Below are 72089 nucleotides of genomic sequence, written 5' to 3' on the forward strand. Positions count from 1 at the left end.
AACTGAACTTAAGGCATCCCTCGCTTGCTGCAATAACTCGGCGCCAGGTGGTGATCGTGTCATATATGAAATGATTAAGTACGTACATCCTGAAACTCTGAAAACACTCCTGTATCTTTTCAATGCCATGTGGGCGGATGGGTATATCCCGTCTTCGTGGAAGGAAGCTATAGTCATCCCCGTGCTTAAACAAGGCAAAGACCCATCCCTAGCCAGCAGCTATAGGCCAATAGCGCTAACAAGCTGCCTGTGCAAACTATTTGAAAAAATGATAAACAGGCGCTTAATCTGTTTCCTTGAATATAACAAACTACTAGACCCCTTGCAATGTGGTTTCAGGGAAGGTATGTCCACAACAGACCACCTTGTTCGCATTGAGTCTTATATCAGGGATGCTTTTATACATAAGCAGCTCTGCCTCTCAGTGTTTCTCGACCTAGAAAAGCTTACGACACGACATGGCGCTACGGCATTCTCCGAGATCTCTCTGCGATGGGTGTCCGTGGCAACATGTTAAACTCAATCGAAAGTTACCTATCGAATCGCACATTCCGCGTAAGAGTGGGTAACGCTCTTTCTAAGTCATTCACCCAAGAGACCGGTGTGCCACAAGGGGGCGTGCTTAGTTGCACACTATTTATCGTAAAAATGAGTTCCCTGCACACAGTCATCCCACGCACTATGTTTTATTCTGTTTATGTCGACGATGTGCAGATAGCCTTCAAGTCATGCAATATTGCCATCTGCGAACGACAAGTGCAGCTTGTAATAAACAAGTTGTCCAAATGGGCAGATGAAAATGGTTTTAAGGTAAATCCCCAGAAGAGCACTTGCGTACTCTTTACTAACAAGAGAGGCGTAACGCCAGTCCCAAGTATTGCAATCAAAGGAGATGCGCTCTCTGTGAGCAGCGAGCATAAGTTTCTAGGCATTGTTTTAGATTCGAAGCTTACATTTATTCCTCATATTAAGTATCTGAGGGCAAAATGCCTGAAGACAATGAACCTTTTAAAGCTTCTGTCGCGTACGACTTGGGGCAGTGATCGAAAGTGTCTGCTGAACCTCTATAAAAGTCTTGTCCGCTCACGCCTCGATTACGGAGCTATAGTGTATAATTCCGCAACGCCAGCTGCAATAAAAATACTAGACCCCGTTCACCATCTGGGTATCCGCCTTGCGACCGGTGCTTTCAGGACAAGTCCAATCCAGAGCCTCTACGTAGAATCGAATCAGTGGTCGCTTCATCTGCAGCGGTCATACAGCAGTTTTACATATTTTCTGAAAGTACAAGCAAACATTGAACATCCTTCTTATTCAACAATAAACGATGTGACCGCTGCCACACTCTTTCGTAACCGACCTGCAGCGAGAAAGCCGTTCTCTTTGCGTGTGAGGAACCTCAGTGAGGAAATGGGTGTTCCGCTGCTTGAACAATGTCCTATGGCTCCAGCGAAACTATTGCCACCGTGGCACTGGCAACTCATAGAGTGTGACACATCGTTCATAGAGGTCACTAAACACGCGCCAGAGGCACACATTAAAATGCATTTCTTAGAACTGCAATCTAAATACTCGTGTACACAGTTTTACACAGATGCTTCCAAGTCACATGCCAGGGTATCTTATGCAGCCGTCGGCCCATCCTTTTCGGAATCCGGTGTACTCCACCCGGAAACGAGTATCTTTACCGCTGAGGCCTATGCACTATTGTCGGCTGTGAATCATATAAGGGCATCAAAACTTCAAAAAGCAGTTATATTTACAGACTCCCTAAGCGTGGTGAAAGCTCTGATGTCACTCTGCAAAAACAAAAATCCTGTACTTACTGAGCTCTATTCCAGTTTATGCAGAGCATATATATCTAACCAGCATGTGACTGTATGCTGGGTGCCTGGCCATAGAGGCATTGAGGGTAATGTGCTTGCAGACAAGTTGGCCACATCAACTACATCGCAAGCTATTAATCCTGCGGCTACTATTCCTCCCGCAGATTTGAAGCCTTTTCTGCGAAGAAAACTGCGAGACCACTGGCAGCGCTTGTGGGATGCTGAAAGAAATAATAAGCTTCACTTGATAAAACCACAGCTAGGTTTCTGGCCACCCGTAATGAAAACACGACGAACTGATGTCCTGTTCTGTCGTCTAAGAATAGGACATACATATGGCACCCACAATTTTCTGCTTACTGGTGATGAACCACCAACCTGTGGTAGATGTGGTGAGAGGCTGACCGTCCTCCATGTCCTCGTGGAGTGCCGGGAAGCCGAAGCCGAGAGAAGGAAACATTTTCCGGTAGCATACCGCTACAATATCCCTCTACATCCCATGCTATTTATTGGTGAAGAACCGCTTTTTAATGCCAAAGCAGTCCTCGATTTTTTGAATGATGTTGTGCTACATGTTATTAGCCCAATAAGTTCGTAGCACATCCTCTCTCCAGAGGATGTTGCTGTGATAATTTTTATAGCACATGCCTCCAGGCCCTTGTGGTTCAAGGGCTCTGTTTAGGTAGTAGTGCTTCTTGCCAATTACTGTATCTTAAATATTTTAAATATATTATTCTTCTTTCTCAATGCATTCCTCATTTCATAGTACACATCATTAGTCATTGCCATGATTTTAGTACATATATATTTTACGCACTTTACAGCGATTATTTTAGGCCCTTTTACAGCCACGCTTCATCTACTTCTCAGAATTCATCGCTCCACTGCACACTCACAAACACTGGCATGGCGCTCTTTGGCCATAACTGGCCCTTGCGCCACAAAACACCACACATCATCATCATCATCACGTACCCGAGCACACGAGGGTTGGACCCTCCCGCGTGTAGCCGTGCGCGGCTTAGCCGTGTCCGGGGAAAAGAGGATCCTGGGGGTTGAGCCAATGCCGGGTGTTTGGACCTTTATGGCCCCCCGGCGGAGGCAACACACCTCTTTGGCCTCTGCTTCACGTAGACGGCACCCCCGGACTGACCCACCCGGGGGAAATCGGCAGTCGCCTTTTCCTGTTCTTCTCTTCAGTCTTCGTCTTTCTCCCCCACTTTCAATCTTTCCTGTCTCCTTCTCTCTTCCATTTACTTCCAACATTCCTGGCGGCGAGGGTTAACCTTGTGTGGGTAGCCAACCTTGGATATTCCATATCTGGTTATAGTGGCGGCGTACAGCTGGCGTTTGCAGGACCTATGTTTTGCAGGCTCTGCAGCGTCCCCTCGTTGGGCTCCATGGTGGGTGGCTGGCGTCGCTGCCGAAACATTCACCTATACTCATGGAAAGTTCTTTCCCCCAACTCCCTGATCGCCGTCTGAAACGAGGGCGCACCGAAGAAGTTTTCAAGTTTTTTGGACGAAATACTGAGAATTTTCCTCGATTTCATGTGATTCATTCTGAGAAAAAAGAAAAGGCAGCGAAAATGATCTCACCTTTTCTGGTTGCAAAAACACTGACTGAAGTTTTTGGTCCAGGTTATAAAGTTTCCAGGCTGGCAAGCGGTGATCTCCTTCTGGAACTCTGCGAAAAGAAACAACACGAAAAACTGTCACATCTATTGTCATTCGGGGATCTCCCAGTGACAGTCACACCACACCGCACTATGAACACAATTCGTGGAGTCGTTTCCGATGCTGATCTTATGGAACTCTCTGAAGCTGAACTACTAGAGGGCTGGAGTGACCAAAATGTGATCAATGTCAAGAGAATTAGGATGAGGCGCGATGGAAAAGAGATCGAAACAATGCACCTAATTCTAACTTTCGGAACAAGCACGCTGCCCGAGACCATTGAGACTGGGTACCTAAAGATGCGGGTCAGACCGTACATCCCCAATCCTCTCCGATGCTTTAATTGCCAAAGATTTGGCCACAGTTCACAGAACTGTCGAGGCCGCAAGACTTGCGCTAAATGTAGTGCCCAAGAACACCCATCTGAAAATTGTGAGAATACTCCACACTGCGTGAACTGTGATGGGGAGCACCCCGCATACTCGCGATCATGCCCATCCTGGAGAAAAGAAAAAGAAATCGTGACAATCAAAGTAAAGGAAAACATATCGTTCAAAGAGGCACGCAGGCGGGTAGTGTACCTGCCAAAGAACACCTTTGCCGACGTGGCGCGTCAGGGGGCAGCGCCACAACGGCCTCCGGCGACTGTTTGGCCCACACAACGTGAGCCGGCGGTGACGCCATCCGCCCCCTTGGCGGCTGCAGCTAGCGCTGCTCCGCCATCTCAGAACAAGGGGCCATCGACCTCCGGGCTGGTGGCCTCCAGGGCCTCGTCCCTCGAGACGAGGCCTTCACGTCAAACTAACCGCTCGCAAGAGCGCGTGTCCAGCGCCTCGCAAGAGGACATGGACATAACACCAAGCGTGAGGGCGCAGCCAGCGCCTAAGGAGCGGCGCGATTCCATCGACCGCTCCAAAAAGAAAAATCTCGTGTCCCGGCGCCTGGAAAGGGCCCGTGAGCTAACTTTGTATTCTTGAACGCACAGCACAAAAACACATTCAAAATGGACACACAATTTTACAGTGGAATGTGAGACGACTTCTCCATAACCTCGACGATATTAGGGAACTCCTACATAAGTATAATCCAAAGGTGCTGTGTGTTCAAGAAACACACCTGAAACACACGCAAACAAACTTCCTCCGAAAATATGCTATTTATCGTAAAGACCGCGATGACACGGCCGTGTCATCCGGTGGTGTGGCTATCGCAGTGGACAGAGTTGTTGCCTGCCGAGAACTAAAACTCCGTACGCCCCTAGAGGCAGTTGCTGTTCGCGCGGTGTTGTTTAATAAACTAATTACTATTAGCTCTATATACATCCCGCCGAATTATAAACTCCAGAAAACCGAATTTCAAAACTACATTGATGAACTTCCGGAGCCATACGTAGTTGTCGGGGATTTAAACGCGCGTAACACTTTGTGGGGAGACAGCCGTTGTGATGGAAGAGGGCGTTTAATTGAAAATTTTCTTTTTTCCTCGGATGCATGTTTACTCAATAAGAAGGAGCCGACGTATTATAGCGTTGCGCACAAAACCTACTCCTCAATAGACTTGAGCATAGTATCCAGTACACTAATACCTTACCTTGATTGGAACATTATTAAGAACCCTTACGGAAGTGACCACTTCCCAATAGTCATAAATGTAACAAAACAGACTGAATGCTGTCCACTTGTTCCCCGATGGAAAATTGAATCGGCAAACTGGGTTCTCTTCAGAGAAATAACATATTTAGCTAAGGGTGACATTGCAGGTTTTAACATAGACGATGCTGTGGCCTACTTTACAGGCTTCATAATAGAGGCTGCCACAAAATCCATCCAACAAACTAAAGGGGTAGCCAAAAAGCGTCGCATCCCATGGTGGAACGACGATTGTAGAAAGGCGCGGAAACAACAAAACAAGGCTTGGAGATTGCTTCGCGACTCTCCAACTGCCGAAAACCTCATAAATTTCAAAGAGACCAAATCCCAAGGCAGAAGAACACGTCGACGTGCTAAGAGAGATAGTTGGGAGCACTATCTTTGCAGTATAAATTCCTATACAGACGAGAAAAAAGTGTGGAACAGAGTAAACACATTAAAAGGACGTCACACAAAATCACTCCCCTTGGTAAACACAGAAGGTGATAGCCTGAAAGATCAGGCTGACTTCCTGGGTGAACATTTTGAACGCATCTCCAGTGCATCACACTACACAGAAGACTTCTTGAAGTTCAAAGAACGCGCAGAGCGACAGCCCCTCGAACGTAAATGTACGCAAAATGATACATACAATCGACCATTTTCTCTCGCTGAACTTAAGGCATCTCTAAACTGTTGCAATAACTCCGCACCAGGTGGCGATCGTATCATGTACGAAATGCTTAAGCACCTGCACCCTGAAACCCTTAAAACACTATAAAGTCTTTTCAATGCCATGTACGCAGCGGGTTACATTCCATCTTCGTGGAAGGAAAGTGTGATCATCCCTATACATAAACAAGGCATGGACCCATCCTTACCCAGTAGTTATAGACCAATAGCATTGACAAGCTGTATTTGCAAGTTATTTGAAAAAGTGATAAACCGGCGCTTGATCTCTGTGCTTGAAAGTGGCAAAATCCTAGACCCCTTCCAATGTGGTTTCAGGGAAGGTATGTCCACAACAAACCACCTTGTTCGCATTGAGTCTTATATCAGGGATGCATTTATACATAAACAGTTCTGTCTTTCAGTGTTTTTTGACCTAGAGAAAGCTTACGATACAACATGGCGCTACGGCATTCTCCGAGATCTCTCTGCGATGGGTGTCCGTGGCAACATGTTAAACACAATCGAAAGTTACCTATCGAATCGCACATTCCGCGTAAGAGTGGGCAACGCTCTTTCTAAGTCATTCACCCAAGAGACCGGTGTGCCACAAGGGGGCGTGCTTAGTTGCACACTATTTATCGTAAAAATGAGTTCCCTGCACACAGTCATCCCACGCACTATGTTTTATTCTGTTTATGTCGATGATGTGCAGGTAGCCTTCAAGTCATGCAATATTGCCATCTGCGAACGACAAGTGCAGCTTGTAATACACAAATTGTCCAAATGGGCAGATGAAAATGGTTTTAAGGTAAATCCCCAGAAGAGCACTTGCGTACTCTTTACTAACAAGAGAGGCGTAACGCCAGTCCCAAGTATTGCAATCAAAGGAGATGCGCTCTCTGTGAGCAGCGAGCATAAGTTTCTAGGCTTTGTTTTAGATTCGAAGCTTACATTTATTCCTCATATTAAGTATCTGAGGGCAAAATGCCTGAAGACAATGAACCTTTTAAAGCTTCTGTCGCGTACGACTTGGGGTAGTGATCGAAAGTGTTTGCTTAACTTGTATAAAAGTCTTATCCTCTCACGCCTTGATTACGGATCTATAATTTACAATTCAGCAACGCCCAGTGCATTAAAAATACTAGACCCCGTCCACCACCTGGGTATCCGTCTCGCGACCGGTGCTTTCAGGAGAAGTCCAATCCAGAGCCTCTATGTAGAGTCGAATCAGTGGTCACTTCATCTCCAGCGGTCATACAACAGTTTCATGTATTTTCTGAAAGTACAAGCAAACATTAAACATCCTTCTTATTCAACTATAAATGACATGACCGCTGCCACACTCTTCCATAATCGACCTGCAGCAAGAAAGCAGTTCTCTTTGCGTGTGAGGAATCTTAGTGAGGAAATGGGTGTTCCACTGCTTGAACAATGTCCTATGCCTCCAGCGAAACTGTTGCCGCCGTGGCACTGGCAACTCATAGAGTGTGACACATTGTTCCTGGAGGTCACTAAACACGCGCCAGAGGCACACATTAAAATGCATTTCTTAGAACTCCAGTCTAAATACTCGTGTACACAGCTTTACACAGATGCTTCCAAGTCACATGCCGGGGTATCTTATGCAGCCGTCGGCCCATCCTTTTCGGAATCCGGTGTACTCCACCCGGAAACGAGTATCTTTACGGCTGAGGCCTATGCACTATTGTCGGCTGTGAATCATATAAGGGCATCAAAACTTCAAAAAGCAATTATATTTGCAGACTCCCTAAGCGTGGTGAAAGCTCTGATGTCACTCTGCAAAAACAAAAATCCTGTACTTACTGAGCTCTATTCCAGTTTATGCAGAGCGTATATATCTAACCAGCATGTGACTATATGCTGGGTGCCTGGCCATAGAGGCATTGAGGGTAATGTGCTTGCAGACCAGTTGGCCACATCAACTACATCGCAAGCTACTAATCCTGCGGCTACTATTCCTCCCGCAGATCTGAAGCCTTTTCTGCGAAGAAAACTGCGAGACCACTGGCAGCGCTTGTGGGACGCTGAAACAAATAATAAGCTTCACTTAATTAAGCCACAGTTAGGTTTCTGGTCACCCGCAACGAAAACACGACGAACTGATGTCCTGTTCTGTCGTCTAAGAATAGGACACACATATGGTACTCACAATTTTCTGTTGAATGGAAATGATCCTCCAACCTGTGGTAGATGTAGTGAGAGGCTGACCGTCCTCCATGTCCTCGTGGAGTGCCGGGAAGCCGAAACAGAAAGAAAGAAATATTTTCCACAAGCGTACCAATATCATGTCCCGCTTCACCCCATGATGTTTCTTGGCGAAGAACCGATTTTTAATGCCAAAGCAGTCGATTTTTTTAACGATGTGGTCCTGCATGTTATTAGCCCAACTAGTTCGTAGCGCATCCTCTCTCCAGAGGATGCCGCTGTGATAGTTTTTTTTATAGCACATGCCTCCAGGCCCTTGTGGTTCAAGGGCTCTGTTAGGGCAGTAGTGCTTCTTGCCAATTACTGCATCTTAAATATTTTAAATATCGTGTCTTTACCTCTCAATGCATTCTTCATTTCATAGTACACCTCATGTCATTGCCATGATTTTAGTACATGTATATTTTACGCATTTTACAGCGATTATTTTTAGGCCCTTTTACAGCCACGCTTCATCTACTTCTCAGAATTCATCGCCCCACTGCGCATTCACAAATACTGGCATGGCGCTCTTTGGCCACAACTGGCCCTTGCGCCATAAAACACCACACAGCATCATCATCCTCTTGGAACTCCGAGATGTGAAACAATACGAGAGACTGCCTATCTAGTGTCATTTGGAGATGCCCAAGTAACAGTAAATCCCAGGGTTCGCACAGCCCCTTGAAATCCTTGAATGTCCTTGATATTGACAGTATAAGTTCAAGGGCCCTTGAAACTACTTGAATACCCGTGGGCTCCTTGTAATCCTTGAAAATCCCGTGGGATTTGTTCCGCTAGAGGAAATCAACGATGTACCTCCGCAAGTCATGCTGATATTTAAGGCCCTTTCGCTTACGAATGCCCATGAAAACAAGCTGTGTTGACTAAAGGGCAACATCAGGAAGTTTCGGTTTTAAATCTCGCAGCCCCTACGTCGTCTGGCAACTAATATGCATTGGAAATCCAATCCAATGCGAGACATATCGCTCGCTCGGCTTGCGTATAGTGCCTAGAATATACTCTAGTGTGCCGTCCACCGAAAGTGAATGTCCAACGCGAGACGGTGGCGCGGGCAGTGATGCCTGCCGCCGCGGGCCACTAGACGGCGATGCCTGTCGGCACCATGCTAAATCCTGCGGTGTTCGACTCGCGTTCGTTTGCGATGCGTTGATTGCTACGCGTCGATTGCAATGCTTAGTTCATGAGACATATCGCTCGCTCGGCTTGCGTATAGTGCCTAGAATATACTCTAGTGTGCCGTCCACCGAAAGTGAGTGTCCAACGCGGGACGGTGGCGCGGGCAGTGATGCCTGCCGCCGCGGGCCACTAGACGGCGATGCCTGTCGGCACCATGCTAAATCCTGCGGTGTTCGACTCGCGTCGTTTGCGATGCGTTGATTGCTACGCGTCGATTGCAATGCTTAGTTCATTTCTCGCCTTGCTGCCGCTTTCGTTGCAGTCTTTTCTTATTGTGAGTGGGTTTTTGCGTCTATGTGTGCACTCGTCTGTCTAAAGAAACTTTGAACAGGTCGCGAAACCGCGATTTCCCAGAGACGCGGAAAGAAACGGCTCATCTCATTACCCAGCGCGTCCGCAGACCTCGAACGTATTGCGGATTGGGACAAGAACATAAGAGGCAGATCGCCGGGCAAATGGGGAGACTCGCGTCGTGTCTTGCCTGAAGTCCGCCCATGTCTCAGCATGGTCCGGCACAGTCTCGAAGTGCAGCGCACCAAGCGGCCGGCGGCGGCAGGCATCACACTCTGTGCTACCGCGACACCCGCTCTCGGCACACTAGTATGTGTCTTTTAGGTACTATAGTCGGGCCGTTTGTCGGCCTCGTGCGCGCCATTTCAGTGAAGTTCGCGTTTGCGTTGTGTGTTTACTTTGACAAGATGCCAGGCGGGAAGTGCAAGTTTCAGCCTACGTGGCTGCAACATACGGACTATCGTCACTGGGTGAGACCGGAACCAAGCGATCCTTATCGAGCAATGTGCGCATTATGTCAGAAGACGGTCGACATTGCAACGATGGGGGAATCTGCCTTGAAGAGCCACCAGAAAGGCGAAAGGCGACGGAGTTTCCGTCGAACAGCCAAAGAAAAAGAAGCGGAGGTAACAGCTCTTGAAAGAGAAATTAATGCGAAAATAGGGCTCCTTTCCTAAGTCATGTGAGGAAATAAAATTACGCTAACACTCCTTGAATTCTGCCTTTTTGCATCCTTGAAATCCTTGAAATGTCCTTGAATTTCCAGCCAAATATTGTGTACGAACCCTGAAATCCGCACCGTACTATGAATACCACCCGTGGCGTCTCAGATGATGATCTGTTGCAGCTGAGTGAGGCTGAACTCCTGGAGGGTTTCTGTGACCAGAATGTAATCAATGTTAAACGGATTAAGATGAGGCGCGACGGAAAGGAAATCCAAACCAAGCACCTGATACTTGCTTTCAACTCAAGTGTTCTGCCCGAGTCCATCGAGGCCGGGTACATCAAGCTTCGTGTTACGCCATACGTGCCAAATCCTCTTCGATGTTTCCAGCGGTTCGGCCATAGTTCGCAGAACTGCCGAGGCTGCCAAACATGTGCGAGATGCAGTGCTTATGAACACTCATCTGAGTTTTGTGAAAGTTCTCTACGTTGTGTTAACTGTGATGGGGACTCCCGCACGCCGCATACTCGCGGTCGTGCCCATCCAGGAAAAAAGAAAAATAGTGACAGTTAAGGTAAAGAAAAACATAACTTTCAAGGAGGCACGCAGGCGGGTATTGTACCTGCCGAAAACCAGCTTTGCCGAAGTGGCGTGTCAGGGCGCAGCGCAACAACGGCCCCCGGCGGCTGTTTAGCACACGCGTAGTGAGCCAGCGGCGACGCCATCCACCCCCTCAGCGGGTGCAGCCAGTGCTGCTCCACCAGCTAAGGGCCCATCAACCTCCAGGCTGGTGGGCACCAAGGTCTCATCTTTTGAGGCGAGGCTTTCAAAGCAAACACAGCGCCCGCAAGAGCACATGTTCAGCACCTCGCAAGAGGTCATGGACACAACACCGAGCGTGAGGACGCAGCCAGCGCCTAAGGAGCGGCGCGATTCCATCATCCGCTCCAAAAAAGACAAACCCCGCATCACGGCGCCTGGAAAGGGCTCTGTGAGCAAATTTTGCATCCTTGAACACACAGCACAAAAACGCATTTAAAATGGACACACAAATTTTACAATGGAATGTGAGAGGACTTCTCCATAACCTGGACGATATTAGGGAACTCCTTAATAAATATAATCCAAAGGTGCTGTGTGTTCAGGAAACACATCTAAAACTTACACAATCAAACTTCCTCAGACAATATGCTACCTTCCGGAGGGACCGTGACGATGCTGTCACTCCATCCGGTGGAGTAGCAATAATTGTAGATAAGTCTGTTGCTTGTCAGAACCTTTCTCTTCAGATGTCCCTTGAGGCGGTGTCTGTGCGAGCAATTCTCTTAACAAAAATAGTAACAATCTGTTGTATTTGCATACCGCCTCATTACCAACTTAGCAAAACAGATTTCTACAAGCTGACTGACCAGCTCCCGGAGCCCTATATTATAACCGGTGATTTTAACGCTCACAGTACTTTGTGGGGAGACTCCCGGTGTGATGCCAGGGGTCGACTTATTGAAAACTTTTTGTAACATCTGTTGTGTGCCTCTTTAATAAAAAAGAGCCCACCTATTATAATATCCACTAGAATTCATATTCTTCTATAGATTTAGTGATTGGCACTGCGAGCCTCCTTCCTTACATAGACTGAAATGTTGTCAAGAACCCAATTGGGAGCGACCACTTTCCTGTAATGCTTAATTTAATACAGGAACGTGACAGTCCACCCCTCGCCCCCCGTTGGAAAAGTTTTAAAGAGTCAACATACTTATCACAAGATTTTATGAACAATTTAGTATTGAAGACGCAGTAGGGTATTTTGCTGGTTTTATAATCGACACAGTGGAAAAATTATTCCACAAACAAAAGGTCTCTCATGTAAAAGACAGGTCCCCTGGTGGAATGAGGAGTGCAGACTGGCACGAAAGAAACAGAACAAAGCGTGGGGTGTACTGCGTCGCTCCCCAACTGCAGAAAATCTCATAGACAGGGAAGGCGTACGCGGCGACAGGCAAAGAGAGAGCTGGGAGAGGTTTCTGTCTGACATAACATCTTACACACAAGAGTCTAAAGTATGGAATGGCCTTAGAAGGCTAAAGGGGCAGGAAACCCGACCATTACCGCTTGTCAATGAACAAGGGAACAGCTTGGAGGACCAGGCGAATGCTCTCGGTGAACACTTTGAGCATGTGTCTAGCTCGACCCAGTACTCCGAATCATATCTTAAACACAAACAAAGAGCTGAGCGCAAGGCACTCGACCGTAAGTGCACACAGAACAACGCTTATAACCTTCCTTTTAGTATCGCTTAGTTAAAAGCTTCTTTGAACATGTGTAAAAGCTCTGCCCCGGGGGCCGACAGAAGCATGTATGACATGATTAAAAACCTCCACAGACACATTAAGGACGCTCCTAGTACATTTCAATAAAATTTTTACTGCCGGGTACCTTCCAGCTGCATGGAAAGAAGCTGTTATTCCAGTTCTGAAGCAGGGTAAAGATCCCTCCTCTGTAACAAGCTACCGCCCATTCGCGCTTATGAGTTGCCTTTGTAAGCTTTTCGAAAAGATAGTTAATCGCCGTCTTCTACACTTTCTGGAATCGAACAAACTGCTTGATGCGTGCCAGTGTGGCTTTAGGGAAGGCCGGTCGACGACTGACCATTATTCGTGATGCCTTCAGTCATAAACAATTCTTTCTATCGGTATTCCTTGATATGGAAAAAGCATACGACACTATCTGGCGTTACGGAATGTTAAGAGACCTTTCCGAAATGGGAATCCATGGAAACATGTTTAGCTTAATTGAAGGCTACCTTTCTAACCGGACATTCCGTGTTGGAATTGGAAACGTTTTTCTAGGCAGTTTTTGTCTTTTTCTTCTGAGGTGGCATGCAAATTAATCTTGTTGGACAAGGCACTGCTCCTGTGACGTTGCAAACATCAGTGATTGGTAAGTCTGTCACATGTAAGAGGTCGCCAGCGGTATACGAAAAAGAGGACGAAGTTCGCGGAGCGTTCCGAACGGCGTGAGCGCGCGAGGCGCGTGAACCGAGCTGTGATCGTGGAAGAAACAGCACGGTTCGATGATTATCGACGTGTCTCCGGGCCAGGAAGGTTGCATCTCCAGCTACGCTCTGGCGACGGGAGACTTGGGGGTCTGGCCGAGTCCGTGACGTTGGCCGTCCAAGGTGTGGCCGTCGACCTCGGCAAGTTCGAGCGAGGCTCCTGGACTGGCTGCAGCCTCTCACGGCAGGACCGGGCACCCCAGAGAGGATCCCCCTTCTGTGGCAGACCGGCACGTTCGATTCTCCTCGGGACGCCACGTCGGCACTCACGAAGAGGTTCTGACGCTAGGCCTATCCAGGTGGGCCTAAGCAACGCCGAGCGCCATCGCTGACGAGCTCATCATCGACGAGGTACCGAGGAGATCACCACCGACAAAAGAGGCAACGCGAGTCGTTGGCATCTACGGCAGTAACGACGCCCCGAATAAATACGACTTGGACCCGACGAGAGGAACTTCAAGTCGTCGGTCTGTAAGAGCTCACGTTTCTGATTTGCAACGCGGTTAGGCCGGGGCCAGGGTGGCCAGACTGGCGAGCAAAGGATAGGACTGACTCAGAGACATTAAGGCGGAGTTAGGCTCCGAGATAGATTCTTTTCTGGTAGTTTTGGTACTTAGTCGTTTTCTATTAAGTAAGCATTTTTTGTTGAGCTATGTCTTTAGTTTTGAGTGCCTTTAGTTTTGAGTTACGGTTTTAGTGTTGTGTGCTGGTGCTTCTACCGTTCTCGTAAATATTAAATCCTCGTTTGCTGTGCCGCCAGTCGTGTCTCTCCTCCATAGAGAGTAGCGCATGTACGCAACTCTCCGCCTCCCAAGCGAGTAAAGGTGATGAAGTCACTGCAGTAATTTAATCATAAGGCTATACCTTCACTATCATCGTGCCTTTCTTTAAAGTAAAGCTTTGCAGCTGTGAAGTTTTACTAATTTTGACGTTCACTGCATTGATTTGATCAACTTTCTAGGTGCTTCACATCCTTCTCTGTAGCTTATATGTGCCTTGAAAGCTTGTGCCAAGAAATTTAATAAAGCCATGAGAAAATTGCATGTCAAGTGTTGTGTTCAAAGTAAACAATGGATTTAGCCTCGGGATTAGTCAGCATAGTTCATCGGGCTGCTTAACTGATTATAATTTGTTATTGTAACGTGGCTGTTGTCACTCTGTGCACATTTACTAGCAGAGCTGGCTTTTGTCTATTGGTTGCTTACATGACTTAAGTAGTGTTATTATCTCTTTCTATGCCATTATCATAGGTTCCCAGACAAGCACCAGCTACCCAAGTGCTTCGACGAGCAGTGATGTGCAGAGAGAAAGAGCATTGCTCCACCAAAAAATTGCTTCTTTAGAAAGAAAGAATATTAGGCTCGAAATGAAGCTTGATGAAGCCAATTCTAGAATCCTGACTTTAAATGTCATAAAACTCTCGGCTAAGGAGTGTGCCTTTTATACTGGCCTGCCTAATCATGGTGTCTTTCAAAGCCTCTTCGAGTACTTTAAACCCCGAGCCAGTAAAATGTCGTACTGGGGTGCAGAAAGTAAAGCTAATAGCAATGCCCCTGGACGACCAAGGGAACGGCAACTTGAAGCAGTCATCATCCCTATACATAAACAAGGCAAGGACCCATCCTTAGCCATTAGTTATAGACCAATAGCATTGACAAGCTGTATTTGCAAGTTATTTGAAAAAATGATAAACCGGCGCTTGATTTGTGTGCTTGAAAGTGGCAAAATCTTAGACCCCTTCCAATGTGGTTTCAGGGAAGGTATGTCCACAACAGACCACCTTGTTCGTATTGAGTCTTATATTAGAGATGCCTTTATACACAAGCAGTTTTGTCTCTCAGTATTTCTGGACCTAGAAAAGGCTTACGATACGACATGGCGCTACGGAATCCTCCGAGATCTTTCGGCGATGGGTGTCCGTGGCAACATGTTGAACACTATCGAAAGTTATCTCTCTAATCGTACATTCCGTGTAAGAGTGGGTAACGCCCTGTCTAGGGCCTTCACCCAAGAGACCGGTGTACCGCAAGGGGGCGTGCTTAGCTGCACACTATTTATAGTAAAAATGAATTCCCTGCACACAGTCATTCCACGCACAATGTTTTATTCCGTTTATGTCGACGATGTGCAAATAGCCTTCAAGTCATGCAATATTGCCATCTGCGAAAGACAAGTGCAGCTTATAATAAACAAATTGTCCAAATGGGCAGATGAAAATGGTTTTAAAGTAATGCCCAGAAGAGTACTTGCGTACTCTTTACTAACAAGAGAGGCGTAACGCCAGTTCCAAGCATTGCAATCAAAGGAGATGCGCTCTCCGTGAGCAGCGAGCACAAGTTTTTAGGATTGATTTTAGATTTTAAACTTACGTTTATTCCTCACCTTAAGTATCTGAGGGCAAAATGCCTGAAGACAATGAACCTTTTAAAGCTTCTCTCGCGTACGACTTGGGGTAGTGATCGAAAGTGTTTGCTTAACTTGTATAAATGTCTTATCCTCTCACGCCTTGATTACGGGTCTATAATTTATAATTCAGCAACGCCAAGTGCATTAAAAATCCTAGACCCCGTCCACCACCTGGGTATCCGTCTCGCGACCGGTGCTTTCAGGACAAGTCCAATCCAGAGCCTGTACGTAGAGTCGAATCAGTGGTCGCTTCATCTGCAGCGGTCATACAACAGTTTCACGTACTTTCTGAAAGTACAAGCAAACATTGAACATCCTTGTTATTCAACTATAAATGACGTGACCGCTGCCACACTCTTCCATAATCGACCTGCCGCGAGAAAGCCATTCTCTTTGCGTGTGAGGAACCTCAGTGAGGAAATGGGTGTTCCGCTTCTTGAACAATGTCCTGTGGCTCCAGCGAAACTGTTGCCGCCGTGCACTGGCAACTCATAGAGTGTGACACATCGTTCGTAGAGGTCACTAAACACGCACTAGAGGCACACATTAGAATGCATTTCTTAGAACTCCAATCTAAATACTTGTGTACAGAGTTTTATACAGATGCTTCCAAGTCACATGCCGGGGTATCTTATGCAGCCATCGGTCCATCGTTTTCGGAATCCGGTGTACTGCACCCGGAGACAAGTATCTTTACGGCTGAGGCCTATGCAATATTATCGGCTGTAAAGTTTATATTGAAATCTAAACTCAAAAAGACTATCATATTTACAGACTCGCAAAGTGTTGCGAAAGCATTGAAATCACTCTGTAAACACAAAAACCCTGTACTTAATGAGCTCTATTCCATTCTGTGTAAAGCGTATATATCTAACCAGCATGTCATTATATGCTGGGTGCCGGGCCATAGAGGCATTGAGGGTAATGTTCGAGCAGACCAAATGGCCACATTAGTTACATCTCAGGCATTACATCTCCCTAGAGCTGCTGTTCCTGCAACAGATTTGAAACCTTTCCTGCGAAATAAACTGCGCAGCTACTGGCAACACTTGTGGGATGCGGAAAAAAATAATAAGCTTCACTTGATAAAACCACAGTTAGGTTTCTGGCCCCCCGTAACAAAAACACGACGAACTTATGTCCTGTTCTGTCGTCTAAGAATAGGACATACATATGGCACCCACAATTTTTGCTTACTGGTGATGAACCACCAACCTGTGGTAGATGTGGTGAGAGGCTGACCGTCCTCCATGTCCTCGTGGAGTGTCGGGAAGCTGAAACAGAGAGAAGGAAATATTTTCCTCAAGCGTACCGATATCATGTCCCGCTTCACCCCATTATGTTTCTTGGCGAAGAACCGATTTTTAATGTCAAAGCAGTCGTAGATTTTTTGAACCATGTGGTCCTGCATGTTATTAGCCCAACTAGTTCGTAGCGCATCCTCTCTCCAGAGGATGCCGCTGTGATAATTTTTATAGCACATGCCTCCAGGCCCTTGTGGTTCAAGGGCTCTGTCTAGGCAGTAGTGCTTCTTGCCAATTACTGCATCTTAAATATTTTAAATATTTTGTCATTCTTTCTCAGTGCATTCTTCATTGCATAGTACACCTCATTATTCATTGCCATGATTTTAGTACATATATATTTACGCACTTTACAGCGATTATTTTTAGGCCCCTTTACAGCCCCGTCACATCTACTTCTCAGAATTCATCGCTCCACTGCACACTCACAAACACTGGCATGGCGCTCTTTGGCCATAACTGGCCCTTGCGCCACAAAACACCACACATCATCATCATCAACTTGAAGCAGAGTTTTTCATGGTGCTTGTGTGGCTGAAAACTGGCATGCCTGGAGAAGAGGTTGCTCTCAACTTTTTAATGTCCGCAAGCCATCTCAGCTGCATTTTTGCCACCTGGGTTAATTTCTTTGAGCTTGAGCTGGAAGCGAGGGTACAAATACCAACAAGGGAGATGACAGCACCATACCTGCCAGGATCTTTTCGAGCTGCCGAAAACACTAGGTTGGTGCTAGATGCTACAGACGTTTGCATACAGCGGCCTTCTTCACTTTGTGCACAGAGGCAAACATTTCCACTTATAAGCACTACAATACTTACAAGGTGTTTTTGGGGTGTACACCCGATGGGTATTGCTTATGTGTTGCGTCTTTGGCGAGGATCTGTGTCTGACAAGACTATGCTACAGCGCAGTGGGCTTTTGGATCCCATGGATGAGGGAGGCGCAAAAATGGTAGACGATAGGTGTACGTTTCCTTATTTGCCACCGGGAATCAGTTTTCCAGCCACCATTCTGTGAGCAACACGAGCACCAGATGAGACCTGAAGCTGTGGAGCGAACGTGTTGCTGTGATGTAAGAGATGGAAGCAGCACGCAGAAGCACAAACACACATCAGACTTGTATTGGACACACGTAATACATTGAAATGACACACACGCAACAGTTCCCCAAAATACATTCTAGAAAACATGCAGCTATATATAGATCAGTCAAACGTAATCTGCCTACAGTTCGTGCAGAAGCTGGTGTCGCCGTGTCGGAGACGTCGCAGAACTGGTGTCGGACAGCAGGGTCGGACAGCAGGGTCGGACAGCAGGGTCGGACAGCAGTGTCGGACAGCAGGGTCGGACAGCAGGGTCGGACAGCAGGGTCGGACAGCACAGGGGCGAACAGCGCAGGGTCGAACTGCAGGGTTGGGCCGCCTCATGGAGTCGGTACATCGACTGTGGCCCTGCGCCACAGTCGATGTACCGGAGCCTCAGCATTCTCTGTTTCCCGACGGCGGGGTTTGTGCCCGAGAGAATACTGCAGCAGCCCACCAGGTCACGTCCACACTGGCAAGGTAGCCCTGGGGCCACTCACCCGAACGCTCGTTCAGCCAGGCTCAGGACCGTCAGCCCTCATGGACCGGTTGCCCAGCGGAAGAACTGGATGAGGTGGCCTCTCAGCTGGTGGCAACTTTGATTCGGGTGTAGACGTTACGACGCGAGCAGCGATAGCTCCTATGGGCCGGACGCCTAGCGAGGAAACTCTCTGCCGTCGAACACCGAACCTCGCGCACTGCTCACGCCACAGGCCACGCTCTCTCGAGACATGCTTTTCGAGGCGCCATTGTTGACGCTTACAAATTGGTGTCAATGATGATGATGACGACCTTAAGGTACATACCCACTCACGGGTATTGGCCAAGAGTCGGTGTCCTCTTCGCCACCGCACGGCACACTGTCTGCATATATCTATGTTTTTACTTCTGCGTACAACATATTATCACAGTCGAATTGCATGTGCGAGAGTTCATGTTGAATGCACGATAGGACGTGTCAAAACGTTCCAGATATTAAGTAGAGCATTTCCGATCAGCATAATGGATATTGCCGAGCAAGTGTTTAGGGTGTGTTGTTTCCTCGGCAACTTCAAACCACCGCTGATAAAACACGATGAGTGACAGCTTCCAAGTGCCCCCGCAGGGGCGTCTGTGTAAGCAGGCGTTTGGTGTGTGGCGACACCTCGGACCCGAGCACATGGGGGTTGGACCCTCCCGCGTGGACCGTGCGCGGCTTAGCCGTGTCCGGGGAAAAGAGGATCCTGGAGGTTGAGCCGATGCCGGGTGTTTGGACCTTTACGGCCCCTCGGTGGAGGCAACACACCTCTTTGGCCTCCGCTTCGCGTAGACGGCACCCCCGGACTGACCCACCCGGGGGAAATTGGTAGTCGCCTTTTCCTGTCTCTCTCTCCCCAATCTTCGTCTCTCTCATACTTTTTCGCCTTTCCTGTCTTCTACTCTCTTCCATTTACTTCCTTTTTTCGCTGGCGGCAAGGGTTAACCGTGTGTGGCTACCCTACCTTGGGTACACCATATTTGGTTATAGTAGCGGCGTACGACTGGCGTCGTGCAGACTTGTGTACAAGCTCTGCCACGTCCCCTCGTTGGGCTCCATGGTGGGTGGTCGGCGCTGTTGCCGAATATACACACCTTCTTATGGCAGCGCAAACCTCTGTTGTCTATGATCGGCCTCTGAAAAGAGGCCGCACCGAAGCAACGTTCCAGTTCTCCTTTCGGAGCAACACCCCAACATTCCCCAAGTACCATGTAGTCCATAGTGAAAACAACACACCCGTAAGAAAGCTCTCCCCTTTCCTGGTGGCCAAGTGCCTAAAAGACAAAATTGGACCGACATATAAAGCCTCAAAAATGTCTAGCGGGGACCTCCTCCTAGAACTAAATGACAAAGACCAAGTACAAATGCTCTCGGAACTTACCAGTATTGGCGATGCCACAGTTACAATTTCAGCCCACAGAACTCTAAATACAAGCAGGGGTGTGATATCCGAGGAGGACTTCCTTGGCTTGAGCGATGAAGAACTGCTGGAGGGTTTCCAGGAACAAAACGTGACCAAAGTACAAAGAATTGTCATCCGCAGAAATGATCAAGAAATTCCCACAAAACATGTTATACTCACCTTTGGAACAAGCGAAATGCCTACCTCTCTCAATGCAGGATATGTAAAAGTAAATGTCAGGCCATATATCCCGAACCCCAGACGATGTTTCAAGTGTCAAAGGTTTGGACATGCTTCACATGCATGCCGAGGACAAACAACCTGTGCTAAATGCAGCTCAAATGAACATCAATCTGACAATTGCACTTCTTCTCTACACTGTGTAAACTGCAAAGGGGACCATGCAGCTTACTCGCGGTCCTGTCCTTGCTGGAAAAAAGAAAAAGAAGTAATTGCACTAACTGTGAAAGAAAAAATCTCGTTCTACGAAGCTAGAAAGCGATTGTCTTACCTTTCTAGAAGAAGTTATGCCGAAGTGACGCAGGTGGGGGCAGCGTCACAGAGGCCTCGGGAGTCCTGCGGGCCCACACACAGTGGTCCTGCAGTCACCCCTCCCGCCCCCGTGGTGGAAGCAGTCAGCGCTGCTCCACCCTCTTCGAAGGGCCCGCAGACACCAGTCTCGCAGGGCCCTAAAATCAATCGAACCCCAAGGCCCGAGACACGTGTCTCGGCGCCCAACTCTCGGTCCTCCAGCGCCTCAGGGAGAGCGATGGAGGTCGACTCAAAAACCCCGGTGTCGTCGACGCCGAAGGACAAGCGCTCTCTCGAGCGCGCAAAGAGGGACAAAGTCCCAATAACCACACTAATTAAGAAAGTGGTAACCTAAAGGTTATCGCTCCTTTGTATTAGCCTTCTCCACATCTATGTCACCTAACATCTTATTCAATCGTAATGCCATCTTTTACCTTTCAGTCTTAAAATGGCTTTTATTATCCACTGGAACTGCAGAGGACTATTACGCAACTTAGGTGACATCAAAGACATGCTAAATAACTTCTCTCCTGTAGCCTTGTGCTTGCAGGAAACAAACCTAGGCGAAAAACATAAAAATTTTTTAAAAGGCTACACTGTGGTACGGCGCGACCGTACCCAGGCGAGCCGGCTTTCGGGTGGTGTAGCCATTGTTCTGCAGGGAGGTATAGCAGCCAGAGAAATTGCCATTAACAGTCACATAGAAGCCGTTGCTGTCACCATTTTAGCACACAAAACCATCACCATTTGCTCACTATACATTCCACCACACGCACATTTTACTGTAAGAGATCTAGAGTTAATTTTAAACCAGCTACCCGAACCTTTTTTAATAGCGGGTGATTTTAACGCACATAACACTTGAAGATTTTATCTTAACAAATGACATATGCCTTTTAAACACTGGCGCTGCAACTTACTGCTCCCCAAGCACAGGAGCTATGAGCTGTCTTGATCTGGCGCTGTGCTCCCCATCCATCTTTGACGACTTCCAATGGAGTGTAATCGACAATCCCTACGGTAGTGACCATATGCCTTCTATCATTCAAAAAACATCCCTTCTCCCTACCACACCATCAAGATCACCCCGTTGGAAACTCCATCTAGCAGACTGGCCTCTCTTCACGGAAAAGGCCAGTCTGGATGACATACCAGATAGTCTAAATATAGATGAACTAAATGAAAAAATTACTGCCTGTATACTTGCTGCAGCAGAACAGACAATACCTCAATCCTCTGGCTTTTTAGGAAGTAAATTAAAACCCTGGTGGACGAACGGATGTACAGAAACTAAAAAGCTACAAAACAAAGCGTGGGGTATCTTTCGGCGATACCCAACACAAGATAACCTCCTATTTTTCAAAAAAGCAAAAGCGAAAGCCAGGTACACACGCAGGCAAGCCGAAAGACAGTCATGGAAAAATTATGTATCATCCATAAATAGCTCGATAACATCCAAAAGAATGTGGGATCAACTTCGTAAGTTTAGAGGGAACTACACTCCTTACACGATCCCCATACTCTCACCTCCAGGCAAGCAAACAAACTTAGAAGAACAAGCAAATATATTAGGGCAGCATTTCCATAACATATCAAGCTCAGTAAACTACTCTCCTAAATTTCAAACATATAAGCAATCAGCAGAAAAACAAAAGCTTCCGACAACAGGAAGTTCCGAGAGATCGTATAACGCCCCCTTAACACTCCAAGAAATCAACAGAGTACTCACTACTAGCAAAAAGACAGCACCCGGTCCGGACAGAGTGCATTATGCAATGCTCGCACACCTATCCCCTAAAGCAGTGGAGACCTTGCTTCGTTTCTTCAATGTAATCTGGGAAAAGGGAAAAATGCCAAATGAATGGAAGAAAGCTATTATAGTCCCTTTCTTGAAAGCTGGAAAACATCCCACAACAGCAACCAGCTACAGACCTATAGCACTCACAAGCTGTCTTGCAAAGTCATTTGAAACAGTTATAAACATAAGATTGACATACGTCCTTGAAACCGAGAACCTGCTGGACAACCACCAGAGTGGGTACAAGAAAGGTTGCTCTACAACAGACCACCTAGTTCGGTTAGAACACGAGATACGTACTGCTTTTCTACACAAACAGTACTGTCTCACAGTCTTCTTCGACTTAGAAAAAGCGTACGACACAACATGGAGGTTTGGTATTTTGAGGGATTTAGCGGATTTAGGGATCCGCGGTAGAATGCTTAAATGTCTAGCTGATTTCATGTCCGACCGAACCTTTCAAGTGCATTTAGGAACGGTGCTGTCACGCATATTCATTCAGGAAAATGGTGTGCCACAGGGATGTGTATTAAGCACAACACTGTTTGTCGTAAAAATGAACTCCGTAAATAATGTAATCCCACCCTCTGTAATGCACTCGTTATATGTGGATGATCTACAATTTGCGTGTCGTGCATCGAACATGGCAACCTGCGAATGGCAAACTCAAATCACATTAAACAAGCTCACACAGTGGGCATCTGAAAACGGTTTTCGTTTCTCAACGGAAAAAACTATTAGTGTTGTCTTTTCACAAAATAGAGGCCTACAACCAGATCCCATCCTTAAGTTACAGGAAGCCGTCCTACCGGTAAAACAAGAACACAAGTTTCTGGGTATTCTGTTTGATAAAAAGTTGAACTTTCTGGCCCACATAAATTGTCTTAAAATTAAAGGGAATAATGCACTTAACATCCTCAAAGCCTTGTCCCGGAAGCGCTGGGGCTCTGACCGTAAATGCCTGCTACACATATACCGCTCTTTAGTACGCAGCATATTAGACTATGGTAGCATCATATATGGTTCAGCCAGACCATCTTACATCCGACGACTTGACCCAATTCATAACCTTGGACTGCGACTGGCAAGTGGTGCTTACAGAACATCACCTGTCCAGAGTCTATACACTGAATGTAATGAGCCTCCTTTACAGCAGCGCAGGGCGCTACTAACGTTTTCCTATATACTCAGAATCCAGTCATCACCAGAACATATATGCTACAACATCGTCACACAGTGCAACTCACGCTTACACTACACAAATAAACCGAACATGATTAGACCACTTCTGCTGCGATATGAGGAATACTGTCGCGATTATGACATTCCTCTTGAGGTCCTTCAGGTTGCTAAAAGGCCACAACGATTACCCCCGTGGTGCGAACTCATACAGTTATGTGACTGGGCATTAACCCCTCTAAAGAAAAATGACACCCCGCACGAACACATCATACAAGAATTCCGCGCTCTTCAGCAGAAATATAAAAATTACATGGAATTTTACACGGATGGCTCTAAAACAAAAGAACACGTTGGAGTGGGGATCGTGACAAAAAATTACGAAACAAGCATTAGACTACCACAGCACGCCTCAGTTTACACGGCCGAGGTCTACGCAATATGGACCGTAGTTAAAAAGATCATCGCTGACAAACAGGAAAACACAGTCATATACACTGATTCCTTAAGCACACTGAAGGCTCTACATGTGAAATCTGAATGTGAACCCCTATTAGGGGATATTTTAAATCTGGTAACATCAAACAAGTATGGCAGATCAATCAGGTTTTGCTGGGTACCAAGCCATGTTGGAATACCGGGTAATGAAGAAGCTGATAGATGCGCGTCAATGGCAGCACACAAAGACATAACAAACACAACACTCCCATATAGAGATTGTATCCGTGCGATTCGGAAGGCCTTGAGGTCAAAATGGCAACACGAATGGGATCATTATACCAACAACAAGTTACATCTCACTAAACCCGTACTTGGCGAATGGAAGTCATGTAGTCATCAGGAACGGTTCATTGAAGTAGTCTTATGTCGACTACGGATTGGGCACACACACCTCACACACAACTTTTTACTCACAAAAGAAGACCCACCTATATGCGAGAATTGCCATGAACCGCTCACAGTCATGCACATTTTACTGACATGTAAACATTTCGAAACAGAGAGACGAAACCTTTTGCAGAACTTATACAAATTACACATACCGTTACACCCTGCCTTAGTTTTAGGAGATGATGCACTAGTGCCATTACCACACCTTTTTAAATTTCTAGAAGTTACTGGCTATTTAAACAGGCTATAGACAAACACAGCCTTTGCTGCTTTAAAATTTTTATTCATAACACCTTGTGTTTGGCGCAGCATAGCCTTAGTCGCTTTTGCGCCACTAAACCCCAATTAACTAACTAACTAGCTTCCAAGTGCTTGTTGTAGAGGTCGATTAAAGGGACACTTAATTCTTTTTATGTATTGTTCTTATTGTTTAGGTTAGTGACTAAGTGCTCTTTTTTGATCATGTTCCCCGCTTATGGAATAAGCAAGGAACTCATCCAACCGGGTTCCTTGAGGGTAAAATAAATTGTCCTATGCATCTTTCTTAACTGCAAATGGTGTCATCCACTTTAGTGGCTCATTCTCCATCACTATCACAGGTGTAAAACGAATGCCAATTGCATTTTATGCTGGCATAGTACTGCCAGTAGATTGCACTGGCACTCAGAAAGCTTGTCTTATTTCATTCTTAGTACATTACGGGATGTAGGTAGGTTCCTGTCTCGCCTCGCTTTAATAAAATGTGTGGCCTACGAGGAACCTCTTCTGTTGAGCACAGCAGCCCACTGCTCTAGCCACTAGGCAACAATCACTGCTTTTCTTTGTTCTTTCATTGACATCAGCACAAAACACAATAGTATATAGCTATTCAGCTGTATAACATTATCAAAACACGCACTTTCAAATGAACCAAATCATTAAAAACACTGACCCACTCGGTTGACTTTGAAGCATCAAAATATGGCATGGGCATATGGCATGGGCATACAGTGCGACTTTGCTTGTTATCCTTTTAATTGTCATCACCAGGCCATCATGGTGGTCGCACACAAAAAAATCATTCAGCAGCTTTCTGTAAAAAACATATTGCCCCTTTGTGTAAAGCCTGTTCAGCCGCTTTATGTGCATTGTGAGAATCTCTGGCATCAGGGCATACCTCATAAAGTGAAGTAGGCTGGGGAGCATTTCAGTATCCCAGAACACTCTGTTGTAGGGTATGCACTGAAGGTGGATCTTGTTTGGCCCAAACCAGACAACAAAGTCACACCAATTGTGACCTGTGATGGCCATCTGTCCTTGAATTTGAAAATAATATTCATGGTCAGTTTTCAAGGCAGCCTCACCATGTTCTAGCCTACAGCAAAATTTACTGTCTTCGCAGGCTTCACCCATAGTTTGTCCCCGTTTGGAAAACAAGCACTTAACTTCCAGAATGCCCTCCTCTCCATCCGTTGTCACAACTCGGTCTGGTGATGCAGCCAGCTGCAGATGGTCACTGTGTACATGCAAGCCTGTTTCCTGCACTGTGACCTGCCTGTCTAGACTCCTTAGAAGGAGTGCATATGCCTAAACGGCATCCTTTTCGTGTACTCTTCCATACACCATTGCTTGAGCAGACACTCCCGCAGGGGCGTCTGCGTAAGCAGGCGTTTGGTGTGTTGCGACACCACGGACCCGAGCACACGAGGGTTGGACCTTCCCACGTTTAACCGTGCGTGGCTTAGCCGTGTCCGGGGAAAAGGGGATCCTGGGGGTTGAGCCAATGCTGAGTGCTTGGACCTTTATGGCCCCTCAGCGGAGGCAACACACCCCTTTGGCCTCGGCTTCACGTAGACGGCACTCCCGGACTGACCCATCCGGGAGAAATCGGTAGTTGCCTTTTCCTATCCTCCTCTCCATCCTTCGTCTTTCTCTCATACTTTCAATCTTTCCTGTCTTCTCCTCTCTTCCTCTTACTTCCGACTTAGCAGGCAGCAAGGGTTAACCTGGTGTATTCTATCCAACCTAGGATATTTATATTAGGTTATAGTAGCTATGTACAGCTGGCGTCTTCGTGGCTTTCGGGTTTCGTAGCGTCCCCTTGTTGGGCTCCATGGTGGGCGGCTGGCATAGCTACCGAAACTATAGCAACTTATATGGCTTTTTCGTCATTTCCCCGACCCCCCGATCGCTCTCTTTCCAAGAGAGGGCGCACCGATGACTCTCTGAAGCTTTTTGTCCAGACCAAAGAAATATACCCGAAGTACCACGTGCTAAGTTGTCAAAACAGTGATAAAACTGCAAGAACACTATCACCATTTGTCGTTGCGAAATGCCTTACTGAGAAACTAGGTCCCGGCTATAAGGTCACAAAAATGGCCAGCGGTGATCTATTGATAGAACTTAATGACAAGAATCAGTTCGAGAAACTGTCCGGACTTGCTGAAATTGGTAATACCCCTGTCTCGATGAACCCCCACCGATCTCTGAACAGTTCACGCGGAGTTATATCAGAACAAGATTTCCTTGACTTGAGTGAAACCGAGCTCCTTGAGGGCTGGAAGGAACAGCATGTGACAAATGTCCAAAGAATTAAGATCAGGCGGGATGACAAAGAGATCCCCACTAAACACCTAATTTTGACGTTTTGCACAAGTACCTTACCAGAATATATTGAAACAGGCTATCTGAAAATCAAACTTAGGCCCTACATTCCAAACCCTCGCCGCTGCTTTAAGTGCCAGCGATTTGGTCACGGCTCTCAAAGCTGCCGGGGCCGTACCATATGTGCAAAGTGTGCGTCGCACGATCATCCTGCTGACAATTGTACTGAGACACTACACTGCGCAAACTGCGACGGTGATCACCCTGCATACTCCCGCTCATGTCCTTCCTGGAAGAGGGAAAAAGAAATAATTACGTTAAAGTTCAAAGAAAACATTTCCTTTCAGGAAGCGCGAAAGCGCATTTCCTTCCTACATATCGCAGGGTATGCTGATGCGGCGCGTAAGGGGGCAACGCCGCAGCAGACTCCGGCATCAGCCCGGCCCACAAAGAGTGTGGCCGCGGCTGTGCCACCAGCCCCCCAGGCGACAGCAGCCAGTGCTGCTGCGCCATCTCTTAAGGAGGGCCCATCGACCTCTGGGTTGGTGGCCTCCAAGGCCCTGCTTTCTGAGGCAAGGCCTACCCTGAAAACACCCCGCTCGAATGAGCGGAAGTCCAGCGGCTCTCAGGAGTCGATGGACACAACTACAAGTCAACCGGCGCACCCAGCGCCTCCTGAGCGGCGCGAATCTCGCGACCGCTCCAAGAAAGACAAAACACGGATTACGGGGCCTGGAAAGGCTCCGTAAGCCAATTGGACTCCTCTTGACACACAGCACAAGAAAACAAACAATATGGATACACAAATATTACACTGGAACGTGAGAGGTCTTATGCACAACCTCGATGACGTTAAAGAACTTCTACACAAATACAATCCAAAGGTGTTGTGTGTTCAGGAGACACACCTCAAACCAACACAAGGTAACTTCCTCAGGAAATACGCCATTTTCCGAAAAGATCGAGATGACGCACTCGCCTCTTCGGGCGGCGTCGCAATCATAGTGAGCAAAGATGTTGCTTGTCAGCAGTTTCTTCTCCGAACTCCTCTTGAGGCAGTCGCAGTCCGAGCGGTGCTCTTTCAGAAGTTGGTCACTATAACTTCCCTATACATCCCTCCGAATTACGAACTCTCTAGATCAGAGTTTCTAAGCTTTATCGCTGAACTTCCCCAACCATATATCGTTGTTGGAGATCTAAATGCCCATAGCAGCCTGTGGGGCGATTCTCGTTGTGACGTGCGAGGGCGCTTAATTGAAAACTTTCTTTTCTCATCTGATGCGTCCTTGTTAAATAAAAAAGAGCCCACATTCTACAGCGTTGCACACAAAACATACTCATCTATAGATTTAAGCATCGCATCAAGTACACTCATGCCATATCTGCAGTGGAATGTTATCAAAAACCCTTATGGGAGTGACCACTTCCCGATCATATTAACATTGACAAAAAGTGAAGAAAACTCTCCTCATGTTCCCCAGTGGAAGATTGATTCTGCCGACTGGAAGCAATACAGAGAGCTCACCCACCTAACATGGGATGACATCCGTAATCTTAACATAGACGACGCAGTAGCATATTTCACAGCATTTATTGTGAATATAGCTTCCATATGCATCCCAGAAACACAAGGAAAGCATTCGAAACGACGTGTTCCTTGGTGGAACAATGACTGTAGGGAAGCACGAAGAAAGCAAAATAAGGCTTGGGGACGCCTTCGTGACTCTCCAACAACAGAAAATCTCATAAACTTTAAAAAAGTAAAGAGTGAGGGTCGAAGAACGCGCCGCCGTGCTAAAAGGGAAAGCTGGCAAAAATACATATCAGGCATAAATTCTTACACAGACGGAAAGAAAGCCTGGAACCGAGTTAACAAATTAAACGGCCGGCAAACTCATCATCTGCCATTAGTAAACAACCAGGGAAACACTCTTGAAGACCAGGCTGATTTTCTAGGTGCCCACTTTGAGTACATTTCTAGTTCGGCCCATTACACAGATACATTTCTGCGGTACCAGCGGCAAGCAGAGCGATTGCCCCTGGATCAGAAAATAACAAAGAATGAACCTTACAACCGTCCATTCACCATGGCGGAATTTCAGGCCTCACTGAGTTGCTCTAATAAGACAGCGCCAGGAAGAGACAGAATAGCTTATGACATGATCAAACACTTACACCCTGAAGCACACAAAACACTTTTGTCGATATTTAACTCCATATTCTGTGGTGGGTACATCCCGGCTGCCTGGAAAGAGGCAATAATAATTCCCATTCTCAAAGAGGGCAAGGACCCCTCTTCGGCCAGCAGTTATAGGCCTATAGCCCTAACAAGTTGCCTGTGCAAACTCTTTGAGAAAATGACTAACCGGCGCCTGATCCATTTTCTTGAAAGTAACAAAATACTAGATCCCTTACAGTGTGGCTTCAGGGAAGGTAGATCCACAACAGACCACCTTGTCCGCATCGAGACAAATATCCGGGATGCCTTTGTGCATAAACAGTTTTTCTTGTCGGTGTTCTTAGACATGGAGAAAGCCTATGACACCACATGGCGTTTTGGAATCCTTCGTGATCTGGCAGGAATGGGCATCCGAGGGAATTTGCTGAACGTGATTCAAAGTTATCTCTCGAACCGCACATTCCGTGTTCGCGTTGGTAACGTCTTATCTCGTCTATTCACCCAAGAAACTGGTGTACCACAAGGAGGTGTGCTGAGTTGCACCCTATTTGTTGTAAAAATGAATTCTCTCCACAGTGTGATACCACGCACAATGTTTTATTCGGTGTACGTGGATGATGTGCAAATCGGCTACAAATCTTGTAATCTTGCTATCTGCGAGCGACAGGTGCAGCTTGGCCTCAACAAGATTTCCAAGTGGGCGGACGAGAATGGATTTAGACTAAACCCACAAAAAAGCACGTGCGTCCTCTTCTCGAACAAAAGAGGTCTGCAACCAGACCCCTCTGTTGACCTTAATGGAGAACGGCTATCTGTGAGTCATGAATATAAATTTCTAGGCCTCATCTTAGACTCTAAGTTAACTTTTGTCCCGCACCTTAAGTACCTGAAAACAAAGTGCCTGAAGGCTATGAATCTGCTGAAGCTCTTGTCACGCACATCATGGGGAAGCGACAGGAGATGCCTCCTTAGCTTATACAAAAGCCTTGTACGGTCACGCCTTGACTACGGAGCCATAGTTTATAACTCTGCAACACCTAGCGCTCTAAAGATGTTAGACCCCGTTCACCATCTGGGTATTCGGCTTGCTACAGGCGCCTTCAGGACTAGCCCTGTAGAAAGCCTGTATGTTGAGTCGGATGAATGGTCCCTGCATCTCCAAAGAGCATACTTAGCTCTATCTTACTCCCTGAAGGTAAAGGCAGATGTAGAACACCCATGCCATTCCACTATAAGCGACATATCGGCTGCCAGGCTGTATCAAAACCGGCCGTCTGTGAGGACTCCTTTGTCCATGCGTCTAGAAGCGTCGGCTGAAGAAACAGGCATCCTACTGCAGGAGAATGTCTTAACTGCTCCCAGTTGGCTTCCACCACCTTGGGAGTGGCAGACTATTGAGTGCGATGTCTCCTTCATAGAGATCTCCAAGCACGCACCTGAGACTCATATACGCTCACACTTTCTCGAGCTTCAGGCGAATTACTCATGTGCAGAATTTTACACAGACGCTTCCAAATCTCCTGCTGGTGTTGCGTACGCAGCTCTGGGACCGTCTTTTTCGACATCTGGTACACTAAATCCACATACAAGTATTTTTACAGCTGAAGCATACGCAATCCTCTCAGCAGTTAAACACATAAAGCGAATGAATGTTACCAAAGCAGTTGTGTTCACAGACTCATTGAGCGTCGTTAGAGCTCTAATGAGTCTACGAAAATACAAGAATTCAGTTTTTAACGAACTCTACAGCTGCTTATGCTCAGCCTACATGGGCAACCAAACGGTCATAGTATGCTGGGTACCTGGCCATAGAGGCATAAAAGGCAATGTAGCTGCAGACGAAAGTGCCACGTCAGTTGTTTTTAAGTATACAGACACAAACATACCTATCTCTCCCACAGACCTAAAGCCTTTCTTGCGCCATCAGTTGCGGAGATGTTGGCAAAGGCAGTGGGACAACGAAGTGTCAAACAAGCTACATATGATCAAACCAAGAATAGGGAAATGGATGTCCGAGAAAATGGCAAGACACAAGGAAGTGCTTCTTTGCAGGTTAAGAATAGGTCATACTTTTGGCACACACTCGTACCTCCTTTCTGGAAGTGATCCTCCAAAATGTGATAGGTGTGGCGACATTCTTACAGTCCTCCATGTTCTTGTCGAGTGCCCTGAAATAGAAGGCCAGCGTAAAAAGTACTTTTATCCCGCATATCGTGAGCACATCCCTCTTCACCCAGCATTCTTTCTTAGCCATGAGCCGCTTTTTGATTTTAATACAGTCTTAAAGTTTTTAGCAGATGTAAACATTTTACAAATCATCTGGCCAGGGTATCTGTAGCGCAGCCTCGTCTTGCAGGCTGCAGCTGCAGTGCAAATGTTTGTACAGCAGGTGCCTCTCAGCCCTTGATTTCAAGGAACCACTTGAGGCACTAGTGCAAATGTATACGTTTTAATACATCATTATTTGTAACAGAATTTTTATAGTCATAGCACTAATCATTAGTCATTGTCATAATTTTAATGCCAATATATTTTACGCAATTTACAGCGACTTGCTTTTAGGCCTTTTTACAGCCATGTTACATCAACTATTTATCATTCATAGACCACTCTATGGTACATTGGAAAACTATCATCATTTGTCATGGCGCTCTTTGGCTATATCTGGCCCTTGCGCCAATAAAAAACCACATATTATTATTGCAGGTCGCCGTCCTCCGAGCCATCGAGTGCGTTGCTAATGCCGCACTCCTTGAAGGATCGTGCCACTGTCTCGTCGGGTACAGCGGCCCACGCCTCGGCAACAAAATCAAGCACTTGTTGCCGCGACGGCTTCAAGTTTCCCTTCGGGGTTGGCTCTTCCTCACGCATATACTGCTCCCACAAACGCCGCAGGGTGGATTTAAATGGCTTATTCCAATAAACATCAGCAGGCTGCAGGATGCTCGTGCACCCTGCAGGCACGTAGAGCACGTCGGTATCGTACTCCTCGAAGGCATTTTTCGCAGCTTGCGTTTTGTGAATGGGCACTTGGTCCAGTACCAATAACCGTCGCACGTCGTCGACGTTTGGGCCCCAGACTCTCGACAGCCATTCTTGCATCTTCTCCTATGTCATCCACCCGTTCTTTCTGGCGGTGAGACAAACATTTACTGCGAGCTGGAAGAAAAGTCAGCATTGTGATAGAACAAACTCGGCGAAATTGTGACTAATCGCCCCCATCAATAAAATAAAATTATTCTCACCTGGTATGCCCCCGCAGGGGCGTCTGCGCAAGCAGGCGTTTGGTGGGTTGCGACACAACAGACCCTAGCACACGGGGGTTGGACCCTCCCACACGTAGCCGTGCGTGGCTTAGCCGTGTCTGGGAAAGGGGGATCCTGGAGGCTGAGCTAATGCTGGGTGTTTGGACCTTTAAGGCCCCCCGGCGGAGGCAACACACCTCTTCGGCCTCTGCTTCACATAGACAGCACCTCCCGACTGACCCACCTGGAGGAAATCGGCAGTCGCCTTTTCCTGTCCCCCTCTTCAATCTTTCATCTTTCTCTCTCACTTTTCCATCTTTCCTGTCTTCTAGTCACTTCTTCTCACTTCCGAATTTCTGGGCGGCAAGGGTTAACCTGGTGTACTTATCCAACCTTGGGTATTTTATATTAGGTTATAGCGGCGATGCATGGCTGGCGTCTGCAAGTATTCCATCCTTGTAGCGTCCCCTTGTTGGGCTCGGTGGTGGGTGACTACCATCGCCGCCGAATTTATCATTTTTTATATGGCAAATGCTTTTCCCCCGTTACTTGATCGCTCCCTGAAGAGGGGGCGCACCGATGAAAGTTTCAACTTTTTTATGAAACCGAAAGAAATCTTCCCCAAGTACCACGTGATACATAGTCAAAATGAAGCCAAGAAAGTCCGTACGATATCACCATTCGTTGTTGCAAAAAGTCTGACAGAGGCAATCGGCACTGGTTACAAAGTGACTAAAATGGGAAACGGCGACCTTCTTCTGGAAGTACGTGACAAGCTTCAATACAACAAACTGTCAAAACTTGTTGCGTTTGGTGACATCCCTGTCTCTGTGGGCCCCCACAGATCAACGAACACTGTCCGCGGTGTCATTTCTGATGACGACCTCCTTGAACTCAGTGAAAGCGAGCTATTGGATGGATGGCAAGACCAGAACGTGGTAAAAGTGCAACGAATTAAGTTAAGGCGTGATGACAAGGAAATTCCAACCAAGCATGTAATAATTACCTTTGGAACAAGTGACCTCGCTGATTCAATAGAGACCGGATATTGTAAACTACGCATACGGCCGTACATTCCCAATCCGCGTCGATGCTTCAAGTGTCAGCGTTTCGGGCATGGGTCTCAAAGCTGCCGAGGGCACACTACCTGCGCAAAATGTGCATCTAAAGAACATGCCTCAGACAACTGCACCTCCACAACCCATTGTGCCAACTGTGACGGAGACCACCCCGCTTATTCGCGATCGTGCCCGTCATGGAAGAAAGAAAAACAAATAATAGAACTCAAAGTCAAACTAAACATTTCCTTTCCAGAGGCACGCAAGCGTTTTTCTGCCCACAACCAGTCTAGTCCTTCCTACACCGATGTGGCGCGCCGGGGGGCAGCGTCACATCCTGCGGCGGCCGCCCGAGTCACACAGAGTATGACGGCGGTTACGCCATCAGCCCCCCTGGCAGGAGCAGCCAGTGCTGTTCCGCCACCTACCACGCAGGGCCAGCAGACCTCAAGGCCTGCCGGTCCCAGGGCCACTGCTCGTGCAGACCGGCCCCAAAAACCCCAGAGTATGCCCGCTCCACGGGCATACTCTCGGGCATACTCCCCGCGGGCATACTCTCGGCATCCATCGCCTCTGACGAGGCGATGGATGCCGAGACGCCGAAGGAACGGCGTAGCTCCATAAAGCGCGCCGGGAGAAAAGAAAAATCCCGTATCACGGGGCCTGAAAAGGTCTCGTGAGATAATTTATCTCCCTTGACACACAGCACAAAACACTTCCAATATGGCTACGCAGATAATACACTGGAATGTGAGAGGTTTATTACATAATCTTGATGACATTAAGGAACTCTTACATAAGCTAAATCCAAAGGTGCTGTGTGTTCAGGAGACGCACCTCAATCCTTCACACACTAACCTTCTCCGACAATATGCCATTTATCGCAGAGACCGCAATGATGCCCTCACCTAATCTGGTGGTGTGGCTATAATAGTGGATAAGGGTGTCGCCTGCCAGCATTTACAGCTGCAAACGCCCCTTGAGGCGGTTGCAATCAGAGCCGTGCTGTTTAATAAGTTAGTCACAATTAGTTCTCTATATATCCCTCCCAGCTATCAACTTTCCAAAACAGAATTCCAAAGCTTTATCACAGAACTTCCCGAACCTTACATCATAGTAGGCGATTTCAATGCACATAACACCCTCTGGGGAGATTCTCGTTGTGATGCAAGAGGGCGCTTAATTGAAAATTTTCTTTTCTCCACGGATGCATGCTTACTCAATAAAAAAGAGCCAACATACTACAGTGTGGCACATAAAACATACTCATCTATAGATTTAAGTATCGCATCAAGTACACTTGTGCCATACCTAGAGTGGAACGTCATCAAAAATTCATACAGGAGTGACCATTTCCCAATCATCCTAAAATTAACAAAAGCCGATGAGTGTTCTCCACATCTGCCCCGTTGGAAAGTCGACGGTGCGGAGTGCAAACGATATAGAGAGCTGACATATGTGGCCTGGGATGACATCTGTACATTTCTTATCGATGATGCAGTGTCATATTTGACGGCAATTATAACTGACGCTGCGTCACTCTGTATCCCTCAAACGAACGGATCGCCATTTAAACGACGTATTCCCTGGTGGAATGAGGAGTGTAAGGAAGCTCGCAAAAATCAAAATAAGGCTTGGAGTCACCTTCGCGACTCTCCAACTTCCGAGAACTTAATCAGCTTCAAGAAAATAAAGTCGGAAGGTAGAAGAACGCGGCGCCGTGCTAAAAGGGAAAGCTGGCAGAGATTCATCTCCAGCATTAATTCATATACAGATGAAAGAAAAGCCTGGAACAGGGTAAATAAAATAAAAGGCCGCGAAACAAATCCTCTACCATTAGTAAATACACAAGGAGACACACTCATTGACCACGCTGATTTTCTAGGCGCACATTTTGAAAAGATTTCAAGTTCATCCCACTACTCAGATACATTTCTGAGATATCAGAAACAAGCGGAGCGACTGCCTCTGGATCGTAAAGGTAATAGAAATGAACCCTACAGCCGTCCATTTAATATGGCGGAATTTCAGGCTGCACTAAATGGTTGCAACAAGTCCGCTCCAGGAAGTGATAGAGTCTTGTACGAGATGATCAAACTCCTTAACCCCGAAACCCACAAAACACTACTATCACTCTTTAATTCCGCGTTCTCTGCCGGTTACATTCCGCCCGCATGGAAAGAAGCAATCATCATTTATATTCTCAAAGAAGGCAAGGACCCTTCCTCAGCCAGTAGCTATAGGCCTATAGCCCTGACAAGTTGTATATGCAAAATCTTTGAGAAAATGATTAACCGGCGTCTCATCCATTTTCTTGAAAGCAACAAAATACTCGATCCCCTACAGTGCGGTTTCAGGGAAGGTAGATCCACAACAGATCACCTTGTCCGCATCGAGACAAATATCCGTGATGCCTTTGTACACGAACAGTTTTTCTTATCAGTATTTTTAGACTTGGAAAAAGCATACGACACAACTTGGCGTTTTGGAATTCTCCGTGACCTGGCTGGAATGGGAATCCGAGGCAACTTATAAAATGTGATTCAGAGCTACCTCTCTGATCGCACGTTCCGTGTCAGAGTTGGTAACGTACTGTCTCGACAATTCACACAGGAAGCTGGTGTACCACAAGGTGGTGTGCTGAGCTGTACATTATTTATTGTCAAAATGAACTCGCTCCAAACCGTCATACCACGTACAATGTTTTATTCTGTATATGTGGATGACGTACAAATAGGTTTCAAATGATGTAGCATTTCTATCTGCCAGCGACATGTACAGCTTGGGCTAAACAAATTATCTAAGTGGGCTGACGAGAATGGATTTAAACTAAACCCACTAAAAAGCACGTGTGTTCTCTTTTCGAACAAGCGAGGTATATTACCTGACCCCACTATTTATCTTAATCGACAACAGCTACCTGTGAGCCATGAACATAAATTTTTAGGCCTCATTTTAGACTCTAAATTAACATTTATCCCCCACTTGAAGTATCTGAAAGCGAAGTGTCTGAAGACAATGAATCTACTGAAGATCTTGTCCCGGACATCTTGGGGAAGTGACAGGAGGTGCCTCTTAAACTTGTACAAAAGTCTCGTACGGTCGCGCCTTGACTACGCAGCTATAGTGTATAACTCTGCTACACCTAGTGCTTTGAAGATGCTAGATTCCGTTCACCACTTGGGTATCCGTATTGATACAGGTGCCTTCAGGACTAGTACTGTTGAAAGCCTGTACGTTGAGTCCAATGAGTGGTCTCTGGATCTACAAAGGACATATTTAAGTCTCTCCTACGCCCTGAAAGTTAGATCAGACATCCAACATCCATGTCATTCTACCATTCGCGACATGTCTACTGTCAGGCTGTTCCGTAACCGCCCAGCCAACCGGCCTCCTCTGTCTCTCCGGTTAGAAGCACTGTCAGAAAAAACAGAGGTCCCTCTTCTAGGGGATGTACTAATGGCCCCTACTTTGCTTCCACCGCCTTGGGAATGGCACACTATTCAGTGTGACATCTCTTTCATAGAAATATCCAAACACGCACCGGAGGCACATATACATTCCCATTTTCTTTAACTCCAGGACAAGTACTCCTGCACAGAATACTACACAGATGCTTCGAAGTCCACTGCTGGCGTTTCTTACGCTCTCGCAGACTCATTTTCTACATCTGGGGCACTAAATCCACACACATCTATCTTTACAGCGGAAGCATATGCTATACTCTCGGCTATTCAACACATAAGGCTCACAAACGTCGCTAGGGCTATTGTCTTCACAGACTCATTAAGTGTGGTCAAAGCCCTAAGCAATCTACGGAAACACAAGAACTCCGTTTTTAATGAACTCTACAGTTTATTGCGTTCCGCATATATGTGCAACCAAACGATTGTCGTATGCTGGGTACCTGGCCACAAAGGTATAAAAGGCAATGAAGCTGCTGACACAAATGCTACGTCAGTAACCTTTAGCGATACAGACCCAAATATCCCCATCCCTGTCACAGGCCTAAAGTATTTTCTACGCCGTACGCTGAGGAAGCATTGGCAAGGAGAGTGGAATAACCAGGTACTAAATAAGTTACACATGATAAAACCAAAACTAGGAAACTGGATAACTGGGAAAACGGCACGATATAAAGAAGTGCTTGTTTGTCGATTAAGAATAGGACACACTTACAGTACTCACTCTTACCTCTTGACTGGGAATGATCCTTCGATTTGTAGTAAGTGCGGCAATATTCTGACAGTTGTCCATGTTCTTATTCAGTGCCCTGCTATAGAAGCAGAGAGGAAAAGGTATTTCCCTTCTGCATATCGTGAAAACATACCTCTTCACCCATCATATTTTCTTAGCCATGAACCGCTTTTTAACCTGAAAGCAGTTTTAGAATTCTTATATGTAGTAAACACCCTGGAAATCATTTGGCCAGGTAATTTTAGCAAGTGATTAAAGGCCCTTGTATTCAAGGGCTGATTTCAAGCCCTAGTATCACTGTTATATGTCTTACATCATACGTTTTTAACGAAACCCATTTGCCATAGCCCACATCACTAACTAGGTAGTGTCATTATTTTACCACTTACATGTTTTACGCCATTTACAGCGACAGTTTTATAGGCCCTTCTACAGCCATGTCAGATCTACTTTGAGGAATTTATTGTCCACGCCATCCACAATTCATCGATAACATTACCATTTGTCATGGCGCTCTTTGGCCATACCTGGCCCTTGCGCCATAAAACACCACACATCATCATCTCACCTGGTATGCGAAGGCTCGCAAAGGCCCTGGCTGGAATTTTCCCGCTTTGCTCCTTGAATATAATGAAGGCTGGGAGCTTGTGACCGGTGGCGCAAGCAGCTAGGCAAACCGTGAAGCCTCGCCGGGCACATCCTGTGTTAGCGATCCGTATGGTGCTTTCGTCGATCACGTTGTTGGTCCTGTTGGCCGGGTTGTCTATTCGGACCATCGTCTGATCCATATTGGCCATGTTGTACAAAGTGTGGCCGTAGCGCCGTCGCAGGGAGTTCGCGGAAGACCGAAAGGCACTTGCTGCCTCCGAAAATTCCTCCGGCGTCTTCTGGCTCTCGTTTGTAGCGCGGCGCATTGCAACGCCGAACCGCTGCTTCCACCGATTTATATAATGGCTGGAAGCTACGAAGTTTCCCAACTGCATGCTGCTGGCGATCTTGACGGCCTCTTCAGAAAGAAACCGGTTGCTAACGGCACGTCCTGCACTTCTTTCACGCTCGAAGAACTCAAAGAGCGCATTGTCCACGTATTCACTAAACACTGGTGCGCCGTTACTCAGCTTCCGTCGAAGTTTTGCCTTCCCGTAGTTTTGCTGCAGCAAATTGTCGAAATTCTTTTCCCATTTCCGTATCCGCTTCCGGTCGAGCTTGAAATGTCGAGACGTCTGGTGCACGTTTTTTCCGTTTTCACGATGCCATTGAATGACCTCGACTTTCTTGGCCACCGTGTAGGAATGCATGGGCATAGCTGACCAGGCGCAGCAAACACAAAACAACAAATGGCGCGTAGCATGCGCGTAGCAATCGGGCTGCATGATTGAATTGGATTGGATGCTTGGATGATGACGGTGGTCCTGCCCTCTCGTGTCTTGCCCTTCATATCAGGTCGCCGTAGTTTGCTCTGTTCAAACCAGCACGACCGAATATATATATATATATATATATATATATATATATATATTGTTTAGAAAAACCCACGGAAACTTTATTCGTGAACTGGATGTGGCAGACCACTGTTGCCGCACGTCGGCGCGGAGCGGTGACAGGTGGGGGGGGGGGGGCGCTTTCCCGGAATGGCGCGTATATTTGAAATTAGCAGTGAAGTAGGGCGGGGGGGCGCTTGCTCGGAATTTTACGGTATATGTATAATTCATTACAGAATGTGCATAACTTACGAATACCTGCGGGCCTTATTAATGCAGTTGCTCTAATTGCATAAGCACGTAACATGCAGCATATTTGGTGTACAGCTCATTTCAGCTTGACACGTGTTTGGCTTGCAGGAACTTATGTTTTGGAATCTAGGTTGCCTTGCTTTCAATCTGTGATATCTTTCCGATTGCCTCATCGTGAAAGTACTAAAGCTTAATTTATTTCATGTCATCTGTAAATTGAGATTTAGTGGCATACTTGGGGAATGATAGTCACCACCATCTCGGAAAAGAACATATCAGTGATGGTAATTCAATGTTGAAAGAGTTTGCTGTAATTTAATGTTATCCACACAGTTTCTTTCTCCATGTAGCAGCTTTAGGACACCTTGATGTATCAAATAATTTGCTTCTACAAAAAATGATCACATTTTCATGACAGCCTGCCATGCCAATGGTCATGTTGTAATTTTTCTATTCCACAAATTCTCTATTCAAGTTTTTGCCCTCTAAAAGTGCAGTGAATATTATCTGGGCACATTTCTTTATCTCCGTTTTAAATGCAGGTAATGAAAAAGGCTGCTAAGTGATCCCAATTGAAGAAGAAAGAAGCAGAAGCAGTTTTTCAAAAAGAACAGATGGATGCTTTGTTTCCCAGAAATGGCCCTTGTGATCCAGACTGGGAAGCCGAGGCCAAGCGGGTGGAAAAGGACAATAAATAACATGCTTAAAGCTGCAAATGAGCAGCTGAAAACTGAAAATGTTAAACTCAACAAATGGTGGAAATGCTTGAAAAACATTGTGCAGCAGGATCTTTAAGACAGGTTTGAATTCTGTAGCAATTTTTATTTCATTTGCAGCAGTAAATTTTTATCTCTAAATACTAAGATGTACACCTGTGATCAAAAGTATACGGACCAGGGGTGGCGCGATAAAGCCGATTTTTTCCTCTGCCTGTGAACGCAACTTGAAATTGAGAACTGCACTCCAAACTTGGCATTGCGAACTTCTCAGTATACTCGTCAATTAAGGTTTATGCTTGTTAATTACGAATCAATTCAGCTTTTTCGTCGACCCTGCGGTCCGTATACTTTTGCTCACGGGTGTACATATTTGGTTGTTTTGTCATATCTGTTTCACTTATACTGAACATATGTGGTAGGTGAATGTCGAAAGTTGTGAGCAAAGACAATGATTTTCCACTGAGTACCGCCATGTGTCTACTTCTGCAGAAAACCGCATGCTGTCCCAGGAGCCTCAAGCAGGCTGCTACACGATGGCTGAGAAACACACCCAACAGAAGAAACCTTCACCACAGGTGCAGGTTTCTCCTGTAGGGTGTAGATCTCTTCCTCCACAGGTGCAGGTTTCTCCTAGGAGAGCAGAGCACGTCACCTGCTGCACCCACACCTGAGCCATCATCGCCCACCAGGCCACAGTCCGCTGCAGAGGCCGAACTTCTAGTAATCTGGGAGGATTCCGACAAGAATGAGAGGCTGGAATCTTCTAAGATATTTTCAGTCGTTGGGAATGAGGTTTGTACTAACTTCACTTGAATTTCAATAATTTCATTGCACAGGTGATGATTGGCCAGTTGGCCTGCTCTGACTCCCATTTGGTGGTTTAGTACTCAAATATTAATATGATTTGGTACTCCGACATGCGAGATCTTCCTTGTCGTCCGTATAACTTGTACTTGATTGTGCTGCCCTTGGTTTTGGTGAGTATTATCATGTCGTGTTCTGTGTTGCTCCTTACAATGGAACATGAGCACGGTGGAATGAAGTAGAAAAAAAGGAGGGCATAGGATAGAGCACTACTAGCCTAGCAAAGCACCTTGCTGCAATGAAATATTGTTTTGACATAGAATGAAAGATTGAGGATGATGACCAAACTGTTGTTTCTTAGCAAAACATTTTCTTGGGCAAGTTAGTTCATAACTGAGCGCCAGTCCTGTGTACTCGTCTTGTCCTTGTGTGTTTTTGTGCTGTTTTTCCTTCTTTGTTGCTTCGTTTGCCTACACCCACTGTCCAATGTTCTTTTCCACGATAACTCTGAGGAAACGTTGCATGCCAATGTTTACAAGCAGCTGCCTTTTTTTGTTTGACTGGTAATTAATTGCATTACAGCCTAATCTACTGATTGCAATGACATAAACCATTAATAAAAATGGTATTGCATGGCTTGGTTTTCTGTTGCAGTATATAACAGTAAAAGTTGGTTTGTGACAGTATTGCTCTGGTTGTTTTATCGTTTCAGGTGTTCCTGGATAGTGGCCTGTGGTGGCAGAAATCCGTGTACGAACATTTGATGCAGCACCCGAAAGATGGCTTTTTTGTTCGTGAGGCCAGCGTACGGATATTTTCGACTGCAGGCCTCTTTAACAGAAGTGTCAGAAGTTCTATTTGGGCACTGCACCAAATAGAACTAAAGCGGAGGCCAAGCCACTCTTGGATACTACGAAATATGAAGTTCTAAAAGGTATGCTCTAACCCACTTAAAATGCTATAATGGGTGTGTAATGTTTCATGCAATCTTTTGGTATATACTTCAGCTGTTGCGACATTGTGCACATGTGCAGTGAATTAAAGGTCTAGGTAATTTATCATTGTGCGCCCAACTTTCTATACTAATACTTGGCAATCAAAACTAAACTTTGATGAATTAAAAAAAGTGTTTGTTCCTGATTTTATTGTCCTGTTTATTTTCAGCATTTTTCAGGCACTACCTGGAGCGCCGATGCAGCAGCCCCGCGGAAATTGCCACAAGGCATAGTTGCCTTGGCAAAATAGTCGCCTGCAAAATCGCAGACATCATGAAGCGGCAGAGGAAGCATATGTAGTTTTGTTTTGAGAATATATTTGTGTACATGTGCCTCAATCGTCCTCTATGCTTATCATTCTAGGGGTGTTGCCACATTGTGGGCCCTCTGCGTGAAGATAAACACCCACGGCACACTTATACAAGACTAATTACAATACGCAGATACATGACCAACAGGTCTCAATGATCCAATAGGCAAATACCAAACCAATACATTACTAATAGGCAAATACAGAACCAATAGGCAAATATAGTTCAAATAGGCAAATACAGAACCAATAGGTCAATATAGTAGCAATAGGCAAATACAAAACCAATAGACCAATAGGTGTCAATAACCCAATAAGCTACCAGATTTCTATTCGGAATTTTTGCCAGGGATAATAAAAAATGACGCCACCTCACATGACAGGACAATTATAAAGCACACAAAATCAACATAAGATGTGTGTTCTATCGAAACTGTAGACAGATATAAGGAACTCTAGACAGAAATCTTGCACAGCGTTGTCGGAAACAGGCAATTAATGCTATTGTTGCAACGCACACAGCAATCGGCCCGACGGCACTGTATTTACGTCCACCGTCAGGATAAAAAAAAAGAAAACACTTCATACTGTACTACAGAAGCATAAATAAGAAGTATATTTACCTCGAAAGGGTAAATCAGCGCCGGGGAAAACGCTGCACATCGATGCACGCTGATAGATCCACAAATCCGTGAAGGACAGGGGTAAAACAGTTGCCCTGCGTTGTTTTAAAGTCATAACAGCAGCCATAGATAAAGCTATCCAAATATACTACTGCACGAATGAGATTGCACAGGCGCTAACACTACGGGCTCCTTAAAAACACATTGTTCATTCACTAACACGCACCCCTCGCGTGACGCCTCGCCTTGACATGTGTGTGATGGAAAACAAGCTCACTGTTTCCGTTGGGTCCAGGATCCTTTAATAATGACACGGCAGACGGGAGCTTGTTAAAGGAAACACAGACTTTATACAGATACGCTAACACGATACAGACGCTTTGCATACACACGGACTAGAGTTCGCGAAGTTGTTTGTCCTATATAAGGATGTGCCAAGCACTCATGCATCACGACTCGCCGGTGTGTGTCGTCGCTGCGGTGACCATGGCGGTTGTTGCGTAGTGCGTCGCTGCGTCGTCTGACACTTGAAAACAGCTGGTGTGTTGCTTGCGACGGCCACGTCTTACAATCATCATCACGCCGCACCTTATCGAGACGGGGAAGCAGGGGAACAGCAGGCCGGCAGAACACCAGGCCATTCCTGTAGCTGGTCCGTAAGGCCTGGCCTGTAACGCCTCGGCCGCTAGAACGTCGGGCTTGGTCGGCAGACAGGTAGCTCAGGCGCCCGGTGCCCAGCATCAAGCACTACACCAGACCGCTATTACAGCCGGCCGCTGGTGCACAGGAGAGCTCATCCACGAGCGGGATCTCCGACCAGGTCTGCATGGTAGCAGGACACCCGGTCGCCCGTCATCGGGCTCGCTCAGCAGGCAGGTAGCTAAGGCGTCCCGGTCGCCAGCATGAAGCACTGCACCAGGCTTCTATAACAGCAGGCCGCTGGCCCGCAGGAGATCCCAGCCACGAGCTGGATCTCCGACCAGGTCCGCACGGTAGCAGGACACCCAGTCGCCGGTACCCGAGCCTTGAACCGCCGTTATGCGAGCTAACGTTCGAGGCTGCCGCTGGCTCTCATGCTCTGCGCGCTTTCGTGCTCTCACGCCGCTTCCTTGATGATGATGATAATGATATCCTCAGGACATGGCTCGTACCCACTCCGGGGGATTGGCCAAGAATTGGGCACCTGAACTACTGTTAAAGTGCAATTTAGTAATCAAAACAAACAGATTAATTTTCATAAACTGCACTATTTATAAGATAAATGTCATGCTATATCTGTAATTGTAAAAGTATGGATTTAAAATTTTATTCGTTTTGTTGATTGAATGAAACCACAAACGCCATCAAACATGTCCCTGTGGCTAAAGCCGAATACCGAGGCACCGAAAGAGAGTACTATTTCTGATGTTAAATTTACCCCTAATTTAGCGAGCGGAATTTCAAGAAGTCTTTTTCTTTGTAATTTATAACAACGGCATAATTAAAAATAGTTTTCTACGGTTTCTATTTCTATAGTCGGGTACAACCTAAGAAGACAGGAGAGGGCCGATTTCCTCTGCGACTAAAGAAATAGTCCCGCTAACGCGACTCGTCCCGGCTTGAAGCGTGGGCTGCCATGTTCTCCGTCGGCGAGGACATCGGCCGTCCGGCTCATGACGCAAGTCTTTATGGTGGAGGCTCGTATGCATCCGCCCTTGAGGGGGCAAATGCCGCTGCCTTCTGAAGTTGTACCCGGCTATAGACAGAATGGACACAGCGGCGATATCGCCAGACCAGCCCTGTCTAAATATAGGTTTAATGGTGGGACACGGCAGCGTAATTTTGTGATTGTTACTTCCGATTGTCTTGATGGACACCAATGTATTTTCCACGGTAATTTTAGGTGCTGAAATTCAGTCCACGATGTTATTGTTTCAATTATATCTCTACGAATTGAAAAATTCCGATATCTGATCGCGGTTATTTGTGCCACTACTGGAAGGACCGAGTAAAATCTGGCAGTCTCAAGGAGAATGACCAGCCAAGCGAAAGCGAGAAAATGCCTACGCCCGCCTTTTCGTCGTTCACAGAAGCGTCAGTGGCTATTATGTTAATTGTGTGTACGTGTGCAAGGTAATCTTGCAATATATTATTTAATAACCTGACTGAATGAAACTTAGGGTTGTGTGGGAAAATTTCATCGAATTCAATCTTTAAATTCTGATTTGAGTCATATGATGGAATAACGTCTCGAATTTTTACATTTAAACTGTCTAATTGTTTTTGTGCAAAAATAATCTGTGGGGTGTGAAAACGTAGCCAATGCACAGCTAGAAAGAAGGAGTTTGGATCGTTTATAAACACATACTCGGATCGTCTAATTGGAAAACTGTAAAATTTTAGAAATGTTTGTATCGTTAAGATGCGGAATCTGCAGGGCAATGTTGGTAGGCGCGCTTCCTGATAAAGAATATTGTTTGCTACAAACCTAGGGAGTCCCAGGCAGAGGCGCAGGGCTTCACGCTCCAAAAGAACCAGAGGCTTAGTTTTATAAGCAGGGCTTCCTGAGAATAATACACAGCCGAATTCCAATATTGGACGCATGTACATTTGGTATATCATTATGAGAGCGTCCCTGCGTAGCCCATACTTTCGGTTGCTCAGTCTGCGTAGTAAACCTCAAGCATGCTGTGCCTTAGATGCTACATTTTCTATATTTATTTATTTATTTATTTATTTCGTGATACTGTCAATCCCATCAGGGATTTTTACAGGAGTGGGTTACAAGGGTTTGTATACGTTGTGGAACAGGCATTCACATAAGTATACAATAGGGTAACTACACAGAATATGGTAAAGGTAATGAACCTATGATAACAGCAGTGAGTAGGGTAGAATGACAACACATAAGCAACTTATTTCAGTTACATACTATGTACTGCAAAAAAAAAGGAAAAGCACATGAGATATAAAAATTGATATCCACAATATCACATCCCAGATTTCCAATTTACCTGGTAAGTAAAACAATGATAAATACAATAATGATAGAATCACTTACTCGTTGCTGACAGCACAGTTTGGCCAGCAAGTTCAACAAATTTGTCAACGGTGGGCTGTGCGACCACCGTCGGTGCTAAAGCATTCCAGTCACGAATAGCTCGTGGGAAGAACGAATAACTAAATGTATTTTTAGCGCAGACATATTCTTGGAGTGTAAGGTGATGCTTATGACGGGTTTCTCTAGACGTATTGTATGAAAGGTAGGTGCCAGGATCCACTTTAACCTTATTATGCAGGATGAGATACAAAAATTTGAGTCGGTACAGCATCGCACGACTGGTTAGTGTATGAAGGCCGATCTCTGACAGCATTTGCGTAGGCGAGTCGGTGCATCTGTATCTATTACAGATAAAACGCGCCGCTTTTCGCTGGACAGCCTCAAGCGTAGCTATTTGATTTTGCGCGAACGGAAACCACGCCACGCTCGCATATTCTAAGATAGGACGTATGAACGTCACATAGGCCAAGAGCTTGGCTTCCTTTGTAGAGTATCGCAAAGCCCGCTTTAGAAACATTAGCTTTCGCATCGCTTTGCTTGCCACGTGCTCTACATTAGCCGACCATCCTAGATCTGATGATATGACGACGCCCAAGTATTTATACTGAGTGACAGTGTTAAGGATGATACTATCATAGCCGTACGGAAAACTAAGTTTGGATTTCTTTTTTGTTACCGACATTGAAACGGTTTTATCAAAGTTGATGACCATTTGCCAGTTCTCACACCATTGGGCTATCAGAGAAAAATCCTTGTTAAGACTAATTTGATCTTGTCGGCTTAATACTTCTCTATACAACACGCAGTCATCTGCAAAAAACCTAATCTTGGATTCCACCTGACTAGTTATGTCGTTTATGAACAGAAGGAACAGGATAGGGGCCAGAACGGAACCCTGGGGTACAGCAGAAACGACTAGCATAACTTCAGAAGTGTGGGCGCCTAACTAAACAAACTGGCGACGATCAGATAAGTAACAGTTAATCCAAGGAAAAATTGTCCCATCTCCTAGTATAAGTTTAAGCTTTAAAAGCAGTTTAGCATGGCGAACACGGTCAAAGGCCTTAGAGAAGTCAAGGTAAATTAGATCTGTTTGTATTTGGTCGTTAATTGCTTTGGCGAAATCGTGTAGGATCTCAACAAGTTGGGTAACTGTAGACCGACCAGTCCTGAAGCCATGCTGGTAGGGATGGAGAATATTATTTGCCTCAATGAACTCTGTAATGGATTTTAAGATAATATGTTACAGGATTTTACAGCAAGTACATGTGAGAGAAATAGGCCTATAATTTGATTGACAAGAGGTATCACCCGATTTATGGACTGGCACTATTTTTGCAATCTTCCATTCAGCCGGAAGGCATTGTTCAGAGATTGATTTATTGTACACAAGGCACAAGTATTTGCTTACAGGCTCGGCATAGCGTTTCAGTAAGCAGTTCGGGATTCCGTCTGGACCTTTACACTTTTTATCGTCTAAATTTAGTAATAGTGAGAGAAAACCTGCCTCAGTTACGACTGGTGCGCTCAGCGCCTCGTTTTGCTTCACATTATCTGGCCTGTAAGCATACGTAATACCATTGTCTGGGGCAAATACAGAATGGAAGAATGCGTTAAACGCGTCTGCTTGTTGCTTTTCTTAGGTCGGCGATAACGGTTTTGGAGGGTTATCTTTGTGCCTGACGTAACGCCAGAATTTCTGGGGTGATGCCTTGATAAAATTGCTGAGCGTTGTACTGCAGAAGCGCTGTTTTCCTGCTTTTGTTTTTTCTTTTAGCAGTCTGTTTAACGAGTTTATTTTTTGGCAGAAGTCTGAGACTGGGCCTAATTTGTTAGATTTCCTCAACCTTTTTATTCTGCGTTTTAAATAAGTTATTTTGCGTGTTATCCATGGGTTCTGCTTATTAGTGTTCTTTTGTATTTGTGGGACAAATTGCCTCAAGCAGTGCTTAACATGTGCCTTGAACAGTAACCAAATTTCATCAATGTGGACTCCAGTTGAGTGGACTCCAGTTGAGTTTTCCATCATAAATGATACCTAAATATTTAAGAGACTCAATCTGGCGAATTGGTTCTCGATTGTAAACTATAGAGACTGAAACGGGATCCGTTAGTGGGAACACCAATATTGCGCTTTTACTTACATTTAATGTCGCTTCCTTGTCCGTGGCACGTCGTCTTTCTTCGCAATGACCATCAATAATTGTTGTTGCCACAACGCAATCATCATTCCAAGCTGGTCTTGTCACCGCCACACGCCACTATTCACATCATCGCAGCAAGATGGTGGCGCGCGGCTTCAGCTCAGGGGCGCCCCTCCGCTCCAGCAAGTATTATTTAAACCTCCTTGGAAGGCACATTTTACTTTCGTGCTTGACCGATTCCTATAAAAGAGATATCAACCATTTGTGTGTGTGTGTGTGTGTGTGTGTGTGTGCAGCAGGGGAAAGAGCTGTGCGTGCGCAGCTGTGGATCGACTGTTTGAAATAACAATGCACGTGTCTCAAGGAGCGCAAGAACCTTGCTGAGGAGCGGTTGTGCACCTCTGGCGAAAAATCCACTTGCTCTTTATAAAAGAACATGCTCTCATCTTGTGCAATGCATGTGTGAAACATTTCAATAAAGTTTTCGCGAATCGGTAGATACTCAGCAGGTACTTCGTGAGCACGTTGTGGGTGAATTGAAATGATTTATTCTTGCGTTATAGAGAGCTCACGCGCATTGATTGTATTTGCGTTTGAGCACACCGCTGTTATGTTATATCGGTTTGGTGGCTAGACATTTATTACATTGCTACCTGTTTGCTCTCATCCCCTCCGTTTAGGCAGACAACGAGCAGCCTCCTGCCAACGGAGACCACAAGTTAGTGCCTGCTGCGTCCGCCATGGTGACGCAAGTGGAGGCTGTTGCGCAGTATGACCTAAATGCTGCGGTTGCTGTGAAGTCCACGTGGTGCTCTCCCACGGGCGTTTGCAAGGCGACGCAGGTAGAGGCCTTTCAACACATGGTCTCCAAGTCTACGCAGTGTGAAGATCCGGTGGACTGCCGCAGTACTCACTCAATGGTGGAAGTGCTGCCGCCAAAGAAAGGTGCACCAATATGCAATTACTTATGGAATTCAGTTTAGTGTCAGTTTCAACGAATTGCACACTGATCGACGAACATGTACTTCCACTATTTATAACCCCCATGGTGCTGGTTATAACCCCGTGTTACTGGTTATCTCGTTGCGCTTCTAAGCACGAGATCGCGGGTTTAATTTCCGGCTGCGGCAGTCTCATTTAGACTGGGGCGAAATGCAATAACGCACGTGCACTTCGATTTAAGTAAGAACTCCAAACGAAATTCAGAGTCCCAAACTACGGCGGGCCTCATAATCAATTCATAGTTTTGGCACGTGAAACCACATAATTTAACTTCCGCTATATACCAAGTGTCTTTTTCTTAGGCGACACCTTTTTTTTTTTAGGATAAAAAACTAGCATATATAGTCCCCTGCTATTTTTGCAGGCATATAATAACAGCAACAAAAATTTATAGTTGTGCTAATTAGCTAGAATGCGCTGAGGAAAATGTTTAATTGCGAACTTGGGGGTAAAGGTTGCTTTTGAGAAATTGAAGCAGAGCAGTAGCAAAGTAATGTCTGCTTAAAAGAAACCCTTAGTGAAGTATCAGTTTCCAGATATGGGCTGTAAAATGTGCCATTTTCGTGTGAAGCTCGAACGTTTAACAAAACACAGAAACAAAACACGACGCGAGGGCTGTTTTTGTGTCTTTGTTAAACGTTCGCACTTGACACTAAAATGATGCATCACCAACTAGCCGAATCAGTTACGCTACTTAAAATGTGCTACGAAATGCATTGGGGTTCTATTTTGGTTTCAGGAAACTGTGCCTTTAACAGTGAGCAAAGAAACAGCCAATTGCTGCATTTAATTGGTTAAATTGTTCAATTTTTTTACTGCTAATGTTCGCCTTGCCGTGCAGCCGACCTGGAAATAATAGCAGACGCCTTGATGTGACAGTTTAAAAAATGAGTGTTCTGCATAAGAAGAAACACCTGGTGTATTTTACTCTGAAATAATTAAGAGTAGAGACTAGAATAATTGGGGTGACAGCTTTTTTGTGTTCATAAGAGGTCTGTTAGAGAAGTATCTTACCTTAATTTTTTTTGCGAACACCTGATGGATATGAAACAAGTGCGCTTGCATCAGCCGACCTTGTGCCTTCGTGCGCATGCGCGATTTTATTTCCGCCTGCCGATAACGTCAGTCGCTGGGGTGCAGCGTTTCAGTGAGGTAGTGCTCAGTGCTCTCGTCGGTTTTTTTATTGCAAGGAAAATGACGGAGCGACTGGAGCAGCGCTACTGCATCAAATTTTGCCAAAAACTGGGCGACAGCCAAGTGGAAACCATTCGGAAGATTCAGGCGGCTTTCGGTGACGACACTATGAGTAGCACATAGATTAAGGAGTGGTACAACCGGTTTAAAGACGGCCACACATCGGTGGAGAACGAGCCACGCTCTGGTCGGCCATTAACATGCCGAAATGACCAGGTCATTGCCGAAGTCAACGCTGTGGTGATGCGGTACCGTCGTGAGACTATCCGAGAAATTGCGGAAGAGGTGGGCATCAGCAGTTTTTCTGCACGTTCCATTATGACCAAAGATTTGGCCATGGAGAGAGTTGCAGCGAAATTGATGCCGAAGCTGCTCACGGTGGATCAAAAGCAACTTCGTACTGAGGTCTCACAGGACATGCTGGATTCCACAAACAATGGCCCCGACTTCATGAACACCATAAATACTGGTGAAGAGTCTTAGGTGCACGGGTACGACCCGAAAACCAAATCCCAGTCATCACAGTGGAAGCATTCCACGTCACCAAGACCAAAGGAGGCCCGCCAAGTGCGCAGCAATGTCAAAATGATTCTGACTGCTTTCTTTGACTCCCGCGGTGTGGTACATTAGTACGCGCAATAGGTCAAGCAATCACCAAAGAGTACTACAGGGATGCCCTCCGTCGCCAACGTGATGCTGTGCGGCGCAAGAGACCGGAGTTGTGGTCAACAGGAAATTGGCGCATCCATCACGACAATGCTCCTGCACATTCCTTGCACTTGATTTAGACTTTTTTGGCGAGAACCCAGACTCCTGTAGTTCAACAGGCTCCTTACTTTCCTGATATGTTCCCCTGCGACTTCTGGCTGTTTCCCAAAATCAAGAGGCTATTGAAAGGAGCGCGATTTCAGACAAGAGAGGACATTATGGCTGCAACGACAGCTGAGCTAAACTTCATTCCGAAAGAGGCCTTCTCGGGAATGCTTCCAACAATGGCAGCATCGCTGGGAGAAGTGTGCGGAGTCCCAAGGCGATTACTTTGAGGGTGATTGGGTTTCCAACGCTCCAGTTATGCCAGTTTTTTTTGTTTTCTAACAGACCTACTTTTCTAATACCTTTGTAACAGACATACTTTTCTAACAGACCTCGTACTAAGCATGGAGCTTAAGGAGCGCATAAAAATGTATTCATGAGTTCGCAACCAGAAACATTTCACACTGTTCCACCTCAATAACACCCTTCTGCTAGCATAGCGTTAGTATTATAGTATAGTATTACTATACTATAGTATTGTATTGTACATAGTATTACTGGGTGTGAGTAGTGTTTTTTTTTCTGTTTAAAGAATCAACAAGAGTAAACACGCGAAGCAAGTATAAGAAAGCAGAATGTGCGGTTTATTTTGACAAGCACAAAAAAAAGGGGGGGGGGGGGAGCTGTCAGGATTATGAGTACTATTTCACGGAGACAGGTGCGTTGGGCACAGTCAAGACAAGGTAGTGCTGGTAATAAATTACTATTATGCTCTAGCTCTCCAAGATATGTGGATATAAAAACATATGAGTAATACTTGTGGTTGAGAGTGGTCTTTAACCACTCTCAATGAAATAACGTTTCCATGCTGGTCAAATTGCAAATGAGAGTGCTCTTAAGATATCAAAGCAGTTGCGAGGCCGGGAAGAGTGCTCCTGCAGCAATCATCTTGGATGCATTAGCCTTACGCATGCCCCATGTTTTAAAAACGCCTCAAGTTACCGCAATACAGGAATGCGCTCTTCAGAAAGCGACTGATATGAGCCGTTGGTTGATTTGCTACGCGGAAATGTATAGCCACATTGCTAAACGCCCATTTGGATAGGATATTGAAAGGATGGAAGAGCACCGATGACAATTGTTGTTCGGTTTTAATAAACCTGGCAATCTTAATATGATAAATTAGTCGTTGGTATTGTTGCGAGTCTTGTCGCCGGAGCGTCTGCCGCGTCGCCGCTTCGCCGAGCGAGACGCTGTTTCTATGGATGCGCACCGCGCCTTTTGATCTCGTCAAGCCGAAGAAATTTTGGCTTTTTTTCCGGCTCTCCCATTTCACCTTGTGTATCCAGTGGTGAAAATAAAAAACATGATGATGATAATGACATGAACAGCCTATAGAAGCTTTGTTATGGGGGCGGCGTCTTTACCCGCAGCGAAGCACCAATAAGCGTGCCTCCGGAGGATACTGCACTAAGAGCACTGACCACTTCGAACCTGAACTGCGGCTTCTGCTTTCTGTCGGCACAGTACCATTGTACTTTACTCTTGCGTTTCAGTGAAAGTAAAAACCAGCCCAACCTTCCCGATGTTGGGATTCGTAAAATCAAACTAGCAATCCCGCAGCATCAACCCAAAACTCCCTGCTGGAGAGGGAGCTCATGCTGAACCAGAAATGGAGAAAAAAATGTAGTGACATGGTTTACAGCATGAGAGAATGTGAAGTAGGGCGGCAGCAGTAGATCATCTGTAGAAGGTAGCAAAATGGATAGGAGAGGTTAGTATAGGCAGCAGAGGATTGGGAAAACCAGTCGTCTCTGATTATGGCAGGCGATCATGTGAATGTGGAGTGCTCGACAGGCATGTGGGAACATGTCCGTGGCATTGCATCACACGTCGCCGGATGCCGTTGCATCCGGCATATGGGCGGTATTAACAGAATCGCTGTGCTGGGTATCATCGTCGGTCGCTAAAATGCCGCGCTGCAAGGTTCTGTCTGAGTGATAAGCTTCAACTGCAATGGAAGCGAAGAGTCTCATAGTCAAGTGAATTCCGCAAGAGAGTGATGAGCATCCGAATTAAAGCAAAATCTATAAAGAGAAGCAAGAAGATGGCAGAGTGCTTTCAGAAACTGAAACAGCAATGTAGAATAGAAATGCGGCGGTGTTTAACTACGCGTTTTGGGCATTGAGAATATGAGAACACAAAAAAAGCGCAAAAATAAATTACTTCAAAAACAGGCATTAGGAAGAAGTGGATGGGAATAGAAGCCGTGGATCAGGCAGATGATAAAATCAGAAGGTCAGTAGTTCACGAGTGACCATGGACGAAGCAGAGAAGTCATGGTATACCGGACAGTCTTAGAATGCTGAAGGGCCACAATGCTATCCTATCACACTCACGTATCAGCACCTGTGAATATTCTTTTACTTAGTCCGACGTCTTAGTCCCACTGGGCTAAGGTGCTCGCCCACCAAATCCGAGCTCTTACTCTACAAGAAGAGGCCCAGAGGCGGTTCTCACCGGTCCTGGAAGCCAGCAACGGAGAGCCACATTACGTTATTCACTGGTAACGGCTCCCCAGTTCCGCGGGTGGACACTATCAGGATCCTAGGAATGTTTATCGAGTCTAACGGGGCCAATGGAGCCGCCGTCAAACGCATTTGTTCCAAGACCGAAAGCGCACTCGGACTGATCCGAAGAATCGCCAACAGGTACCGCGGAATCAGGGAGGACAATCTGATCCGGATTATCCACGCATTTGTGCTATGCCACCTCGCTTATTCGGCGGCTATGCACAACTGGCTGGTGTCGGAGCACAACAAGATCAATGCCCTAATCAGAAGAGTATTCAAGCTTGCCCTTGGCCTTCCCGTCCGAACGCACACAGAAGACCTCCTCAAGTTGGGCATCCACAACACGTTCGAAGAAATTGTTGAAGCCCAAGAGTTTTCTCAGTTTGTCAGACTGTCCGGCACCCCAGCGGGCCGAACCATACTTGGCATGCTGGGACGTAACCCCACGGTCGTTGGTCCCGACGCTGTGAAGCTGCCCAACGACATAAGATCCAAGATTTCCATACACCGGATGCCACGCAATATGCATCCGACCTACAACGAAGGACGAAGACGAGCCAGGGGTAAAGCTCTGCTCGCCAGTGCCCGCTTGGACAAGGATCGAACATGCTTCGTAGACGCTGCTTCGTACGCTCAAGAACAAGCCTTCTCCTCAGTGGTCATCAACTGTGATTCGAAAATCATCAGCTGTGCTACCATCCGCACTTCTAGTTCCAGCGTTGCAGAACAGTTTGCCATCGCTCTTGCATTGACGGACGATATACATGACACAATTTATTCAGACTCCAAGACCGCTATCAGGGCCTTTCAGATGGGAATGGTGGCTCCCCAGGCCCTACGCATCATCCAAAACGCCAAAGACCTCAAAGATCACTCATTGGCCTGGTTCCCTGCGCACCTTGGAAACATTGAAGGTGCCTCGCTCAACCCCAACGAGGAGGCACACTCGGCTGCACGAGGTTTGACTGACCGTGCGCCGGGTAATGCGTCCTCTCTAGGGCGACCCGAGCCTCTCTGCTCGTACAACGAGATATGCAAACACAATTACCTATCAAGAAGACTTCTGCCTCTGCCGCACTCCTCACTGTGCAGGGCCCAGGCAGTGACTCTCAGACTTCTACAAACCAGCACTTACCCAGGCCCTGCAGCACTGCACACAATGTACCCCGAACGGTTCCCAAGCCTGGACTGCCCCCTGTGCAGTGGCGTACCGACGGGGGGGGGGGAGGGATTCGGGGGTTGTAACACCCCCCCCCCCCTGAGGCCGACTTAACCCCCCCTTTTGTTTAACCCCTTTTCTTTCCTTACGCATTTTAGTGCTGCAACTAAGATGCAAGACGCGCAATCGTCTGCACACTCGCAAGAAGCGCATTTTCTTGACAATTTCCCGTGAAGAAATCGAAATTAGTGCTGTTTAGATGGTATTGGCAAACTGTCAACCCCCCCTGGCAGAGATTCTGGGTGCGCTACTGCCCCTGTGTGGTGGTTATGCGGACTTCGAGCATGTCCTGTGGGGCTGCGCATCTGCCGGTCCCCCTTTCACCCAAGAGGAAATGATGATGCTTATTAAGGCCCAGGATCAGACCTCTCAAATCCTGGCAGTCCAGAGGGCCCGCAAGAGGGCCATCAGGTTTGACCTGATGGTCCCTGAGTGGGCCTAGCCAGGTGACGTCGAGTTTACTCGCGTCCATTGTGGACCCAATAAAGTTCACTCACTCACTCACTCACTCACTCACTCACTCACTCACTCACTTAGTCCGACGTGTTTCTCTGAATACCTAAGTCGGACGCGTAGGTGTAAGTAAGGGCTTACACCATGCCTCCAGTTCACGTATGCACATTGTTGCACTTCTGTCACTCTGAATTGAGAAAACACTTAACTGCACAGCCACTAATTGCAGTAGGGTGTAAAACTGGGAGAGTTTGTGTTCGTTATAACGGCAACGTAAATGAGACGGCGACACAGAGAAAAGTACACAGAAGAAACGCTGAACAACTGAGAAGTGAGCGAAAAGATGCCAGTTGTTGGTTGAACATTTTCATCATAAATGTTGCTGATTTTCAGAAGCTCAATTCCTTTCGAGGTGTATGTATGCGCGTATTTCAAGTGAAGCAATCCCTAGTTCTAGTATTTGCCAAATTGATTCAAGATGATTCTTTCGTGACTTAGCAGAGCAATGTTCTTTTCTTTTTCTTTCAGCGATGTCTCTAGTCCCAGGAAGTTCAGCGAGAGCCAGCCATGAAATACATCAAGATGCTGAATTTGACAGCTCTGCTGGAGGCAGCTGCAAAATCAGAACTGTGACTCGCGTGCCTCGAGATGAAGAGGAAAGTTGTTCTATTTCCACGCCAGGATCGCCGATTATATTCTACGCCTGCGGATGTTGCTCGCTCGCGTTCCAGGAGCTAAAAGGTCTGACCTCTCATGTACTGACGTGCCCATGGCGGGAGCCATATCAGTGCCATCTGTGCTTGTACCTTTGCATGGACTGGCGCGAGATGCAAGCTCATATCACCGATCATATAAGTGAAACACCGGCAGAATGCCCATTTTGCGAGTACACGCTTCGCGGAAGGAACTGGTTGACCATAACCCACGTGCTCCGGCATGTGGGTGTGAAGCAGTTCATGTGCAATGTCTGCAGATCCACATTTATATCAGGACAGGACCTTTTCGCGCATGTTCGCCGGTGCCACACGATCGAAAATCGTACAAGCATAACTGATGTACAAGCTCGTTAGTTTAAAAGCGACCTACAAGGTTTACGTCGCAGGCAACTGGTCAGTTGCCGTAGAAGAGTGACGCCTGCTCGGCTGCGTTTTTTACCAAGGGAATGATCGTAAGCCACATGTACTGTCCCATGAACAGGGCATCACACTGCATCACGTCCTTAATTAAGATTTTCGAAGCTGGCTATTTGTCTGATATGCAATGTATGAAATGAACTGTGAATTTCTCTCTCAGTGCATGGAGTTAATCGTAATTCAGATGGAGTTGGTCATTAGCCTTTGGGCGAATGAACAGCTTGAGGTATTGTGCGTTTTTTCTGGATAGTACACTGGCTGCTTTTTCAAAGAAAATAGTTCAGTTCAAAAGTTCAGCTGTTCTGGGCACATCCATAATATCATTGCAGAGTCTATCAAAAGTCAATTCAGATATCGTAAGCTAAGACTGAAATGGAGTCCTTGTTTAGACATTTTCACAACGGAGAAAATATTTTTTGTGCAAATTTTTAGTTTTATGCGCTTCTCAAGTTGTATTTTCTGTAAGCTGCAAGTTACCCAAGAAGTTGTGAAAGGGTTGAATGGAGGCTTTTGTCTGTGCAATGCAGCATTCTTTTGTCCAATAAACAGTTATTTGTGCTGTGTCAATACATGGAGAAAAATTACGTAGATGTTCATTACTGTTTATTCTTACACAGCCAGCCTATGCCTGATCAGTCCTATCTTGAAAATGTCTGCACGGATCACGCTTTCTGTTTCGGTGATGAATCTAGTCCGAGTCGCCCTTCATTTATGGAGATGGCGTTCCCTGGTTGTCCACAAGTTGCAGGGGCAGCCTTCTGAATGTTGTGGACTTGGCGAGGCAGGAGCTCCCCGAAAATCGAGGGCAGGCCCTGTAACAGCGCAGAATAGTGGACAACAGGGGGAGATACGGATTAGGAACGTGGGCATGCGTGGTAATTTGGCGTGTAATGATGGCTTGATGGCAATCTCAGTATCTGTGTAGCGCATAGGATATTGCCCGGACTTGACAGATGAAGTGGCCTGAGGTACTTAATGTGAAAGACCAGCACACCACAAGGACGAATGAGGGTCTGGGGATAGCGCGTGAGAAATAACCTTAATATATCCACCTCTGCTGTGCTTTAGCATTGCCATTGACGAGCTGAAGGGAGCACAGATGTGTGAAGCTACACTATCTTGGAGTTGCATATTGGAAAGCCACTACTACTTTATGGTACTAAGCATCAATTGCGATAGCAACTTAGTAGAGAGCTTTACGGAGTAAGGATTGTAGTTTTATCAACTGTATATAAACTTGGACACCCCGCAGGGGCGTTTGGTGCTCTGAAATACTTTTAGAACCAGCTAAATAAACTAGCTTATACTCGCGGACAACTTTCTGTGGCAATCAAGGGAAAGCTACGGGCGCGTGGCTGCTGCATATGTGTTACCGCGCCAAGTAGTCCGGCAGCGTTTGACAGTGCTTTTGGTTGCTCGGAACAGACGCTGAATCGGCGCAGCTTCCACGTGAGACGGTTGTGCGTTTGCTCAGACGCGGAAGGGAAAAGCCGCAAGATAAGCGAACTTTTACACTCAGTGGTGTGCTCTGTCTTATTTAACTGTTGCTAATAAGTTGTTTATGCTTTCTCTTCTCCAGCCTAAACTAACGTCAATTTAAACGCGGGATTCTTTTTAGAAGCGATCTCACTTGTTAGCGCTTTGCCTCCGTAGCTTTGCCTTCATTGCCACAGAAAGTCCGCAAGTATAGTGGTTAATCAGGACTGTCGGGAATACCACGACTTTATGTTGTAGTACATTTTTCCGGGCAATATGAAGCACCACTGGCCAGGAGGCGCTACGGAAGCTTGATTGTGCAACTAAAATGTTTGAAATGTGGTTATAGCGCAGCAAAACTGAGTGTAAAGAAGGGACAGAAAGAGCGCCAAGCCGTAACTAAATTTGTTACACAGAAACGCCCATATTTTATACAAACAGGATTGACATGCGCACAACCATCAAGTGCAGTACACGTGAAAAAAAAAGGTTATCTCAACCGACAACATATGCCATCAAGACAAAAAAAATGGCGCAGTTTCACCCGAAGGGTGAAGCATCAATTGCGATAGCAACTTAGTAGAGAGCTTTACGGAGTAAGGATTGTAGTTTTATCAACTGTATATAAACTTAGACACCCCGCAGGGGCGTCTGCGTAAGCAGGCGTTTGGTGTGTTGCGACACCACGTACCAGAGCACATGAGGGTTGGACCCTCCCGCGTGTAGCCGTGCGCGGCTTAGCCGTGTCCGGGGCAAAGGGGATCCTGGGGGTTGAGCCAATGCTAAGTGCTTGGACCTTAATGGCCCCTCGGTGGAGGCAACACACCTCTTTGGCCTCCGCTTCACGTAGACGGCACCCCCGGACTGACTCACCCGGGGGAAATCGGCAGTCGCCTTTTACTGTCTCTCTCCTCAAATCTGCGTCTCTCTCTCACACTTTTTGGCCTTTCCTGTCTTCTTCTCTCTTCTATTTACTTCCTTTTCTCTCTGGCGACAAGGGTTAACCCTGTGTGGCTATCCTACCTTGGGTAAACCATATTTGGTTATAGTAGCGGCGTACGACTGGCGTCGTGCAGACTTGTGTGTAAGCTCTGCCGCGTCCCCTCGTTGGGCTCCGTGGTGGGCGGTTGGCGCTGCTGCCGAACACGAACATTTTCTTATGGCAGCGCAAACTTCTGTTGTCTATGATCGGCCTCTGAAAAGAGGCCGCACCGAAGCATCATTCCAGTTCTCCTTTCGGAGCAACGTCCCAACATTCCTCAAGTACCATGTAGTCCATACTGAAAACAACACACCCGTGAGAAAACTCTCTCCTTTCCTAGTGGCCAAGTGCCTGAAAGACAAAATTGGACCGACATATAAAGCCTCAAAAATGTCTAGCGGGGACCTCCTCCTAGAACTAAACTATAAAGATCAAGTACAAAAGCTCTCGGAACTTACCAGTATTGGTGATGCCACAGTTAGTTTCAGCCCACATAACTCTAAATACAAGCAGGGGTGTGATATCCGAGGAGGACTTCCTTGGCTTGAGTGATGAAGAACTGCTGGAGGGTTTCCAGGAACAAAACGTGACCAAAGTACAAAGAATTGTCATCCGCAGAAACGATCAAGAAATTCCCACAAAACATGTTATACTAACCTTTGGAACAAGCGGAATGCCTACATCTCTCAATGCAGGGTATGTAAAAGTAAATGTCAGACCATATATCCCGAATCCCAGACGATGTTTCAAGTGTAAATAGTTTGGACATGCTTTACACGCATGCCGAGGACAAACAACGTGTGCTAAATGCAGTTCCAATGATCATCATTATGACAATTGCACTTCTTCTCTACATTGTGTTAACTGCAAAGGGGTCCATCCAGCTTACTCGCGGTCTTGCCCTTGCTGGAAAAAAGAAAAGGAAGTAATTGCCCTAACTGTGAAAGAAAAAATCTCGTTCTTTGAAGCACGAAAGCGATTGTCTTACCTTTCGAGAAGAAGTTAAGCCTATGTGACGCAGGTGGGGGCAGCGTCACAGAGGCCTCAGGAGTCCGAGCCCACGCACCGTGGTCCCGCAGTGACCCCTCCCGCCCCCTTGGTGGCAGCAGCCAGTGCTGCTGCTCCATCCTCTTCGAAGGGCCTGCAGACACCAGCCTCGCAGGGCCCTAAACTCAATCGAACCCCAAGGCCCGAGACACGTGCCCCGGCGCCCCACTCTCGGTCCTCCAGCGCCTCAGAGAGAGCGAGGGACAAAGTCCCATTAACCACACTAATTAAGAAAGTGATAACCTAAAGGGTATTGCTCATTTGTATTAGCCTTCTTTAGCTCTATGTCAACAAACATCTTTCTTAGTTCTTATTCATTCGTAACCCCATTTTTTACCTTTCAGCTTCAAAATGGCTTTTATTATCCACTGGAATTGTAGAGGACTCTTACGCAACTTAGGTGACATCAAAGACATGCTAAATAACTTCTCTCCGGTGGCCTTGTGCTTGCAGGAAACAAACCTAGGCGAAAAACTAATTTTTTTAAAAGGCTTCACTGTGGTACGACGCGACCGTACCCAGGTGAGCCGGCTTTCAGGTGGCGTAGCCATTGTTCTGCAGGGAGGTATTGCAGCCAGAGAAATTGCCATTAACAGTCACATAGAAGCCATTGCTGTCACCATTTTAGCACACAAAACCATCACCATTTTCTCGCTGTACATTCCACCACACTCACATTTTACTGTAGGAGACCTAGAGTTAATTTTAAACCAGCTACTCGAACCTTTTTAATAGCGGGTGATTTTAACACACATAACACGTTATGGGGTAGTAAAACAAACGACACAAGGGGACTAACACTTGAAGATTTTATCTTAGCAAATGACATATGCCTTTTAAACACCGGTGCTGCAACTTACTGTTCCCCAAGCACATGAGCTATGAGCTGTCTTGATCTGGCGCTGTGCTCCCCATCTATCTTTAACGATTTCCAATGGAGTGTTATCGACAATCCCTACGGTAGTGACCGTATGCCTTCTATCATTCAAAAAACATCTCCTCTCCCTACCACACCATCAAGATCAACCCGTTGGAAACTCCATCTAGCAGACTGGCCTCTCTTCACGGAAAAGGCCAGTTTGGATGACATACCAGATGGTTTAAATATAGATGAAATAAATAAAAAAATTACTGCTTGTATACTTGCTGCAGCAGAACAGACAATACCTCAATCCTCTGGCTTTTTAGGAAAAAAATTAAAACCCTGGTGGACGAACGGATGTACAGAAACTAAAAAGCTACAAAACAAAGCGTGGGGTATCTTTCGGCGATTACCAACACAAGATAACCTCCTATTTTTCAAAAAAGCAAAAGCGAAATCCAGGTACATACGCAGGCAAGCCGAAAGACAGTCATGGAAAAATTATGTATCATCCATACATAGCTCGATAACATCCAAAAGAATGTGGGATCAACTTCGTAAGTTTAGAGGGAACTACACTCCTTACACGAACCCCATACTCTCACCTCCAGGCAAGCAAACAAACTTAGAAGAACAAGCAAATATATTAGGGCAGCATTTCCATGACATATAAAGCTCAGTAAACTACTCTCCTAAATTTCAAAGATATAAGCAATCAGCAGAAAAACAAAAGCTTCCGACAACAGGAAATTCCGAGAGATCGTATAACGTCCCCTTAACACTCCAAGAAATCAACAGAGTACTCACTACTGGCAAAAAGACAGCACCCGGTCCGGACAGAGTGCATTATTCAATGCTCGCACACCTATTCCCTAAAGCAGTGGAGACCTTGCTTCGTTTCTTCAATGAAATGTGGGAAACGCAAAAAAGGCCAAATGAGTGGAAGGAAGCTATTATAATCCCTTTCTTGAAAGCTGGAAAGCATCCTACAAAAGCAACCAGCTACAAACCTATAGCACTCACAAGCTGTCTTGCAAAGTCATGTGAAACAATTATAAACATAAGATTGACATACGTCCTTGAAACCGAGAACCTGCTGGACAACCATCAGAGTGGGTACAAGAAAGGTTGCTCTACAACAGACCATCTAGTCCGGTTAGAACACGAGATACGTACTGCTTTTCTGCAAAAACAATACTGTCTCACAGTCTTCTTCGACTTAGAAAAGGCGTACGACACAACATGGAGGTTTGGTATTTTGAGGGACTTAGCGGATTTAGGGATCCGCGGTAGAATGCTTAAATGTCTAGCCGATTTCATGTCCGACCGAACCTTTCAAGTGCGTTTAGGAACGGTGCTGTCACGCATATTCATTCAGGAAAATGGTGTGCCACAGGGATGTGTATTAAGCACAACACTGTTTGTCGTAAAAATGAACTCCGTAAATAATGTAATCCCACCCTCTGTAATGCACTCGTTATATGTGGATGATCTACAAATTGCGTGTCGTGCATCGAACATGACAACCTGCGAACGGCAAACTCAAATCACATTAAACAAACGCACACAGTGGGCATCTGAAAACGGTTTTCGTTTCTCAACTGAAAAAACTATTAGTGTTGTCTTTTCACAGAAAAGAGGCCTACAACCAGATCCCACCCTAATGTTACAGGAAGCCGTCCTACCGGTAAAAGAAGAACACAAGTTTCTGGGTATTCTGTTTGATAAAAAGTTGAACTTTCTGGCGCACATAAATAGTCTTAAAATTAAAGGGAATAATGCGCTTAACATCCTCAAAGTCTTGTTCCGGAAGCACTGGGGCTCGGACCGTAAATGCCTGCTACACATATACCGCTCTTTAGTATGTAGCATATTAGACTATGGTAGCATCATATATGGTTCAGCCAGACCATCTTACATCCGACGACTTGATCCAATTCATAACCTTGGACTACGACTGGCAAGTGGTGTTTACAGAACATCACCTGTCCAGAGTTTATACACTGAATATAATGAGCCTCCTTTACAGCAGCCCAGGGCGCTACTAACGTTTTCCTATATACTCAGAATCCAGTCATCACCAGAACATATATGCTATAACATCGTCACACAGTGCAACTCACGCTTACACTACACAAATAAACCGAACATGATTAGACCGCTTCTGCTGCGATATGATGAGGAATACTGTCACGATTATGACATTCCTCATGAGGTCCTTCAGGTTGCCCCGCAGGGGCGTCTGCGTGAGCAGGCGTTTGGTGTGTTGCGACACCACGGACCCGAGCACATGGGGGTTGGACCCTCCCGAGCTTAACCGTGCATGGCTTAGCCGTGTCCGGGGAAAAGGGGATCCTGGGGGTTGAGCCGATGCCGAGTGTTTGGACCTTTACGGCCCCTCGGTGGAGGCAACACACCTCTTTGGCCTCGGCTTCACGTAGACGGCACCCCCGGACTGACCCACCCGGGGGAAATCGGTAGTTGCCTTTTCCTGTCTCTCTCTCCAATCTTCGTCTTTCTCTCTCGCCTTTTCATCTTTCCTGTCTTCTACTCTCTTCTATATTACTTCCGATTTTCCGGGCAGCGAGGGTTAACCTTGTGTAGTTATCCAACCTTGGGTATACTATATAAGGTGGTAGCGGCGATGCATGGCTGGCGTCTGCAGGTATCTCTTCAACCTAGTAGCGTCCCCTTGTTGGGCTCAGTGGTGGGTGGCCACCATCGCCGCCGAACTACCCAAAGCTTACATGGCAAACACTTTCCCCCCCTCAAAGATCGCCCCCTAAAAAGGGGGCGCACCGATGCACCTTTCCAGTTCTTTTTGAAAGAAAACCAAGACACCTATCCAAAGTACCATGTCCTTCACAGTGAAGGAAACACAACTGTTAGAAAACTGTCACCATTCCTAGTATCCAAATGCCTTGTGAACACGATTGGACATAACTACAGAGCATCAAAGATGGCTAGCGGAGACCTCCTCCTCGAACTGACCAAGAAAGAACAAGTCGAAAAACTCACTCAAACTCAAACTTCAAACTTCAAACTTCTCGTAACTGCGCCGAAAAAGGGACCGGTAACCTGAACGGTTACCGCCCTTAAGAGTAATCAATTTTTCTAATACTTGTCACCTACAAATTCTAAGCTCACACGCATGAGTAAATATTCTCAGTGCGTATAAAATGGCTTTCATCATTCATTGGAATTGCAGAGGCCTGGTGCACAATGTAGGTGACATCAAAGACATAATAAATAAGTTATCGCCAGTAGCATTCTGCCTTCAAGAAACAAGCCTAGGCCCCAAAAATACACATTTTTAAAGGTTTCACTGTCGTGCCTAAGGACCGCGAACACTCCAGCCGTCTATCTGGGGGAGTCGCTATTGTTGTGCAAGGCGGCATCCCTACACGGAACGTTTTACTAAATACCCAGTACGAGGCTGTAGCCGTCACCGTTTTATCATATAGAACTGTCACCATCTGTTCCGTGTACATCCCACCACATACCCATTTCACAACCTGAGACCTGGAAAATTTACCAGACCAGCTGCCGGAGCCCTTTGTTTTAGTAGGAGATTTTAATGCGCACTGCACCCTTTGGGGCAGTGATAAAACTGACCATAGAGGGCAACTTATCGAAGACTTCATTTTAACAAATAACATTTGTCTTTTAAACTCAAGTGCACCAACATATTTTTCACCAAACTCCCGTAACTTTAGTTGCCTTGATTTAGCCTTTTGCTCACCGTCTCTTTTTACTGATTTTAAATGGGAAGTACTAGACACCTCATATGGAAGTGATCATTTACCTTCCATAATCAAACTCTCACCAACGCTGCCCATTATACTTCCCTAACCGCGCCGTTGGAAATTAGAACTGGCAGACTGGTCTGTTTTCACAGAAAGTGCTAGGCTGGAGGAGCTTACTACGACAGACTTAAGCATTGATAAAATTAATGAAAAATTTACTGAATGTATTATTGCCGCAGCTGAAAAGGCTATTCCTCAATCTTCTGGCATTGTTAGAAAAAAGCTGAATCCTTGGTGGACATATGAATGCACAGAAGCAAAAAAGAAGCAAAATAAGGCCTGGGGAATGTTGCGTAGATACCCAACGCATAGCAACTTCCTCAATTTCAAACAAGCCAAAGCGAAAGCTCGATATATTCGGAGACAAGCTGAAAAATTGTCTTGGCAGAAATACATATCTACAATTAATAGCACCATCACATCCAAAAGGATGTGGCAGTGGCGCACCGACGGGGGGGGATTCGGGGGTTGGAACCCCCCCCTGAGGCCGACTTAACCCCCCCTTTTGTTTAACTCCTTTTCTTTCCTTACGCATTTGAGTACTGCAACTAAGATGTAAGACGCGAAATCGTCTGCACACTCGCAAAAAGCGCATTTTATTGACAATTTCCCGTGAAGAAATCGAAATTAGTGCTGTTTAGATGGTATTGGCAAACTGTCAACCCCCCCCTGGCAGAGATCCTGGGTGCGCTACTGGGATGTGGGAACAGGTCAGGAAGTTTAGAGGGGACTACTCATCATACACGATACCCTTACTTACACCTTCAGGCACTCAGACAACACTACAAGAACAAGCAAATATACTTGGGGAGCACTTCTATAATGTCTCTAGCTCGGCGAATTATTCCAACAGGTTCTTAAAATACAAAGTGTCAGCAGAAAAGGAGAAATTGCCAACTGCTTGTGCGTCTAAGGAAGAATATAATGCTCCATTCACTTTACAAGAACTTAACAGGGTACTGTGTGCTGGTAAAAAAACCGCAGTAGGTCCTGACCGCATCCATTATTGCATGCTTGCACACCTGTCCAAAGCTCCGGTAGATGCACTCCTAAAATTTTTTAATAAGGTATTTGCATGTGGAAATATGCCAAAAGATTGGAAAAAGGCAGTAGTTGTGCCTTTTTTAAAAGCAGGTAAACCCCCCACATCCCCAAGCAGCTTTCGACCCATTGCCTTGACAAGCTGTTTAGGTAAATCGTATGAAAGTGTCGTAAACGCGAGATTGACATTCATTCTTCAAACGCAGAACCTAATTGATTTTCATCAATGTGGGCATAAAAAAGGCTGTTCAACAACTGACCACCTCGTCCGACTTGAACATGAAATTCGTGAAGCATTCTTACACAAACAATACTGCCTGACAGTTTTCTTCGACCTAGAAAAAGCGTATGACACTACTTGGAGATTTGAAATCATACGTGACCTCGCTGGTTTAGGAATCCGTGGCAAAATGCTGAACTGTATCGCTGATTTCATGTCCAACAGAACATTCCGAATCCGTCTAGGCACTGTGCTCTCGCGCTCATTTGTCCAGGAAAACGGCGTGCCACAAGGCTGCATACTTAGCACAACATTCTTTATAGTAAAAATGAACTCCATTAACAAAGTCATCCCCCCCTCTGTTATGCACTCCATATACGTCGACGATCTGCAAATAGCATGCCGCGCCTCAAATCTGCCAACATGTGAAAGGCAGCTACAGATAACAATAAATAAACTAATACAATGGGCTGACACAAACGGATTCCGCTTCTCTACTCAAAAAACTGTTACAGTGCTATTCTCGCAAAAACGAGGATTGCACTTAGACCCGGTTCTAAAATTGAATGACGTAACGCTGCCGGTAAAACAAGAATATAAATTCTTGGGAGTAATCTTTGATAAAAAACTAAACTTATTGGGCCATATAAAAACAACAAAAGTTAAGGCAAATAAAGCGTTAAACATTCTAAAGGTGTTGTCCCATAAACACTGGGGTTCCGACCGAACATGCCTTTTACGTATTTACCGGTCTATTGTACGTAGCCTTCTGGATTACGGCTGCATAGTTTATGGCTCAGCTAGGCAGTCTTACATTCGACGACTGGATCCGGTACATAACCTTGGACTGCGACTGGCAAGTGGTGCATATAGAACATCACCTGTCCAAAGTTTATATGTTGACTGTAATGAGCCCCCATTACAGCAGCGCAGAGCGTTACTTACATTTTCCTACATACTCAGAATACAGTCATCACCACAACACATATGCTACAACATTGTCACACAGTGCAATTCACGGTTACAATATACAAATAAACCGAACATGATTAGGCCGCTTATCCTGCGATATGAAGAATATTGTCAGGATTATGACATTCCTCATGATGTCCTCCAGATTACTAAAAAGCCACAACGATTGCCCCCATGGCACGACTTCACGCAGTTGTGTGACTGGACACTAACACACCTAAAGAAAAGAGACACCCCACACGAACACATTCTACAAGAATTCTGTGCTCTTCAGCATAAGTATCAAGATTACATGGAATTTTACACTGATGGCTCCAAAACAAAAGAACACATGGGTGTGGGGGCCGTAACAGAAAATTGGGAAGCAAGTATTCGATTACCAATGCATGCCTCTGTTTTCACTGCTGAAGTTTATGCTATATGGGTTGTAGTAAAAAAGATTATCACCGACAAACACAAAAATACAGTCATCTACACTGATTCCTTAAGTGCACTAAAGGCTCTTCATCTAAAATCTGAGTGTGAACCCCTGCTAGGGGATATTTTAAACATGGTGGCTTTTAACAAATACGGGAGATCAATTCGTTTTTGCTGGGTCCCAAGCCACGTTGGGATACCGGGAAATGAAGCAGCTGATAGATGTGCATCAACAGCAGCATGCAAAGACATAACATACACAACACTCCCATATAAAGATAGTATCAGTGCGATTGGGAAGGCCTTGACATCAAAATGGCAACACGAATGGAACCACTGTGCAACCAACAAACTACATCTTACTCAACCAGTACTTGGTGAGTGGAAGTCATGTACCCACCAGGAACGGTTCATTGAAGTAGTTTTATGCCGACTACGAATTGGACACACACACCTGACACACAATTTTTTACTTAGAAAAGAAGACCCACCAACATGCGAGAAGTGCCAGGAACCGCTAACAGTCATACACATTTTACTGACATGTACACACATTGAAACACATAGACGAAAACTTTTGCAGAACTTATACAAGTCACACATACCATTACATCCTGCTTTAGTTTTAGGAGACAATCCCCTAGTACCATTACCTGACGTGCTTAAATTTTTAGACGACACCGGCTTTTTACACAAACTGTAGATCAACACAGCTTTTGCTGTTTTTAAATTTTAGTTTATAACACCCTGTGTTTGGCGCAGCATAGCCTGAGTCGCTTTTGCGCCACTAAACCCCATTTAACTAACCTTCAGGTTGCTAAAAGGCCACAACGATTACCCCCGTGATGCGAATTCATAGAGTTATGTGACTGGTCATTAACTCCTCTAAAGAAAAATGACACTCCACACGACCACATCATCCAAGAATTCCGCGCTCTTCAGGAGAAATATAAAAATTATATGGAATATTACACTGATGGCTCTAAAACAAAAGAACACGTTGGCGTGGGGGTCGTGACAAAAAATTGGGAAACAAGTATTAGACTACCACAGCACGCCTCTGTTTACACGGCCGAAGTCTACGGCCGAAGTCTACCAGAAACACTTTCATACACTTGCTCCTTACAGATTCCACCCAGATGCCCTCAAATTCTCGTTTTTTCCCCTGGCGATCAGAGAATGGAATAACCTGACCCCCTCCATTACCAGTAGCACATCCTTAGCCCATTTTTCTAAACTAATGGAAAGCGATTTGCTAGCGTCACAATTTTAAAACAGTTTTATAGTTTTGCCTTTGTTCTCGTTTACCTCAAGTGCCAGTGTCTTTTTCTCATTTTGTCTGTACAATTTACCTTTGTAGAACTTGCGGTATAACTTGCACCTGTAGACTGGACGACGTCTAGTTGCACCATGTTTGCTTGTTGTTGTTTTTTTTTTCTTTTTGCCTTGTACTAAATCCCTGTCTCCTTTTGCCCTCCTGTTATAATCCCTATTGGGATTGACAGTATGTATAAATAAATAAATAAATAAATAAATAAATAAATAAATAAATAAATATGGACTGTAGTTAGAAAGATCATTGCTGACAAACACGAAAACAGTCATATACACTGATTCCTTAAGCACACTGAAGGCTGTACATGTGAAATCTGAATGTGAACCCCTGTTAGGGGATATTTTAAACCTGGTAAGATCAAACAAATATGGCAGATCAATCAGGTGTTGCTGGGTACCAAGCCATGTTGGAATACCGGGTAATGAAGAAGCTTATAGATGCGTGTCAATGGCAGCACACAAAGACATAACAAACACAACACTCCCATATAAAGATTGTATCTGCGCGATTCGGAAGGCCTTGAGGTCAAAATGGCAACACGAATGGGACCATTGTACAAACAACAAGTTACATCTCACTAAACCCGTACTTGGTGAATGGAAGTCATGTAGTCATCAGGAACGCTTCATTGAAGTAGTCATATGTCGACTACGGATTGGGCACACACACTTCACACACAACTTTTTATTCACAAAAGACCCACCAATATGCGAGAATTGCCAAGAACCGCTCACAGTGATGCACATTTTACTGACGTGTAAACATATCGAAACACAGAGACGAAACCTTTTGCAGAACTTATACAAGTTACACATACCGTTACACCCTGCCTTAGTTTTAGGAGATGATGCACTAGTGCCATTACCAGACCTTTTTAAATTTCTAGACGATACCGGCTATTTAAACAGGCTATAGACGAACACAGCCTTTGCTGTTCTTAAATTTTTATTCATAACACCTTGTGTTTGGCGCAGCATAGCCTTAGTCGCTTTTGCGCCACTAAACCCCAATTAACTAACTATAATCTTGGACACGCACCAATAACGCGCAAAGCTGTTGTCGACGCCGTCGGCGTTTTGCCCGCGTTCGCACCGAACGCGAACGCGCGCGGCGTTGGTGACTGTTGCCGGTGCCTCTGGGGGCGGCTCGGAGATTTTCGACGAGATCAGAAAGGGACACTCGTCGAGCAGCGTCGGAAGTCTTTACAACCTTCTCGCCTCGGAACGTTTTATTGCGATAGCAATTATATGGACACTCCAAAGCAGATTTCTGCCGTCGGCGTCGCCGTCGTCGTCGCCGTCGCCGTGAGGTTCCGTATGACCTCAATGGAGATTAAATCGTCGCCGCGCGCCGCCGAACGCTGAATGTGCGAGTGAAAGGACGCGAGGGACGCGCGCTTTCACGGGGAGTGAACCCACGGCGGATAACAAACGCGCGTTCTGCGCCGTGCTCCCTTAAGGGCTGCAGAAGTAGGTATCTATTTCCTCCTTTACAATCACCAACGCCGCACGCATTTTGTGCGAACGCGGGCAAAACGCCGACGGCGTCGACGACAGTTCTGCGTGTTGCCGGTGCTGCTGCATGTCCATGTTTATACAGCTGATAAAGCTACTATCATTAGTCCGTATAGCTCTCTGCAAATTTGCTATCGCAAGTGATGCTTCGCCTTTCGGGTGAAACTGCGACAACTTTTTTATATAAATAGGCATTTGGTGCCGCAGCTAAACGTCGCCTCCCCTTCCTCCCGTCCCCCCACGGCCTTTCGCGCGACAGAAAAAGTCGCAATTGCTCCCCGCCGTGCGTTAACTCCCCGCGTGAAAGCGGGTGTCCCTCGCGCGCATTCACTCGTACATACAGCATACGACGCGCGGCGACGATTTTTTTTAAGTTTCGAAAGCTTGCTCTTAGGCATAATTTTCATCGCCGTTGGACTCTATACGGAACCTCACGCCGACGCCAACGGCAGAAGTCTGCTTGGAGTGTCCATGTAATTGCTATCGCAATAAAAATTGCAAATCACCATAGTGAATCTAAAAATTAGTACTCGTTATTGTGCAATGAGACCGACGCGACACTGACACAAGCATCACCAATTTTCTTTATGTAAGACGCTTCCAGCATTTCGCGTGCCAGCGATCCCCAAACTGCGGAACGCAGCCACACGAAGCACAATAAGGGGCAAATGGGCACCTGATCCATTTTCATTGATAAGCTGTACTCACTTAATCAGTAGTTCGTGCACCATCCACTATGGCCGATATATACTCGGCCGCAACTCAGTGGTATCTCCCAAACTGTGCCGACAGCACAGCGTAGAAAAGTCTTGGCGTGATTCTTTGTGCACGCAGGCTTGGCCCTTCGAGACGCTATGCGGGATCATGGCATCGTGAGCTCCACAGTGAACGGGCTTTCAGAAATCTTGGAGTTGCATATTTCTTCACAGCACTGCTAGCAGGAGGTCCCTTCATCAGTTCTGTTCCTGGTTTAAAGAAGCTAAATCCGCTAAGACGGGTAATGCCAAATCGAAACGCGCCAAGCGTCTCAACGCGGGCGCTTACCCGCGAGGAGTTCAGAAATTAGGTAGCTTCTTACGAGTTGTGAATGCGAAAGCATTAATGTTCAATCGAACGACGCTGAGCAGTCCGTCCTTCGAGTTATGAACCCCTCGCGGGCAAGGGAGCGCGTTGAGACGCTTGGGCCGTTTTGATTTGGCCTTGCCAAGGCGCATTTAGAAAGCAGGCGAGAGCTTGCGCGGACAAGGAACGCGTGGATAGCACAGTCTTCTGAGAGCGAGGACGATTTGGCGTCGCGGCGATGACATTTCCCCTCACGGAACACGTGGCGCGCTACCGTTTCTCCCCCTCGTGGCACTGCGAGGGGCTCGTGTAAATCACCATGGAGCTTGCCAGGGGCTTTCCACATCGCTGCCACCATAGCCGAGGCAATGACTTGACCGCGGTCCCTGCTGCTGCCACAGCGTGGCCTCCATCAGGTCGACAGGCTACATCGCGCCCCGGGTAATTCGGCTGTGCTTTCAAGGTTGCGGAGCCGACCGTCACTTGTACGAGGAGGTTGTCGGCCGTCCTCCCGCGCTAACCATCCCGCCACCTCCTCCACACCATCAGCCATTGGAGGTGTCTACTACGCTGGAGGGCCTCACGAAAAGGCAGCCCCTTCCAGCGCCCCTGCCTTGAGTGATCCCCTGCCTTGAGTGCTCGGGAGTGTGCCGGCTGCCTTTCGCGGCCAGCTCCACCGTTGCTGAGGTACCTCGCTTGCATCTGGCTGCGGACCTGCTGGCGGAGAACCCCCGGATTCTCCGGTCGTGATCCTCAGAGACTCGCGACCGGCTCTGCTGGCTTTACAGCGACCGGAGACCGCCGGTCTTGGCGTCGCCCAGCTGGCAGAAAAGCTTCTCTTCTGGTGGTGGGGCAAAGTGTGTCATTTGCTTCTTCACTTCTGACAGTTGAGAGGCAAAGTGTGTCATTTGCCCCCCCCCCCCTGCCCCACTTTTGAAAGTGTGCGCTTTCTGCTGCACACTGGAATATCCAACAAAACAACAGCTGCAGCCAATTTTTCTTTTTCTAAGTGCATTAGCGACGTAAGTAATGCTTTTCTTTCTTACGTATCTCCTGTTTGGGCAGTGGGGATT

General features: G+C 46.2%; 1 protein-coding gene and 1 long non-coding RNA gene across 2 annotated transcripts; one reads left to right on the forward strand and one right to left on the reverse strand.

The window, feature by feature from the left end:
• Positions 1–32257: 32257 nt before the first annotated feature.
• LOC119448972 (uncharacterized) lies at positions 32258–39013 on the reverse strand. Its single transcript, XM_037712174.2, has 2 exons — positions 38155–39013; positions 32258–32331 (listed from the first exon to the last, which is right to left on the reverse strand). The coding sequence occupies exons 1-2, from the start codon at positions 38957–38959 to the stop codon at positions 32258–32260; spliced, it is 879 nt and encodes a 292-aa protein (XP_037568102.1). The 5' UTR covers positions 38960–39013.
• Positions 39014–39340: 327 nt separating this feature from the next.
• On the forward strand, positions 39341–42375 carry LOC119450726 (uncharacterized). Its single transcript, XR_005191470.2, has 3 exons — positions 39341–40830; positions 41555–41776; positions 42007–42375. It is a non-coding gene; the product is annotated as an uncharacterized LOC119450726 (long non-coding RNA).
• Positions 42376–72089: the final 29714 nt, after the last annotated feature.

This window comes from Dermacentor silvarum, chromosome 4 (genome assembly GCF_013339745.2).
Source record: "Dermacentor silvarum isolate Dsil-2018 chromosome 4, BIME_Dsil_1.4, whole genome shotgun sequence".
Classification (NCBI taxonomy): domain Eukaryota; kingdom Metazoa; phylum Arthropoda; class Arachnida; order Ixodida; family Ixodidae; genus Dermacentor; species Dermacentor silvarum.

Bases quoted from the DNA above. Each gene is read 5' to 3' on its own strand.
- LOC119448972 (XM_037712174.2), bottom strand. From the start codon at position 38,959: ATGCAGCCCGATTGCTACGCGCATGCTACGCGCCATTTGTTGTTTTGT. The intron at 32,332-38,154 runs GTGAGATGATGA...GGGGCATACCAG, and splicing joins TGCGAGCCTTCGCATACCAG to GTGAGAATAATTTTATTTTA.